The sequence below is a fragment of the Carya illinoinensis genome, chromosome 7, assembly GCF_018687715.1.
Source record: "Carya illinoinensis cultivar Pawnee chromosome 7, C.illinoinensisPawnee_v1, whole genome shotgun sequence".
In the NCBI taxonomy this organism is placed as follows: Eukaryota; Viridiplantae; Streptophyta; class Magnoliopsida; order Fagales; family Juglandaceae; genus Carya; species Carya illinoinensis.
In genome coordinates this window covers 27,272,537-27,344,625 of record NC_056758.1, presented here as the reverse complement: position 1 = coordinate 27,344,625, position 72,089 = coordinate 27,272,537, and the positions used below count along the sequence as shown (strand labels likewise).

The 72,089-nt window shown below is 36.7% G+C and overlaps 3 protein-coding genes and 1 long non-coding RNA gene across 12 annotated transcripts in view; 2 read left to right on the top strand and 2 right to left on the bottom strand.

Moving 5' to 3' along the window:
• Positions 1-1,735, top strand: part of LOC122317183 — a 1,959-nt gene extending 224 nt beyond the window's left edge. The window contains exons 2-3 of the long non-coding RNA XR_006244387.1: positions 1-604; positions 1,215-1,735. The exon at positions 1-604 is cut by the window's left edge and continues 11 nt beyond it. This is a non-coding gene — a long non-coding RNA (uncharacterized LOC122317183). The remainder of the gene's footprint in view (positions 605-1,214) is intronic.
• A 2,645-nt stretch (positions 1,736-4,380) lies between these two features.
• LOC122314977 (putative E3 ubiquitin-protein ligase RF298) lies at positions 4,381-8,859 on the bottom strand. 3 transcript variants are annotated; one of them, XM_043130642.1, is made up of 4 exons: positions 8,162-8,859; positions 7,762-7,808; positions 5,541-7,599; positions 4,381-5,226 (listed from the first exon to the last, which is right to left on the bottom strand). In XM_043130642.1, the coding sequence occupies exons 3-4, from the start codon at positions 7,518-7,520 to the stop codon at positions 4,687-4,689; spliced, it is 2,520 nt and encodes an 839-aa protein (XP_042986576.1). In that variant the 5' UTR covers positions 7,521-7,599; positions 7,762-7,808; positions 8,162-8,859; the 3' UTR covers positions 4,381-4,686. The 3 variants fall into 3 exon arrangements, with proteins under 3 accessions (XP_042986576.1, XP_042986574.1, XP_042986577.1); XM_043130640.1 differs by lacking the exon at positions 8,162-8,859 and having other exon boundaries at positions 7,762-8,131; XM_043130643.1 differs by lacking the exons at positions 7,762-7,808; positions 8,162-8,859 and adding an exon at positions 7,847-8,131.
• A 3,423-nt stretch (positions 8,860-12,282) lies between these two features.
• LOC122317256 (methyl-CpG-binding domain-containing protein 4) lies at positions 12,283-17,421 on the top strand. Its single transcript, XM_043134243.1, has 2 exons — positions 12,283-12,441; positions 16,756-17,421. Exons 1-2 carry the CDS (start codon positions 12,400-12,402, stop codon positions 17,239-17,241), a joined length of 528 nt encoding a protein of 175 aa, XP_042990177.1. The 5' UTR covers positions 12,283-12,399; the 3' UTR covers positions 17,242-17,421.
• A 1,209-nt stretch (positions 17,422-18,630) lies between these two features.
• LOC122317255 (piezo-type mechanosensitive ion channel homolog) lies at positions 18,631-62,755 on the bottom strand. 7 transcript variants are annotated; one of them, XM_043134235.1, is made up of 22 exons: positions 62,343-62,755; positions 61,644-61,724; positions 61,455-61,550; positions 61,002-61,161; positions 60,764-60,921; positions 58,492-58,648; positions 58,175-58,361; positions 37,336-37,451; positions 35,615-35,699; positions 34,364-34,579; positions 34,099-34,276; positions 30,320-30,448; positions 29,921-30,094; positions 29,521-29,754; positions 27,483-29,030; positions 24,590-27,087; positions 23,653-24,048; positions 22,685-22,843; positions 20,362-20,871; positions 19,814-19,958; positions 19,566-19,710; positions 18,631-19,286 (listed from the first exon to the last, which is right to left on the bottom strand). In XM_043134235.1, exons 1-22 carry the CDS (start codon positions 62,389-62,391, stop codon positions 19,151-19,153), a joined length of 7,557 nt encoding a protein of 2,518 aa, XP_042990169.1. In that variant the 5' UTR covers positions 62,392-62,755; the 3' UTR covers positions 18,631-19,150. The 7 variants fall into 7 exon arrangements, with proteins under 7 accessions (XP_042990169.1, XP_042990171.1, XP_042990170.1 ...); XM_043134237.1 differs by having other exon boundaries at positions 61,455-61,516; positions 62,343-62,392; XM_043134236.1 differs by lacking the exon at positions 61,455-61,550.
• Positions 62,756-72,089: the final 9,334 nt, after the last annotated feature.

Below are 72,089 nucleotides of genomic sequence, written 5' to 3'. Positions count from 1 at the left end.
TGAGCGATTGGATGAGACTGAGGTGAATACTGAAAACAACAATGAGAAGTGCAATGCAGCTTTCAAGGAGGTTTTAGGATATAAAGCAGGATATGCAACAGGACTTGGACACTCGGTTATACCTGAGGCTTCAATAGCATTGCGCAAGAATAGGGACTATGTTAGGATTGTTGAAGAGAATGAAAGGAACAAGAATGAAGCACATATGTACAAGAGCCAGTTAGAGGTGCTAAGAGATGAGTTGCATAGTTTCAAGAATCAGTTTAAAGACTACCAGAGTACGATGAACAATCGTGTAGCTGACCTGGAATGCAATCAAAGAGAGTCTCATCAGGAGACTAACATGGATGCCTAGGCATCCGGTTAATGTGTGGCTTTTTTGTTGCCCAGCTGACTGATCTTTTTGGAAAGTCGTAGTTGAAGTAACAAGTTGCTTATATTCGTGAAGTACTAATGTCTTTTGGTCCTTTCTTTTGATGATGCACATATATGGATGTGGTGGCAGTCTCTACATTGTGTCTAGTTTAACAGTCAGCATAGTATATAGGTTGACAATGTGCCAACGGTTGCTGCCATGCATTTCACACAAAAAAGCTTGACTAAGGTATGCAATTTACTCCCAATGCTTCATGATGTTAATATTCATTATTTCAGACACATATTCAGAGAGATTCCCCCCCCCCCCCCCCCAAAGTTAACCCTATAAGCATTGACAGTTTGAGTGAATTTGGATATCCACTCGAACTGTCAATGGTTTAGATCAACTAAATAGTTGGGCTGATTGGTTAAAAATACATGCAATTGGTGGCTGAGAGTACAAATGATTAATGATTACCTAGATTGGATTAAAAACTGATGGAAATTTATTTTGCTTCTCTGTGGTTTATCAGCCTTGCTACTTAGGAATTTATCTGATGCCTCATTGTGTAGGATTTCCCTAATGCTACAAGTAAAATAGTTAAATTGTTTGGGTTTTGTATTCCCTCCACTCTTGATATAGTTCTTTAGATTAACAGAATTTGTCTGCATGCGATGGATAAAAATACTACCAAGTGGTGGTTGTTGAGTGCAGATTGTTGCATGATGTTATAGGGTAACCAGTAATCCCACAATATTGTCATTCTGCACATAATTTCTCAGCTCACCTAGGATGGAAGTAACCCAACTCACATGTTTCGGATTATGATGAGGCTATGCAAAATGCATATGTGCAGGGAGTCTGAAGCCTGGCAGCGGGAGAAAAGTTTGATGCTAACATGAACAGGCAGTCAAACCAAGACACAATGAGGGCCCAGCCTTGCCATCTATGTGGACAAATGGAGGTGTTGCTTTTTTGAGTGAAGATCCCCACAGATCCATTTGACCAGGAAAGAGATTAGAAGCTTGATAAATATATATTATTGATATGTAATAGTTATGTTTTGGGACATAGATATGGGACTCATATAACATTTCTGTTGGTTGGGCATGTCAGATGGAACAGGATGCCAATTTTGGCATCATCATTAAATTTATGAGACTGGTGTTGATCTATGTGTTGATATGATCATAGTTTTACAAAATGGGTTTATGTTTCTTGGATATGTTCACACGGATGACCAGGGTGCATTTGGATGGATATTGTATGTCCAATGGAGAACTAAGTGATATATTAAATACATGATTAGTAATTTCAGGGCAAATTGTTTTCTGTTCTTTGCCATGGGAATGTAATATGTAAAACTGAAATCTTGATTTATCTGATGGATATTTTGGAAAGGTAGTACTGCGCGCGGCTAAGGGGGGATCATCCACTTAGTACTACAATTTACCAATAATATATATTTATAAAATACAGATATATGGAATTGTAGTGTAGTACTGGAAAAACAGATAAGGTATATATTGGTAGGTTGAAATGCATTGTTGCTACGCCGGCCAGGTAAATCTCCCAGTACTCCAAATACATGGAGAGGTTTTCTGGGAAATGAGGATTATTGGCAACAATTGGTCATCAGGACCATTCAATACTGGCAATACAATGCAGGTAGTTGTATTTGGAATATATACGTAAATGCAAGCTGCAAATCAATTGAGCTATAGCGAAGAATGAGATGGCCAATAAAGGATATTTTTGGCTTTGCTGAATTGCCAATAATTCATGATCTGGACCATATAGGTTAACAGCTATAAGGCAGACTTGATGAGCCAAATTTACTGCTAAAAATTATTTTCCATAACACATAGTTGCCAATACTAACGTATTACAAGGAAATCAAGTTGTACGAAATGCCAATTGAAGTCGGTGCTTACTTTCCTAACCTCATCGCAAGTAAGAAGTTGTGAGTCATACAAGTTGCCAAATTTACATTTCGTTGGCGACATAAGTTCCCAACACCCTTCTATTACGGACAACCTATATCTGTGGTAAAACATCAATACCCAAGTTATGAATTGATGAGATAGCATATTAGTGGCAAGGTTGCATTCTAGGAAATGAGTTTAGTGTTCGAGATTGGGAGGATTGTTTGGCGTATTACTGACAAACTAAATGTCTTATGCCAACGGCATAAATTGCCAAGATAGACCATCATTTTCGTCAATTCATAAGATTGCCAAAATAGGTAGTTAAATTGGCAATTCATTATTGGCAAAGCTGTGGCGGTCATTTTCTGTGGCTTAAAGGTCATTACCTGCAATTTTTTCCACAATTGCTGCAAAAACTATTGGCGGCAATAGGCTGTATTTGTTGTAGTGACACTTAGCACATTCAGCATTGGATGGCAAGTTCCAGTAATTTGGATTCGTGTAACGTTAGTTTTGGTTATAGAATGATCTAAGATATTGATCAGCTGCTTTTATATCAAGAGGAACGAACTTTGTTATTTTGATACTCTCTCGTCACAAGTAATTAAGCGTTATCAGTAAAATAATAAGGGGTAGTTTGGATTCAGTAATTAAGTGTCGTTCATTTTTAAAAATTAAAAAATAAAATTGTCTAGTTTGGATAGTAAGTTGAGATGATTTACGAATAATAGTAATATATTTTAGTTGAGATGAGATGTGTTAAAAATAGTTTGAGTTAAAATATTTTATGAAATGTTGAGAAATGACAGAGAAAAGATTGAATAAAAATATTAAAAATTTAAAATATTATTAGAATATAATTTTTATTTTAGAGTTTGAAAATTTTGAATTGTTTTTTGTATTTTGTTTAGAAGTTTAGAAAAATTATAATAACTAGATAATGATTAGATAAAAATTAAAAATTTAAAAAATTTGAAATTGAAAAGTGTTGGTATTTGTGATGTTTATGTTTTAAGATAAGATGAGAAATAATGAGCTGAAATAGAAGTATCTCTATCCAATCCATGCTGGCAGGTTTGGAGAGTGAGATGAGTTGAGAGTTTTGTAAATAGTAGTAAAATAGTTTGTGAATGATAATGAGATAGTTTGAGCTGAATATTTTTTAAGTTTTGAAAAATGAGAGTAAATATTGAATAAAAAATATTATAAAATTAAAATATTGTAAGTATATAATTTTATATTATTATTTTTGTTTAGAGATTTAAAAAAGTTATAATTTTTTTTATTTTTATTTAAAAATTTTTAAAAAATTATAATAATTAATTTAAAAGTCTTATATTTGAATTATTTAAAAATAAAATAAAAATTTTATATCATCTCATATCTCAAACCTACAAGCTTTACACATCCCCAACTTAAGGTCAATGCATGAGGATGTCAGGCTAATAGTTTTGACTTGGCGTGACATTTCAATCACCCATCTACATCTCTTTTATCTAATGTTAGTGAAGTAGGGCCTGGCCTAGACAAAGCTCAAACAAATGAATTGCACCTATAAAATCCAATTAATTTCACAAGAATCCCAGAGTAAATTATTGCAGGACTGCATATACCACAATGCATAGTTTATTTTATTCGAAGAACACAACTCTTCGTTCAACATTTTTGCATCATTTTCCGTCGCACTTGATGATGTAGTACTGTATTTTTAAATGATTTGATAGATCAACCTGTCAAAGAGTGATGTAGTAAATGGGAAGTGTCATATCACTACCCTTACAATAAAAGAGCATTGGCAATTGTCTCTGCTTCATGTTGTTCTATCCGATAGCGCTGGAAATGGATTCGGGTTGACCTTTTCTTCTTCCATCTTCGAGATCAGAAGCGAACATCACATAACTTTGAGGAGTCTGAGAATAATTCAGGTCCTGTGCATGGTTGCACATGGCCCTTTGCACTGCTGCCTACCCTCTACTACTATAAACTTTAAAAATAGAGAATATCAAAGAAAAGAATAAGTACAGTTTGGTGAAAATAGAGAATATCAAACAAAAGAACAAGTACAGTTTGGTGTTGAATATATCACAGCAACGATAACAAAACAAAACGAAGGTGGATTTCATACTGATATATAACTATAAAGCTTTGGTTTACACTTCTCAAAGTAAAAGAAACTCTTGACTATTTTAACATTTTTTCCCCTCACTTGTATCCTTCCATATTTTTTTTTTTTTTTTTGAGGACAGCCCATTAGTAAAGAGATATTAAAAACTCAAAAGGAATAAAAAAAAGGGAAAGGCGGGATAAGGAAATCCATATTGATCAGAATGGATTTCAAAGGGGATCCTTGTTCAATTCCCATGATTCCCCGTTTCCAAGTCCTGCTGAAAGAAGCCACTATTAACGAGCAAAACGCACATTGATCCTCCACTCTATTGGGGTCCTGCAGTAAGCGCAGTCCTTCATCCCTTGTCTTTCAAGAAGCTCATTGCATTTTGCACACATAACCTGATGTGAACATGGAAGGAAAACAACAGAAGTATCCTCGGATAGGCACATGGCACATTCCCGGTCCTGTTTTAAGCGGCGAGTCCCGAAACGGTTCTGTGAATTCCCTGCCCTATTAAGTAGATGAGGATTCCGGTTTTGTTGCATAGCTTGGAAACCTGTGCTGTCTGTTGGGACAATACCATAGCTTCTGTCAGCGCCTCTCCGAAGTGCAGCTATCTTGGAAGACTCTGACTTGAGTTTCAATTCAGATAACTTGTTCTCAAGCTTTTTTATGTCTTCCATATGTTCTTGCATGACACTTTCTGCTTTCTGTCTGGTCGCTTCATCCTGTGCTTTTGCCTTGGCTTCAAGTCGTTCCCTTTCCTGTTTTATGGAGGCAGCCTGTGCAAGTAGTTTCTCCTTCGTTGTCCTCTCATGTTTGTATCTGGCCTGTAAAATTTACAATTACTAATGAGAAAGAAGTCAAGAACTACACAATAATGACCAGTGCAATCAATCTGTCTTTAGAAATGCTTGGTCGCACTAATATTGTAATTTTAGTCTTGTGAGAGACATTGCAGAGCGTTTAACCCAAAACCCAAGCATTTTAGCTGGAAAGTAGCATAGGTTTGGAAGTGTTTGCATATGTTTTGTGAGTTCACTTGTTGCCTTCTAATTCTATAACCTTAATATGCCATGTTCCACTGGTGGAGCATTGTCTGATTATTATGTACATTGAGAAGATAGCTAGTACGTGAGCATACCTCAATTTGGCGGTGACGGTTTTTATCTTTGCCTAATTCCTGCTGCAGTTCAGCTCCCTTGTGCTTCTCTTTCTCAAGCTCTTCTTTTAACAACGCCTTTTGACCCTCCTGTGACTGTGCCTTCTTCAGAGCCACCAGCTCCCTCTCCACCGCTTGTCGATAACTTGCAGCTGATCCTAAAGCGCGAAATCTAGCTGCCTCTAACTCCCTCCTCAGCACTGAATTTTCCTCCTCAATCTTGTTTGTTGCGGAATTAGCAATCTCAAACCGTTCATTGGCACTAATCAAGGCATTCTCCAACTCAGTCAGTTTCTTCAGAGTGTTCTCCTCCGCCATTTGCTTCTCTATTTTATTTCGTTCTGCTTCTCCCTTCTCTAGTCTCAGGGCTTTGAGCTGAGGCTGGTCCTTGCAAAGCCTATGAGCAGCCTGCATGACCTTCTGATTGGCCCACTCAGTCCAACCTTGTAGCTCATCCTGTAGTTCTTGCAGCCGAGGAACCAGCTTCAAAATCATTTCATCCTTCTCATTTTGCGGGAGATACTTTCCGAGAGACTTGTCATATGGAATTCCAGCATAGTAATCAGGAATTTTAGGACCCTCAGAGTTACCGATCTGGGGCTTTGGGTTGGATTTCATTTCGGAAGTCGATGACAATGGAAGCTTGGCTTCAGCAGTAGGCAACACAGATATGGTGTCTTTAATACGTAACCCTGAATTGTTTTCAGTTGCAGGAGAAGCAGATGGACTCTTGTTTACAGGATGACTTCCATCTGCTAAAGGAACTTGAGATTGAACTTCTGAGCTATTCTTTGAGGATGCATTTTTCATTTGTATAACAGGAAGTTCAGATGGTGGCTTCAGCCTTTTTTCCACGACAAAACCGACAGAGCCAAATTTCCCTGATCTAGAACCACCTCTTGACCCAGACATCCTGTCACCTCTCTCCAAATGAAGGAACCTCTGGCGAAGTGCTGCAAGTTCTTTCCTCATCCGGCCTTTTGATTTTTCTTCAGAAGTAAAGATTGGTGATGTAATCTGGACAGATTCTCCAGTGGGACCTGAGGATTTCTCTTCAGTGCATGACAAGGAAACCAGACTCTCTTCTGCTTTGGTTACCCCTTCCAGAGAACAAAGATCTATAGGTTTTGTTGCAGGTAAACTTCCAAATTTCATATTTTCAGGCAGACAATTACTAGCACTAGGCTTCCAAACATTCGGTTGTTTCGGATTTGGAAGAATTGTTTCGGATCTTTGTGATCTGATTTGGGAATTGGCATGATCAGAGTTCTCTCCTGAAACATCTTTATGACCGAAAGCAATTGAAGGATCTACTTGCAGTGCACAGGCTTGTATAACATTCAAGTCGCATAACAACAACCACCACATTACTTCCCCAATGGATAGGAATGGTCTAACGTCCCTAACCACACCAATAATTTCCAACATGGTATACTCAACGAGTTGCTTTAAATTATCAAAAATGTCATCTCTGGAAATATAAGCATCCCTCCGGTCCGTAAAATCATCCTTCAGAGAATCATTTACGATATTCATCACGGGGTCTTTACCTTGTCGATAAAAGCCACCACTTGAAACACGTTTTTCAGCAGCCTCCTCGCTATAGCCAAGTTGAGACATCCGCCTAATTGCACATTGGAAAGCCACTTGCAAATTGGAGAACAAAAGTTCTTCAAGCTGACATGCAATGGGATCATCCCAATAAGCAGGTCCAAATGCTTCTTGCTCTGCTCCTACCTTAGGCTGATGCAACTTCGAGTCCAGAGCGAATTCACTCGGAGAGCTTTGAGATATTTTAGGAGATTCATACCTAAGGAACTCAGCCAAGCACTGAGGGATGCTAACTGAGTTCCCTATAGATGGATCTCCTAATTTTCTCCTGTATTTACTTCCCTTATCCGTAGGTGAAACAGAAAGAGGCCCTTGCTCGCTACCACTACCACCATCAGGAATTTCATCCATTTTATGAACAATAGAAGAAGCAAGTCTTCAGTATCCTCACCAGTTGACTCCGCACCAGTTCACTCTCCAGGTATAAATCCTATATGAAGCAACAAACCAAAAATTAAAGAAAAAATTACACTTAGAACCAAATTTTTCGAGCAGTCCACTGACAATCAATGCAAATCAATCAAACCTTCTAATCAGTGGTCAGCAATTCCAGAGAAGAAGATAAGAACAAATAGAACAAGAAAAACCATACCTGTGATAGTGAGGTGAGAGGAAATATAAAAAACAAGCCTTCAAATCCTGTATCAAAGAACTCAAACTATCAAAACCAGACCTACCCAGAAACCAAATTCAAGAGGAAACAGACACTGAACTCGGCCAGATGAGAACTCGGCTAGATAAGAAAGCTCAGTACAAACAGGTACTGAGCCCACCCGGCTAAATAGAACAGCAAGTAACGCATGCACCCAGATAACAACAAATGCCATTACAACACCAACAACCTATTGTCTAAAAAGCATCCAAAAGCACCCAAACCCAATTCCCAGCACAAATAACCCACTAAAATCAATCCTAACAACCACAAAATTTAAATATATGAGGCAAAAAATAAGAACCCAATAGAGTAAACTTCACGAATTCTATACCCATACAGGATTGAAACGTGTTAGCCAAATGCTGATGCTCAATCTGACACCAATATCGATAGCATTGGCACATTACATACAGGGGTCAAGCTGAGTGGGATTCTGCACCATTTTTTTTTCTCTTTTTTCCAAAATGCAAACTTGTATAACTCTTTGGCGCGTCACTGTCAATTCCAGATGGTTTATATAGAAGCAGCATCAAGCCAACGAAGTTAATGTGTTAACCCGGTAACGCTTATACGACAAACCGTGGTTAGGGCCACTTTACACCCAGAAATGGAATTCACTTAAACCCTCCCCAGGTAGCATTTTGACCTCCAGATATGAAATTTACTCAGCCCTACTGTATTCCTGGGTTGTCATCTGCTATATTTTGGAAGTTAAAATGTCACTTCAGAAATTGCCTAATCACATTTATGAGATACTAACAGTAGTCATAATGCCTCGTCAGAACTGTGCTAATCATATTTATGTGATATTAACCATAGTCCTAATTGAAGTTCTTTTCAAAATTTTCTTTTATCGATTTTGACGGAATAAGTTCCCTTAGATTTCTTCACCCCAAATCACTTTTACTCTAATTCCTGTCGAATTCAATCCGCATCATATGATTTAGATTTATGTTATATACAATTATTTTTATATACTCTTTACACACTTAATTAATGTGATAAGCCAAAACGATTATCTTATATTAAAATAAATGATGCAGTCAATCATATTAATAGAGTACACAAAAATATTTAAAAGTAACTGCAAAAAAAAATTTTATTGGATTATTTTAAGAGACATGCCGTATGTGTAAACAGAGTAACTATTAGGAATTCATAGAAATGTATGCTTTATATGATAGAATAGAAATACATTGCATCATCTGTATTTCTAATTTTTTTTTTTATTTTTTTTTTATTTTTTATTTTTTTTATGTAAATATGTTGGATGATAATTTGTAGCCAAAAAGCGTAGTGAACTTGGAGTATGGAGTAGATACACAATGAAACAGATCTCACAATATTCTTTACCCAATTAAATAAACTCGGACTCACAATAACAACAAATCTTTACTTCGTAATTGAGTTTGGATATTTAGATTTATACTGTAATCTGAGATTAGATTTCAAATCCAAAATTCTAGAAAGTTTAAAAGTTTATTTGGCTTTAATGCAAATCCAAATCTGAAATTTACTGTACAATCCAAACAAGGGATTTGTATTTTAAAGACCCAAATCAAAATCTTCTCTCAAATCTATCCATCCAAACACAAAAAGTATCTATGTCCCTCAATTTAGATCTTAAAAAATTTAATGGCTCCATACACATTCACATATGAAACTTAAGAAAGTATCTAAGGGCTTATTTGGGAAGACAAACCGTCTCATCTCATTTCAAAATTTTTCATATTTCCTTCTCGAACATCCCTCAAACAAAAAACATTTTTTATTAAATAATTACTTAATCATTTTAATTTTTCCAAATTTCAAAACAAAACACAAAAAAATACAACATTTTCAAATTATAAAATAGAAATAATATTAAAAAATTATATCTTAAAAATATTTTAACTCTATAATATTTTTATTCAACTTTTTCTCTATCATTTCTCCAAATCTAATAAAATATTTTAACACAAAATAATTTTACTATTATTCATAAATTTCTAATATCATTCTTCAAAAGAGAGCTATTTGTTCGGTAAAACTCATAGGCTCAACAAAGGTATAAGGATCAATCTACTATGCATTATATGGAAAAGGAAGGGATAATATTGTAGGGGAGTTGAGATTGAATAGTACAGCTAATGTTTGGTACCTTACAATCCGTTGATGGGTATGACTCATGAGATGTATGATGTTGATACTCTATGAGTTGAGTTTTATATTTCCTTTATACATTTGAATCTATGATTCTTTTCCGATCATTGTTGGTGGTATTTTTAGCAACCGATTGAGAACTTTGTTGTACATTTTGGATGCTTTTTGTGCAATAGGTTCTTGGTAGTGTCATAGGATGACCTTTTCAACAAAATTGAGAAATGCAAGAAGTGAAATGCTAAATGTATTTCATAAAAATTAAAATAATAAAAAAAACTTTTTTATCCAAATGTCAGTTATTGATATGATAAAAATTATAAAATTTAAATTTCAAAAGAAAACTGACAAAATAAATCTTGTAAGTAAAATTGTAAATACATGTAACAATATAATATTTTACTATATCAAATCACGTCAGTCTTTTAATTCAATTCTTTTTGTATTTTTGTTTTTTGTTCTGTATTTTTGTTTGCTTATTGGCTTAGCATTTATCAAGAAAACTTATCTATATAAAGAGGGATGGATGCATGAACACCAACATATAATTGTCTAAACTCTCAGAGGAAAAAAGGCATACATTTGATCCGATGATAGTAGGAGCTACATTGAAATTGTACCTGATCGATTGGACTAGGACCCCAATCACTTGTGAACATAACTTGGATACCTCCTCCCAAGGAGTCAAAGGGGCAAGATTTACCCGGATCTTTCATCATCCTGTCCCTATAAATATGGCTTAATTAATTGAGGATTAAACCAATAAAATATATATGATAATAGCAAAGGCAATATTCAAATAAATATAAAATGGATAATTAATTAGTGTGAAACTTAATAATGAGCCCTTCACTGTCTCGTTTGATTATATAATTCAAATGAGATGAGATGAGATGTTTTATTGAAAATTGAATAAAATATTATTATAGTACGATGTTTTTAATATTAGTTTTGTTTTGAAATTTGAAAAAGTTGAATTGTTTATTATATTTTGTGTAAAAGTTTGAAAAAGTTGTAATAATTATATAAACTGAAATGAGATAAATGAAATAGTTTGGTTTGATGTAACCAACCCAACCCCAGATTTCTAAAAGGTTTTTGGAATTGGAAGGGAGACTAATAGAGATATGGCTTCGCAAAGGAAACTGATTGCTAAGCAAAGTCAACAAATTTTCTTTTCTGACAAATCCAAACAGAGATTACAAATAGAAAATTAATGAACAAAGGAAAATAAAGACATTTATTTCGATATAGAAGATCATATCAACTATAGGAAATTTATGTGAAAGAATATGCAAGGCATAGACAACTAAGAAACAACATTATAAGATAATTTGCATACTTAAGCGCCTCTAAAAAAAAGTTGATTATGTGCTAATTCATGAGCATTCGAGGTTTGGATTTGTTGAACAATATCAAACTTTTCATATAGTCGGAAAAATTATTTAACAACTAAAGCTAAAACTGAAAATAAACTTACCAAGTTACCATTGTTGAGGTCGACATGCTTCGCTCATATTCGAGGTTTGAAAATAAGAGAAGTATTGTGAGATCTTCACTGATAAACTTTGAAAACCTAATATAAGAAAATCTTTTGTTATAAATAGAGAAGCGTTATAATAACTCGAGCACGACGAGCGTTTTTGACAATTTTCATTACCAAAAAAAGAGAAAAATTTATTCTTTCAATTAAATAGATAATTTTATTCAGATATAGTTAAAATTCGATGAAAATAAGAATAAAACCGATATGATAAATTTACTTTCTATAATGTAATAAGCAAAGAAGGCATTGTGAAAAAATGTTAATATTATTAGACACTCAAGGTGTAAACTAACACATAAATTTAGCTAGTAACATTTTTAATGTTGAATAAGATAAATAATATAATAATTGAATTAGATTGTGTGGTCCATTGATTTTTTTTTTTTTTCATGAAAAGAGTAATATTATTCTACGTTTTAGAATTTATTTAAAGTCACACTTGTTAATATGACATTTTACGTGCCTTCATACATTAATTATTTAAATATAAATAATTTAAAATATATTTTCTAGTAAATATGATTAAAGATAATACGATTAAAAACATTTCTTCCTAAAAAATTCATCGAAATACCAAACACTGCTTAACAAAAGTTTGAATTTATTTTGTATTTGTTTTCTTTATAATTCAAACAAAAAATTACTAAGAAGGGGACCCACTTAATAAAATAATTTGGTTGTTTTGTTCACTTAAATTATTAAAATAGAATGAAGAAAAAGAAAAGAAAGCACGTAACAGACAAATATCGTTAACCAATCCCATCACTTACCGGCCTCCTCCCTACACGTGACAGTCCGCATGACGCATACGTGTCCCTCAGTGGGTGCTTTTATTCTTCTTCCTCAGGGCGAAGAAAAAACACAGGGAGAGAGAGAGAGAGGCAGGCGCAATGAAGGACAACAGCCAAGAAACGCCCAAATCCTTGTCCAAGGTAGGATTCCCAGATTACGTTTTCCCAACATCCGATGTATTTTCATCTTCGAGGTTAAGGGTCTTTCGCGAAATATCCAAATCTTTTATCTGTGTTGTTGAAAATTAGGAAAGAAAGGAATATTGTTCATTGTTTTATCTTTTGTTTGCTTGCCCTTGGATGTTACGACTGCGTTCAACTAAATCGAACCGAATTAATCGCTTTGGGGGTAACCGAAACAGATGTATAAAATACACTTTTAATTATTAGGATTCTTTATTAGATACTTTTCTAATTGTGTTTGTTTTATTTTCATTAGTTTTCTCAGCAATTAAAAAGAGGGTTAGTGGGATTGAATTACTGGAAATTGGTCCTTTTCTCATTTAATTGTTTGTTTGTGCGGAATGGAGTTTACAGTACCCATGAATTTCGTGATGTGATGGTGGAGGCTTGTGGTTCCTATTCCCCCCAGAAAATTGAAACTTGTTGTTTCTTACACGATTACAATAATAAATAAAGAAATGAAAATTTTAATGGTGTGTTTGTGTGATTGGATTTGGTTTGTCGGGATTTTGATTATATTAGGATGTTTAACAAGTGATTTTATAGTATGTAATTGGAGAATGTAGTGTTCCTCCTGATAAAAGATAAACTTGCTTAGAATGAGTAGTATACTTAATTTCTAGTTAATAACAACTTTGAAGATTTAGCCCAGTAGTCATTCGGGATCTTTCCCCAAGTACTAATATGGTGATAAATTTCTGAATTTACCTTCCACGTGATATTAAATGCTTTGATACTTCTGCCTCTTTGGATGGCTCGTTATATGCAATTCCATATCTATTTAATTATATAAAAGCTATTTAATTATATAAAAGCCAAGTTTTAATTGATGACTTGGCATTCAGTCCGTAATATTCGGCTTATCTGCGCGGTTTCTCACCCATGCACTAGCACCACTTATACACCGAATGGCGCAATGTTCCATAATGGTGGAGACGTGCTTAATCAAGCATCATGAAATGAAACGCCGTATCCTTGCTTTTTGCATGAAATGCCGTACCCTTTCCATGAGTTCTAGAACGGTGGAGATGTGCTTAAGCATGAAAAAATGAGACGTTCCAACGAGGGTGGTGCAGTGGATGTATGTGGCAAGGATGGCTTCAGTGTAGTTGGGCGACACGCAACCGGCGAAGGGGCACATCAACTTGGTAGTTTGTTGTGTCGGTTAGGGGAGGGCAGGATGCGATAGAGGGCGACTTTCGGTGATGTAACACTGCATGGACATACATGGGAGGCGGAGGAGCAACCGGTGCAATTGTGAAGTTCCCTATAATGCCCTGTCTTGGTTTCCTAAAACAAAGCATGTGGCCTCACTTAAAGTTGCCATATTATATACAAAGGGAAGTTATAGATGGCATCAATGACGCGAAAAAAGGGAGAGAAATCCAAGAGGTGAGTTCAGAGGGGGAGGGATGATTACGTGAAAAATAAGAAAAACAGTTATTGGAAGGAGGCTTTTGGAGAAGAAATTAGGGTTCCCGATGAGAAAAAGCCAATCTTTGGGGATGGATCTGAATTGGATCAAGGATTTTGGAGGCATACATGAGAGAGTTCTCACCACCACGTCCTCGGGCAGATAGGTTGAAATTCTTCCGAGTTCTGCAATGCTCTGCTTCACCTTTGTCTCAAACTTCGGCACCAAAAATTCTAGCCTATAACCCACTTTCTTCTCGGTTCCTTCGGCATCAAAACGGCATAGTCTTTATACACGGGCACACCATTTCCATCACTCCACAAAATCACGTCGGCTACTGCATCGGCGGTTTGATTTGCTATGAAAATATTAAAAACGCGAAGAGGCAACCAAATAGCCAAGCACCATTAATATAACTATGTTATTTCAACCATTAATATAACTGTGGTAGGGTTTCTTCATCCATGGATGGTATAGAACTCAGCTCACGAAGGAAAAAAGGCGTATTTAGGGTTAAGATCTAGTTTGATTTCGTGCCCTTTGAATTATGTCTTATTCTAGGGCGTATGGAGATCGATGTGGTGGGATTGATATCTTTGGCCATTGAATCTGAAGAGAGGATTCGGCTGAGAAAGATAAGCTCCGCATGAAGAGAGAGACCTTGCAGGCCGAATTGCTTCATACTACTAGTAGTGCCAACAATGACATTGATGACGTTGACGGTGCAAATGTTGATGAGGGGCAACGTGGCGAAAATTCGGGATCTCTGCGGGGTAACTGAGAGGCCGATGAGGTATGAAACTTTCCTTACTCTCATTCGTGCCTCACTAAAGAAATAAAATGTGACTCATTTTACCAAGACACAAGAAAATTATTCATAATTTTCCATGAATGGAAAATAAAACAGGTGAGTCTAACTATGTTTATGGTATATACAATTTATCTATACATTACACAGGTTTGATATACATTTTTTTAATAATTGTGTTAGTGATTATGTATAATGAATTATTTAGATTTATAAAATTCAGTATAAATAATGATTCACGCATTGTGTGGGTTATAGGCTCATGAGAATAATTTCTAAGTGGTCAATTTATTAAAGAGCTGAAAACAACCTCCAATGTTATTCTGCCACATAGCCCACCCATTAGACTAAGGGCTAGTTTGGATAGTAGTGAGATTAGATGAGATGGTTTTAGATAAAAGTTGAAAGTTGAATAAAATATTGTTAGAATAATATTATTGTTTTGGGATTTGAAAATGTTGAATTGGGATTTGAAAAAATTGAATTGTTTATTATATTTTGTATAAAAATTTAAAAAAATTGTAATGATGAAATGAGATGAACTGAAACACTCTGAATTTAAACAAGCCCTAAGAATGGGACCGCACCACACCGAAACCCAGGTCCCTCAGCCCCGTTGAAACCCAGATCCCTCCCTCACCCTTCTCTCTCTGCCAAACCCAAGAGGCCATGGAGATCCCAAAAAAGCTTCTCGAGTACAAATTCCACAACATCTTCTCTCTCTCTCTCTCTGACCATCGTCTCCATCGTCCTTGTAGCACCCAGTTTCATCACCATCTTGGCTTACTTCTGGTCCCTTTTTCTCTCCGCCGCAAACTTCCTATTCACCGTGATCTTCTTCGACTAGACTTCAGTAAGGGCACGGACGTCCAAGGCGACGACAAGGCCGGAGATGGACTCCTCGATTACGTTGCTGGGCAACCTGAACATCCGGTAGAGAGCTTCAAGTTCAAGTAGTAGCACGAAAGAAAAAAACCCATGTGTAATTTCAAATCTCCTCCTAACCCCACCTTCACATTTTTTTTGTTTTTGTTTTTGTTTTTGTTTTTTTGTTTTTGGTCTTTGGTGAATTGTAAATTCTTTCCAGGGAAGCATAATTTTGTTCATGACATTCGGATTCATCTTTGCATTATTATCTTAAAAAAAACTAGGTGTATAATTATTATGTTTGGAGGAGTGCGGTGAATCCGGATAGACACTTGAGACACAAAGCTAGGTTTTTTAAGACATGCATATTTGGGTGGCATCAGACTGCGTGGCATCAAACTAGTTGGCTTCGGATTGGGTGGCTGTGTCGGGCTGCCTTGTGTCGGACTGGCTGGTTGCGGCGATTGGTGGAGAATAACAAAGGGGCACAACGTTTGGGTAGTGTGTACTAGAGAGAAAAATACGTTTTAGGGTATTTTAGGTAAGAATCTGATGTAGTCATCCTCATGGTTTTTACTTTGAACGATGCCGAGATGTCAGTTTGTTTTTGGGTGCTGCTATAAGGCTTTAAATGGTAAGTACCGCTCCAAAGCGAAACTCATTCCATATTGGTACTTTTTTTTAATGAATTTGGACTACAGCTGCACGAGTGATGGCTCCATGGCTAATCTTTGCTCTTTGGACTTCTACAACTTGCAAATTGAAACATTTGAGTAGTTAAAGGTATTGAAATTAACTGGAGTCTGGGATGCTGTTTTTGTTTTGGCCATAACTTGGATGACAGAATGAGTATTAATGAATGCCATTTGGGTTTGTCTGGCTTTAATGAATAACGTGTCTGCTTGCTATCTTTGCTTTCTTTGTTAACATGGTAGGAGAAGAAAAATGGTAAAAAAAGAAGACAGATGCCGTACTCTTCTATTTTGCTAGGCTATGTTTTGCTGGCACAGTATAAATACTCTTTTTGAGGAAAGTTTTTAAATCACTAATCCAAGCTGGTTGAAGAGAGCAAAAACGGGAGGCCCGTATTAATTATTGGATTGATTCACCAGGTTAAGAAGCATGTGTTGTTTTATCGGAGCATTTTGCTGCACAATAATATGCTTTTATATTTTCATGACAGCGATCGCATTCGATTAGTAAATATGCTGCGCAGTGTGGAAAATGCTTTAAATGGAGGCTGTTTGATACACAAGTAGAGTTTGAAGACATCAGAAGTAAATTCATCGAGGAACCATTTTATTGTGACAGAAAGCCGGATGTGTCTTGTGAGGATCCTGCGGATATCGAGTATGATGCCAGTCGGACCTGGGTCATTGACAAGCCTAACATCCCAAAGACTCCAGAAGGTTTTAAGAGAATCTTGATCGTAAGAAAAGATTTCTCTAAATTGGATTCTTACTATTCTACACCCACAGGTAAAAAATGTCGAACACGTAATGAGATTGCACAGTTTATTAAAGAAAATCCAGAATACGAAGATGTGTCTCTTGCAGATTTTGATTTTAGTACGCCAAAGATAATGGAAGAAACAATTCCAGAGCATGTTGTGAGAAAGGCTTCTGCTAATGGTAGCAGTAATAAAAGACTTAAAAGCATCGAAGGATGATCTTTGAGTTGAGATCATTTTGCGGGACAGCCATTTCCGAAAGCCTGTGTGTTTTAGATTAATCTAGTAAGGATGTTGTTTGTATATTCTTGGCATTAACCGGATATAGACATTGTGTTTGCATGATCTCTGAGATTCCTTGTCATTTAAAAAGAAAATTTGGGATAATTCATTTGATCAGATCCTAAGGGGTGAAGGTCATCCAATTTTCCTTTTAAAGGGAATCTGCACCCTGGAGTCCCGTCTTTTGTCTTGAGAATTAGTCGGAGAACTTGCAGTGATCCTAGCAAAGAGGCACCCAAATTTGCATCCTCAGGATGTGGAAGGGGGGATGGGAGCAAGGAACCGCGGGCATCCTGCAATCGAGTAATTGCGTTGTGCCATGTTATATGTGATCAATTGTACTTGCTACGCAGATTCTCTCAGGGTCCAGAACGGTTCACTAACACCAGCAAAAGTTTTGTTGAACAAAAATTTTATGTGTAATCACTTTTACGTATTTTTTATGCATTCTACTAATATATTAGGCTATTTTATTTTTTTAGTATAAAATATCTATTTTGGTCAATCACATTAATGAAATGAATAAAGAATACGTAAAAGTAATTATATATAACAAAACTCTCAATAGGGTTTGTGGGTCGCAACCCCAACAAAGACTAGGCTTTGCGTTCCCTTAAAAATTGCCTGGAAAAGAGAACCATTTCTTTCTTGACTTGTAGATTTATTTGAATTGAATACGAAGGCCATTGGCATGTTATGTAAATTATGCATTTTGCTCCAGAAGCCCTGATTTTGTCCATAGGCATTAGAATACGGTGGATGGATTGAGATTGCATGTCTATACAAAGGCAAAAATTTAGAAAGCCCTATAAAAAGTCGACTACCTGTTTCTTAGAGGGTAAGTTGTAGAGACTCCTTTCTTTCTTTCTTTTTTTTTTTTTTTTTTTTTTTTTTTTTTTTTTTTAAATTTATTTTTTATTTTTAATGATGATTGACTGAAACCACCTTAGTACCTCACAATATGCCTCTTACCCTTTAAACTCCAGACACGTGTAATGTGCCCATATCACAAGTAAATCCACTTTTCATCAATGGAACATAGTTTCATCAATGAAGATGAGACTATATGGTATTAACATTTGCAGGTAATGCTACTCATTATCTCAATTCTTATTATCCTATCATCATCTAATAATGTGACATTAGATGATTGAAAGTTATTTATAATATTTCACTTGTAAACTTATCATTTAATGTCACATCATGACATGATAAGAAGATGATGATTCACATGATAATGAATAAATTTTTTCTTGTTTGCAAGGTTCGGACTAGGGAGGAAGATGCTCCCAAGAATCCTTGCCACTTAGAATTGAAGGAGAGACATTTTATCGTGGAAATTGGTTAATAGAGATGTTATATACAAATGTTCCTCCCTATGAATGCATGCACATGAACTTGTAAGATGTCCTGCCCTCCTATGATCCATAACAGTTCGAGCGCTAATACATGGATAACTAGTAAATTCTATAAATAGAAGAGAAAAAGAAAAACTTGGTCTGAATCATTCAGTCATGACAATTGTTACTCTGACCAGAAGCTTCGCAGACACCTGAAGTGGAAATTTAGACAAGAAGTTGCAAGAATGCCTGCATGATAGACATGCAGAATTCTGTAATCGAATCCTCTTCAATGGAGACCAGAGGTCCTCTGGAAAGTACTATGGCCAGATAGGTTGCCGGGACCACAACGAGACTACTCATGATTGGTTGTATCACTACCACTATAGCTGAATGTTAGTTTCTTTTTCTGTTTTACCTGGGGTGTTAGTCAAACCTAATGTTAGCATCAAAACCCTGTGAAGTTTTTGTTGGCTAATATGAAAGCAGCATTTGACTTTTGGGTTCTAGTCAGTTTTGGTGTACTCAAGCAGCATGTGTGGTGACCTATAAATCTTCACCAGCGTCCAGTAAAGAACCTCTTCTACTCCAAGTTCACCCTCTGCTCTCGCAGCATATATATCCTCGCAGATGGCCATCAACCTACACAAAAACACCGCATAAGAAGAAACTAATAATAGGCTTACTATTAAGCTGTCAAAACACACTTTTCTCGGATCTGCATTATTCATCTTCTATGGAGAAAGAGTTAACAAGGGGAAAACTATGCAATTGAACTTGCAGAGAAAATGGGGACACTATCATGTTTTCATCCGCCGACAATGAAATTTAAACATGATTTTGTCATGAGAGTTTCTTATAAGGAGGCATTGTTTTTTGGGGAATGACATAAAATATTGGTCTAAAATAAAGCTGCCATACCTATCACACGAAGGAAGGTTTTCAAAGGGGATTCTCATTCTTAAGTCAGAGCATTGAAGTCTGATAAACCGGCCGACTGCAAGAACAAATGTTATGTACAGCCCCCATATGCTGAACTTGCTGAGAGTGTCACCAATAATACCTTCTGAAACATTATTTCACCATTAATAGTACATAGTTAAATAAAAGAGAATAAAAAATAAAATAAAATCAATATCCATAGATGACATAAATCCTTCAGAGCTTACGAGGAGGTGTTTCCTCAGAAAAGATGACAGCCATGGGCCCTGTCAAACCTCCACACCCAGTTACATCCGAGGAATTGACATCACGGAACGACCACCATTCATTGGTTCCACGATTTATGAAAAGATCCGCACTAACAGATATTTCCTGTAAATTATTTGCATTTTTCTTGATTAATCTCTTTCCAAGGTCTAAAATTAAAGTACAAATGACAATTATGTAATGGATGCTATAGCCTCTGTGAATTGTATTCCATCTTCTAATTAAAAAAAACAGAAAAATAAAAGAGAAAATCAATCAAATGCAAGAGAAACTAAGATATGATGGAGAAGATTTTACTACTATAGTCAGAGATTAACAATTATTACATACAGAAATACCTCTTATCAGCAACATGGATATGGCTTCCCATTGCAAAATTGTTATATCATCATATTCCAACAATAACTGATTTACAAGCCAACATTTAACACACACACACTCACACACACACACAAACACAAGACAAAACTGGAAATTAAGGAAAAAACTTAGATGTGGTGTAGCATACCTCTTGTTCCAAAGGTCTGATGTCACCAGAACCAGTAACATGAAAATATCTAGGATATATATTACATATCCTAAAGCTATTCATAGAGCCATTAAGAACTTTTTGAACATCTGATCTTTTTGGAAGATCTGGAGTGTCAATAGTTCTTTCATATTTGACAACTTCCTTGCCTTTCGGTCTGTCCCTTGTAAGCACCCAAGTAAAAATAATATCCATTTCTGTCTCCCAGTCAAGGGACTGAATGAATCTCGTCTGAACTGTTGTGGGAACAAGCCACAATATACTGGCATCGGCTTGGCAGCATATCAACTGGATATCAATCTTATTATATGTGTCCAAAACACCTCGAGGATCAAGATCAATATCAGCATTGAGGTTATCCCATTGGAGTTTTTCACAAAGAGTGGTCTGATACAAAGTCAATCTTCCACTTGCTGTTTTAATATCAACCTGAACACTGGCATCTTTAACAGGGTTGGCAATGTTTGTAGGGTTGCCACTGCTATACATCTGTAAGGACAAAATAAAAGGTCCATGCACAATTAAAATGCACCGGCGGTGAACAAAGGATCATGCATACCTGCTATTGAAAATATGCTCAATACAATGCAACAGATCTAAAGAGAAAATTTTCCTTGTAATTTAACAGAAACCATAAGATGATTGGTTCTGCTCTAATTACTCTAAAAGACAGCTAACGAGAGCCAACAGATGTGTTTCAACAGGCCAATTGAGAAGCTAGTTTTCAACAATGGGAGATCTGGTAGATATGAAGATATTTTAAGGATTGATGCACTTTCAGGATCTTCTTTGGTGTTTAACAGTTTAAGCAACACTCTCTGGACCTTTTTGCGCCCCTCCATTGCAGTTCAGAATTTTTACAATGCTATATACCCACAAGTACTACTTTTACTTGGAAAAGCGTTGAAGAACAAAACCCCACTGTAGGTGGCATTATTTGTATGGACAGCTGCATTAGGGAGGATCCTTATTATGGACAACCTGCAAAGGAGAATCAGCAATGGATTCGTCTTACACGTGCAAAAGAGGGGGAAAACAGTTGACCACTTATTGATTCAGTGCCAAGTAACTAGAAGAGTGTGGGCCTTGGTTTTTTAACTTTTTGGCATTGCTTGGAGGGTGGCAGAGTCACTAGCTATTTGTAGTCAGAATGTGGGCCACTGCAGTGCGGAAGGTTGGAGAATGGTTCCTTCATGTCTGATGTGCTATTTTTGGAAGGAATGAAATGCACAAAACTTCAAAGAATGTGAGTCAACAGTGGAGGAGCTTATTTTTGTAGTGTTTAAAAAGCTATGTCTAGTTCACAACTCAGAGTAGCTCTGGCTTCCCTTATTTTTGCGGGGTTCATTCCCTTTATACACCTTGTGTACTTGGGTGCTTCTTTGTGCTCTATAAGATCGAATTACACACACACGTACTCACAAACACACAAAACTCATGAAGTTTCCTCCTCTTTGCAAGGTCTACACGTTTTTATATGAAGCTTCTCCATCCAGAAAAACAAAACGTGCAAATGGAATAAGATATATCTGTACACACACACACACACACACACACACATTCAGACCACCGGAAGTGGAACAGCCAATTCTAAGTTGACTCCCTTAGCACTTCATAAAAAATGCCACAAGAACATGGCACTCCTTTAGCATCCCCATTCCCATCCTGGTTACTTTAAGAATGTTAATAGTTCAGAGAACATGAAAGGCATGAATCCATTCAACCAAGATCCTCCTGATTTTACTTTTGATTGTTTTTGAAGTTTGGATACATACTGTAATTGTAGAAAGAACGAGCAATATAATAACTATTCTTTAAAATAGTACCCAGAATATCGTGGCCATATCCTTATACTGTATGTGGAGCACATAATTATTGCATGTGCATGCACGTGTATATATATCTCACATCTAACATATATTGTAGTATGGATTTGGAAGCAATATGTGGCAGACATCTGAAACTTAAATTCAGTTCAATCAAGATCTAAAGGCAAACATAATTAGCTTTTTACATTTTCTCACAATAGTAATGGGAATCAACAATCATTTAAATTCAATCCATGAATAGAAAAGTCACAATCAGGCATGTCTCTGTAAGACGCATATGATGAGTATTTTCAAGCATATTAAACCCTTGAGGTATTAAACTTTTTACTATCAATGAAGATCATCTTTCCAGAAGAGTTTCTGTAATTAACTATGATTTAAAGGAATCATCTTGAAGCTCACATGCACTTCCTTTTCTAATCTCAATATCATTAGTAATTGAGAGACCATCAACCACTCTTAAAATTGCTTACCAGCATGGGGGCCCAGATCACACAGATTAATATGAAGAACAGACATATCCCATTGCAACATTTGGTCACTTTTGTTTGCTTTTCTCCTTGTTTGTGGTTAGCTCTATTCAAGACTGCATCACATTTTACAAGGTACAAGCTTGCATGTATGTCCTCCAACTACGAAGAAAGCCATGTATCAGTTTCAGATATGAACATCCAAATTATCCAGTCCAACGCCTATACTGAAAACAAAATACTGAACAAGCTGTAAAGTACTGATGAGAGAACAAGATTGTTTTGATAACAAAGGACAGGTGGCCTTAACGTCATTTTTTAAGGTCCTATTCTGCACCATAGTCAGGAAAATACAACCTTCTCAAATTATATTTTTTTCCGCTTCTCAAATTGCATAAGATGGCGTACAATATGCAAATTTATACGAAAGGAAGAACATTGTTCAAGAATTCAGCAAGATGTATAATCATGTTCAAAATGAACTACCTTCAATGTTGATATTCTTTTCAATTGAAATGATGCCATGTCACCTTAATATCACTTCCATAGATTTCATTTCATTTCTGTTTTGTGGCTAAGTGAGGAATTTAGAGAAATTGAGGGTAAATATAAGGTATTATACACAGGGAAGAATACCAATAGAAGTTAGGGATATATGTAACAAGTCTAAAAGAGTAGGCTGTTGGGGTTGAGAAAATACAAGATTGACTTTTGTCAGTAAACTTTGTTTTTAGCGGAAGAGACAAATGACATTAATGTGTATGCTTCACAAATAGGTTTAGAAGAATCCATTAAACAACAATTTTGGCACTGTTGGTAATTACAGAATGATGATAATAAACAATGATATAAGGCCAGTTGGTACTGTTTTCAGAAGGTAATGAACGGTAGTGTAGTGTCGAAGGTTAGACTCAGTAAAGCATGAATAGGTTTAACGGTAGCGCTCAAAGATATGTATTTCAAGAACTCACCTTCAGCCAGTCATACATGGTCAAAGATGTTGTTGTGCACGACCAGTCAAGAACACATCGCAATTCATATAGAAAGGGCAGAGCACGGTAAAGTCTATAGCCTAAGTAATTAATTCTTGAAACTTCACTGGTCAAGAACTGACGATACAAAGTGCTTTTATGAGGAATCCCATATCGAATTTGAATAGCCTGCAGTGCCAAGGAAATGGCTTTAGCAAGGTATATAGCACGGAGTGCTAACCCTCCAGCATGTTGTTGAGAAGGCTCCATGTGCCAAGCATACTCTGTAACTGAATATGTGAAGAGGATGAGGTTGAAAAGGTAGAAAACTACTTTTCCCATGGCAAATGAACACAGGTAAATTACTCGATCAAGCACAATCAAGAAAAAGATAATCTGCAGGGAATTATCATTCAAGCCTGTTAGGAAATAAACATGAATATCCCAGCCAGATTAAACCATATGAAACATAAAGAACTAATCATTCATATGGCAACATTCTACTAAGTAAACCAAGGGGTGAAGGGTCTATAAATTCATTAATCTTTTAGATAAGGGAAAAAACTCATTATTCAAATTTAACTAAAATTCTGTAGCCAATAGATTATTCGGTACTTTCATAAAAATTCCAAACAAGGATATTCAAATTATCTTTCTGTGGGACAATGGCATGAGTCGATCAAGCAAAACACAGGCGAAGTTTGGGACAACTATTTTCCAGTTGAGAAATTTTCAAATCTATTTTTTTTTTTTGAAATGTGGTTTTGAAGCTTCATGATCCATTTCTCAGGCCCAAGAAATGAGTCAAAGGTGGTATTAACATCAGTTGGCACATAGAACTTCAAATTTGTAACCCTACTGTCAGTTTTCAGAATCTTGATTTTCAAAATTTAAAGCATGGCAGAAAACATGAAAGAAACAATATCAGTAAACTTACCATTAGGATAAAGACAAACTCTTTTGGAAACTGATCTTCAAGCTGATAGACATCAAGGAATTCACTATTATTTTTTATGATTGAGTGGTAGAAAATAGCAACCAGGAAAAATACAATCAAATCTGCACCAAATATGTAGGCGTACAGATCAACTTCTCTTTTGCCTCCCCCAATTACAGAGAGTATAGGGTATGGGAATCCAATTTCTTTGACAAACCCAGCATGCTGTGCTTTAAGAATCTCCTTTGCTACATCAGTTGCTGGAGTTAGTGACTCATACCATTCTGCAGAAGCACACTCTGTCAAAGGTGATGCATATACCACTTCAAAAACAACTAGTGCCACATTTTGGTCTTCTTGACTTCTTTCAATGCTTTGAACATGAACCCTACTAGCAAAAGGGCACAGGCTAGGGTTTTGTGATTTGCATCTTTCCTCATGGACAATTCTTAGCAAGTGGTTTATTCCAGACTCAATCCTCTCTGGTTGAATCCCATCCTCTGGCCATGATTTGACATCCATAGACACCTGAACAAAGTAAGGAGGAGACTCTGCACCCTGTGTCAACGATTTCCCATACCTAAAGATGCTTCTGAATGTCAATTTTACCATATTTTTAATTATCTGTAGAACTCCCATTGTGCTCTCACTCAAGCTATACTTCACAAGAACCTCTTTTCTATAGAGAGCACTCTTCTTACAAAAATTGAAGTCTGTAGAATACATCCATTCACCATCTTTTGCAGTTATAGAGCTCTGTATGAGGGTAAATAAGTAGATAAGGAAAAGAGGTAAAGAGCTGACCACAAAGGATGACATTATTTTATGTGCAGGGAATCCCAGCTCTCGAAGTAGGTCTGAGTCAATTCTTAAACCACAGTGCTGGATGATAATTTGGTACAGATACTGAAGCAAAATATTAACTTCTGTGACGATTAGCATGATAACCCAGAAGATTGAGCTTGGGCCGGTATTTACACATAAAGCATACAAGAATAGAGCTGCAAGATACACCATTGACAGCAGACTGAAGTTCCAAAGAAAGACAAGAATAAAGCAACAATAACACACAACATCGTTATTGGATCGCATTTGGGACCATATGTGACAGAAGATCCTTCCCAACTGCAGACTTGCAGCATCAGAACTCTGATCAGACTGCAGAGAAGATGACCGATTCAAAGACAAGTACTCTGATTTTTGGCTCTCCATCTCATCATATACCCCATCCTCAGCAAACAAGTTCTGTTTCATATCTGAATCTTCTTGTCCTATGTTCAAGAAGCTCACAAGGTTGTTGACTGCCTGATTTCCAATTGATTGCACTTGGGAGACACTATCACCTATAATCTGTACTGCAGATATCAATGGGTTTTCCTTTGCCTGGACTTGGACTTTCTCTTTTTTGTGGAAATCAACAAAGGCACCGTCAGAGCTATCCAATTCAACTTCAGTGATTTCACAATGAGGAGATCCCACCGAACACTTTGTAGTCTCAGCAGCTGATGGACTTCCTGCATTGGTAGCAGCAGGAGACTCAAACAATTCAAAAGGGAATGGTGAATCCTCTCTGATGATCTGTTCTTGTTTCCTAAGAATTAGTTCTTCTTTATCAGGGGTCCCAGTATCATTATTAGAGATAATAGAAGTACTCCTCCTCCTTAGGCCTTCACTGCGTGGAGAAACACTATTGCAGTTGGCAGTTGAGTTCATGCTGTGAAGCTGGATTTGCAAGTTGAGCATCTCAGATTTCATCTTCTCCACTTGCAAGTTACGCTGGCGTTTCTTCTCCTCAGATTCACGAATATGCTGTAATTGTGCAGTTTTCCATGCAGCTTTCTTCTCTTGCTCATGCACAATGGCACCAATTTGTTCTGCTTCAAGATATCGGAACACGTAGTCAAACTCCTGAGAGGAAAACATATATGACTGAAGTGACACCAGCACAAATATGATAATTTCAACTAGCGCAGATCTTGAAGTAATTCGGAATCCATAGTCATACTTATAGAATCCAAACATTTCGTATATATAATCCACTGTCTCACACTTCCCAGCACTAAACTCCCCCACAAAAGGAGATTGGTAGGCAAGAGAAAGAACAATGAGAGCAAAGTTGTATATACGCAAGAACTTGAATATCTTGTTCTTCTTCTTCAGTATTTGGAGTCTCATTCGAAAGAAAACTAGAGCGAAGCCAAGATAACCAAGGTGCAGAATGTCATACTCGAGGGTTCCAGTAATCAAAATCAATGCAAGCACAAGATCTAGAAGATGGCAGTAGCAGTAAAGCCTCAGGTAGTCAAGACAAGTCCACATGCTTTTAGTTTCAAAAGATAGATCTCTCCACACAAACATGTTTCTACGTTGAGACATCATCTGGCGATATATTGATGACCCTGAGAAACTGGACAAGTGATCAGCACGAAGTTTGAAACAAGCAAGCGTGAAGACCATAAAATAGCTGGTAAGTGTTCGAGGATCATCAACAATAAGTCCTGAAAATGTGGCAGACAACGTGGACGGGTTAAGATAAATGTCTTAAAATGAATAGAGACTGAGACAAAAACAGCAAATAAAGTAACATAAAATCATAAGAGATAATCAAAAAGATATCAGGACTTGGTCTGAGCATTCAACCAAACTGAAGGAACCAACAAATGGTTGCAGTTTGATGGTGGGAAAAAATCGAAAAGCCCTTTAAAATCCATATTAAAAATCTATAATGGATTTCTTCTGAGCATAAAAGATAAGAGAGAACGAGGGGGATAACTTTTATTACAGAAAACAGGAAGATTAAAATTTATCTGAACATCTAGGCCATCTCAGGAGAGAACTTATTCACTGTACAATAGAATAAGAAGCAATTAGAGAATGGCCGAGAAAGTCATACCCAACCAACAGTTCTTGCAATACTGGAAATATTGAGTAGAGATTCCCCAGCAGTCATGGCAATCTACATTAGAATCAATTCGAATATCTTCACTATAAGGCAAAGTACTCTTCCAGATAGCAAAGTACTCGAGAATAAGAGTAGAAGCAAAGAAGAAGACTAACACCGGCCACAATTTACGTATAATATTTCGATCCAGAAGAATGCAAACTGCAAGCAATACAATATATAGCATAGAGATGACGTTCAACAAAGCAAAGCTGGCAAGAAGCAAGGCAATCATGTTTATCTCAAGACCAAAGAGATTAAACAAATTCTCCATCCAAAACTTCAAATATATCTTTAAGAGCGATTTCTGTGTTTCAAACCTCTCCTTTTTCAGGGCAAGAATCCTCTTCTTGTTCCACTTATGACTCTCCTTGGTACTTCCCCAGATATACCCAAATGTATATTTTCTAGCACTGCCACCATCACTGCTGCCAGTTTTGGAGGATACAGGATTAGATGATTGAGACAGACCAGAGTTGAAAAACTGCCATGAATTGCTTGTCACTCCCTCTTGTTCTACAGGCACACCAGAATCTGATGATGGCTTATTTTCCTCATTAGAAATAGAAACATCAGCTGAAACATCCTCTTCCGAAACAAACAATGGACAAGGCTCTTCCCACTGTCCTTTGTTTAGAATAGCCCTTGGCATTTTATCCAACCAACGGAAGACATTGTATTGAAGAGTACATGCAGCAATTACCAGCACTTTTCCCCTCAAGCCTGATTCAAGTCCCCAGAAGCCTGGCTTAAATACAGAGAAACCCAAAAAAATGGAAAGATCAGAATGTTTCTGCCCAGGAAACATCTCAGCCAGTTCACCCCACATCTGAAAGAGATACTCAGCTGTCACTAGAAATCCAGTGTAAACTAAGAATGATTTGGATGGGACCCGGGAACCTTTAGGTAAAGTTGAACAGATGATGAGGCCAAGCAGATACAAAAAGCCAAGTGCACTAATTGGGGATAACGATGCATAGAACAAAGCAATAAACAAGATCTTCTGGCTGTGCCAAATAAGAAACCGTTTGAGAAACCCAAGTGCTCCAGTTTCCAGGGTATCTGAATCAACTGCCCTGTTATACCTGCTTTGCCTTCTCTCATAGCTATAAAGTTGCATTACAATCAAGACTGCCAAAGATTCCCAGACATTTTCCAGCAGTGAAGCTTCTGAGTTGTAGCCTAAATAGAAGTAGAGGTCTATCAACCTGGATAGCCACATCGCAAAGCTGGAGAAACTGCTCAAGCAATAGATAAAGAGAAACACCATGATTGAGTATGCTTTTAAAGGAAACCATAGCTGTCTTTCCGTCCTCTCAACAAGCTGTCTTCCAATTATCCAAAAAAGGACAAGGGATAAGTACCCAAATGACGTATGATTGGGTCTCACCAGGTACACAGTGATGAGAATAGTTAAGAACGCAATGAAAGTTCCACAGGATCTATACACTGAAAGAAACTTCTGCCCAATTGCACTGAGGAACGATGCTATCCTTCTCTCTTGAAAAAGATAAAACATATTAGCATATAACACAAAAAAAAAAATAAAAAATAAAAAATAACAGTACTAGCAATTGAATTAGTAATGGCATAGACCCTGCTGTCTAAATATAATGGATATAGACACTGATGTCTTTTAAAAACAACACAAAATAAACTACATACCAAATTTTCCTATCATCTCATCCAAGCATAGAACCCACGATCTCAAAGAAGGTTAAAATCAGGCTGAGAGGTGTTCATTAAATAATCTTAAAACAGTAATGGATCATGCTTTAATTCACAAACCCAGAACAAATAATTGGAAGAAGGCTTATTGGATCTGATTCTGCATCATCCAAGTTTTATCTAGACAATTCACCATACTCAATTGACACATCCAAATAGAAATAACAGAATAATTAAGTGAGCACAGCACCACCACAAACATCTAAGAAGAAATATGTTGGAAGTCAATAGGAAAATAATTAAGCTAAGGACAAAATTATACCATAAGAAGGATTATCATGACTGTATTTGGTGGTTGCGGAGGCATACACTGACAACAAAACTGATTTGTTCAGACCAGCTTTCAAGATACTGAATCCGATAGGGAGACATGGGGTGTGCTGCACAAATGCTGAGAATGAAAATAGCATCTCAAACCCATGGTTATGAATTGCACAGAAGCAAGCAAGCAAAGCTACTTCCAGGAAATCCCAGGAACTATCATGGTCAAGGAGACCTGCATCAATTCAAATAAGAATGAAATGCTTAAAAATTATTCTTTTGGGTTCAAAGATTAAGATTTGATATCATAAGCATATCAGTGATTCTAAAATGGAAAATAATTTACCACAACTATGTCCACTTCATACATAACAATCCAAAATGGAGACAAAAAAGTGTACCTAATTGCGATAGAACTTCCATACTTAAAGAGCCTTTTTGCTCCAAACTATCAGAAATCAAATCAATCTGAAGAATGTACAATAGTGCAAAGTGAGCTTCGCATAAAAGAATAAGAGATTGGCGTATCCTTCTGCTGATGTTGTGGCTCAGAAGATATATGAGAAAGAATATCACTGAAGCACAGATCAGAGAAAAAAAAAAAGCACAGGTCAGAACATAACACAGTTTCAGCAAATTGCCACGAACTCATGTAACATCAAAATGATTTATTCATTATAAGAATGACAAACAAAAAGCATTATGATATAAGTTGATTTAATGACTAAAATAATGAAATTGATTATTTCTAATAACAGAACTAATACAACACATATTAATAGTGAGCCGATAACACATACTATATACAGCATGGATGAAACCGGGTTTCATTGCAATGAGGAATATCAGAGCCAACATTATAGCCCGAGAGCTTTTGCGCAGTCCCCATGCAATTGCAGCAACAATCAATACTTTGGTCTCTTCCTCCACTGCGATTAAAGAATATGAAGAAACAACATAGATGGAAGTGTAGTATAATCTGATTACAGAATTCTATGGAACAAATCGTTAGGCAGAACATGATTAAAAATACAGAATTGAACATTGCAGAAAAAAGGATATCAAAATTTCAAATCTGGGACACCGAAGTTTCTCTATACAAATAAGTCAGGAGACCATGTGAAACCAAGAGACACAGCAGCAATGAAACTATATTTATCATCAGAATGGCCTACACATCATATTAATTTTCTTCTCTATAGTTTCCATATATATCCTAATGCTCTATAAATTTAATATGAAAAAAGTTTAACTGACTTAAACCCATAAAGGTTTTTTATATATGGCCAATGTATTGTACCTTGGTGTTAATAATACTTTAGTTTCTAACTATGATATCTTTTTACAAGGGGCCCAATAATTGAGGAAGAGTAAATTCTGTTTACTCATAGAGGAAAATTTTATATATAGAGTTGCACCCACTCCATTGTGTATAAGTCATGATGCTTCAGGAGAGAGTGAGTCCAGAAAACTAAAACTCACAAAGTTGATATGAGAAACCAATGAAGGGAATGTGCAAAGCAATGCAGCAAAGCATGTAGAGCAACATCACACAAAATTGAGAAATCAAGGATTTTATCTGCAACAACTGATATGGTTTGAGGCAAAAGCTACAAAAGAACAAGACAAAATCAAATAGGCATGGCTACAAATTTGATATGGCCTAAAAAACAAATGATGGAACAGAACTTGTGAATCCAATATCTATGTATTAAATTAAAACAGCTTTTTATCAAAAAGGTTTAGAAAAATGTGAAACCAGCAAATAAGAAGAAAACAAAATTATCTACTGCTCTATCTCTTAAGTATTCTATTCAAGAAACAATACAAAGTAAAATGGCTTATTTATTCAGTTACGTACACAACAATAAGAATGATAATAATGATTCAGTTGTCCAGAGTGTCACAATATTGTATTTATTTATTGAATAACAAATTTCAAAGAGAAAAATCAAATAATAACAAAGCAATCACAAAACCTCCCCATCTCTTACAGACAAATGCACACTACAAGAAGACAGTGATCTCTATAAAGAGATCACAACATCAATAATATATGGAGAATTTATGAAGTTATGTACACAAAGAAACACAACATCAAGAAACATATTGTCATGGAGAATTTATTTATGGTTAGAAAAGTAAATTGAGATTATTTTATAACAAATAAATTAGGTCAACTTTGATCTTGACAGCGATGAAGTATTATCTTCTCTTTTCTTTTTCTTTTTTTGATAAATAAGAAGGAAGGTATTATCTTCTTTTCTCCATTTTTGTTCAAACACTATCCTTAACATGGTATTAGAACAAAACTTTAGGGTTTATTTTTTTTCTTCTCGTAACACTCTTGATATTTTTTTCAGTGCTTGTTTTTGTTCTCCCTGGTTGTGCAACAGTGCTCGTGTGGCAGGCCTAGAATAAAACCAATGTCTGTGGTTGGAGGCGATGATATAGTGACAGTTGGGAAATTGTCACCATTGCATAGGGTGAATGTGATGGACAGCAAGATGTCATGACATGCCACATGAGAAATCCTGAAAACCCTACAGACTTCTAACGGTCGTCACCTATAACCATTTGGACCCACAGGCTCAAAACATATGATGTTGAGGATTCTGAGTTCTATATAACAAGGCCTCTAAGCATGAAAGTATGAAGTCATTTAGTTCTTGTTTAGTGTGCTAAGAAGAGAGTTATTTTTTGTTTGTGAGATCCAAGAAAGTGCTCTGCTAGAGTTGTTCACAGCCACACAAAGTTTTAAACTTTCAACACCGGAGAATAAGCCACCCAACCTTTTGGGAAGGGAAGCCAAGATAGAAAAATTTTGGAGCTGCTACGGCATAAGGCAAATGTCATTTTTTTGGCACAAAAGAGAGTTCGTTACAAGGGCTTGTGAGTAAATTATAACTTAAGTCTTCTAATGGATTGGATTTCTATAGTTTGGATGACCCGGAGTTTCTTTTATTTATTTATTTATTTTTAATCTTTGAGGAGTTCATCAGAAGTTTCCACTAGGTAACCAAAATCTTGTACGTTCATTTATTTACTGCTTTGATTATATCAGTGAATGCCTGTGTAATTCTTAAGTTTAGGAGATGCTTGGGGAATAAGATGAGATGAGAATTTTGTAAATAGTAGTAAGATGGTTTGTGAATAGTAGTAAGATAATTTGAGTTAAGCATTTATTGGGTTTTGGGAGATGAGAAAAAAAAAGTTGAATAAAAAATATTATAAAATATTGTTAAATATATTATATATATTTTGGATTTGAAAAAGTTGATTTTTTTTTTTTTATTTGAAAGTTTGGGAAAGTTGTAATGATTAGTTTGAACGTGTTGATGTTTGGGAAGGAAATGAGATGGGATGAGATGAAAAACTTTTCCAAACATCCAATTAAGTTGAACTTAATTCCATTGAATTAGTAAAAATGCCTAATCATCCCCTCAAGGGGTTAATTAGAGCTGTTACTCATTATATAATTTTCAATTTGGATTGGGTTCACTCACTCTGGCCTGCAGCGTCAAGTTAGGTTAAGTAGTCCAACCCACAAACTCGGTTATCTAGATCCAGCCCTTTGAGTTTGGGCCAAGTTCAACCCTGATCTGACCAAAAAAATATTTCCTTTAACTGTTCAAACAATATGATTAACATACTGCACAAAACAATAAATAAACACAATGTTTAGAAGCAGATACTGCACAAAAAACCTCCCAAACAATCATGGGTGGATCCTGGGGCAGCCTCCCACCCATCCTACACCCAATATATTTTTTCAAAATTCTAAACTTTGCTCAATGTCAAATTTAAGAAGACAACATGGTGTGGAAATGCATTCTCATAACAGACTTTGGATACCTTCATACAATTGATATCCTCAAATTATCAATCACTTACTAATTTATATTTGTCAATATTGGATTAGGCGGTCTTTACTTTAGTCAATAGCTTTGATCAGATACTCAGATAACTTTGCTGGTGTTTAATTTAATTGATTTTGTTTTTAGAGGACCGAATTTAATTCATGTTTAAATAGTGAAAAAAAAATCTGATGCTATGAGAGATCTGATGCTAAATTCTCATTCGTTATACCAGCTATTTATCTGAGTTAAATGTGTGGGTCTTCCATAGTTGTGTCAAAAACAAAAAGAAGTGAGAATTTTGTATATTTTAATTCTTTTCTTCCCCTTGAGGACGATAGATGAACTAATGCACACTAAAGTCCCAACCAATATCTTATATTGAGATGATTTAGTATAGCAGCATCATTCCTCCACCAAGTGAAGGACTCGGTTGTGGAGATACTTAAGTTTGGTGTTTTTGTTTCTTTTTGTGTACCTGGGACAAACAATACACTTGATTAGAGATTCCTAAAGTTTTTCATCAATCTTGATACATTTTTGTCAAATTTGATTAGTACATTTGTATCTATGATTGTGTTTAGATTATTTTTTTACTACTATGCATATGCAGCATACAAAGAAAAAAGTATATATTATCATAATATTAGTCCCCCCCCCCCCGGGGACAAAACAAAAAGTTCCTGGCTCGAACACTACTAACAATGTTATATTTTAATTACCTTCAGCAGAAGAGTTCGCATTTGAAGATTGCCCATGCTCATCAGTCAAGCATAGGAAAACAGAGTTATTCACAAGATTACCCAAGGCAACCAAAATTCCAAGGCAAAACTGTGCAAGCAGGAAGAACCCAGGTATGGGATAATGCCACAACCCAACCATCTCCCAAATGTCCATGTCCTGTATATGCATTCAAGAAATAACTTTCAATCATTGGACCTCGTAGGATAACAAACAGCAAAACTTCATCATATAAGAGAGGATTACCTTTCCAAGTTTCCGATTCAAGAAAGCAAATGCCACATTGAAAATATATGTGCTAACAGCCCACAAGAGAATGAAGACAAGAAGCAGCCCATTCAACCGGTGCAAATGGAATAAGGAAGGGAAGGCATATGCAATGTAGCCAACATAAGCAAGTAATCCGAAGGCACATAAACTTGCAAAATGGAAACTCCAAAAGCAAAGAGCAAACAATGAGACCTGTCAAAATTACCAGAGTTTTTAGTTTAAACCTTTTGATATAACTAAAATCCAATGCTCGTGGAACTTGAATATTTCAAGAATAGCTTCCTCATATCAAAAAGGAAAAAATTAAGTTCACTATATAACATAAATATGAGCATAACCAACAAAAGAAACTTATATACTTTTCCAGCTACTAGTATAGATGATGGCAGATCGGGTGCTGCTTTGGTTTCAAAACTTTGTGTTTTATTAGTAATTATACACAGATCTGATGGGTTTTGAACTTGAGAAATTATATTTGCAGTCCTAGGTGGGGGGACTGTGTTTGCAGACCCATTGATGTATGGGGGCAAAAGGGGAAAAAGAATAATTTTGAGAAGTATATTATTGTAATTTTAAAAAGTTTTTAAAGATAACTGTATGGACTTGCGTGAGCAGTTGCCAAATGTGGACTGTACGCAAACTAACTCTTTGAACCAACTAGTTCATGCTCCACACATCTGGAGGAGGTGTCATGAGTTAGAGCTTATCAACAGCCACGGGTTCCCATTAAATTGGAAGCAAAAAAAAAAAAAAAAAAAGCCCGAAATATTCAGATTCAGATAATAAATGCATTTAAAAAATATAAAATACACCCATCAAAATAATTGCAGAACGGTAAACCAACTCAATTCAGGCAGGCATCTCTTTAAATCATTTACACATAAGATATCTTCACCTGTATTACATAAAACCAATGCTTCATTTGAATTGCACCATTCTCTAATTGTTATCTTGTTCCCATGTTTGTTTTCCCTTAACAATTGGAGAGATCCTAAACAAGACCTTATGTGGAATTGATGTTTATACCAAGAGTAACCACAAAAGTTGCTGGTAAAAGGATATTCTATTCTATAATCGACATCCTGCTTATCAGAACAAATTAAATAAAACTAAAAGTTGACCTGGATAAGTGAGACATCTACATTGTGTTTCAAAATACCATTTAGTTGAGAGAAGCAAGAGTAAGCTTACAAAGCAGTTTACTACACATAGATTACGAATATATACCGGAAAACCGTACGTGAAAAAGTTGATACTAAATGTCCGAAACACTGCTCCCCTCAACAAAACATTGGTATGCTTTACACCAGATCTGCACATTATTTAAAAGATCCTGTGAGCTTGTACGCTCACACTATCAAATTAAGAAAATAGAGTACCACAAGAGCCTCTTACTCAGCAATCTGAGACTAAATCCCAAAAGACACTTTTCAAACATGGAAAACAACAGAAATGCAACTCATCGGCACAAGTAAAAAGTCTTGTTGCAACAAAAAGAAGATCCAGATATATATCAGTAAGATTAGATCAATAGAGGTAAAATCTTTGAACTTTGGTAGAATGCATTAATTGGCCTTAGGATTCCAAGACAACATTGACGAATATTAGAAGATCTGCACTTTATTTAAAAAATCCTGTGAGCTTTTTTTTTTGGTTAGGTAAGATCCTGTGAGCTTGTAAGCTCACACTGTATCAAATTAAGATCACAAGAGCCTCTTATTCAGCAATCTGACACTAAATCCCAAATGACACTTTTCAAACATGGAAAACTACAGAAATGCAACTCATCGACACAAGTAAAAAGTCTTGTTACAACAAAAAAGAAAGATCCAGATATATATCAGTAAGATTAGATCAATAGAGCAAGTCAGCAAGATCTTTGAACTTTGGTAGAATGCATTAATTGGCCTTAGGAATCCAAGACAACATTGATGAATATTAGAGGAGTAGAGTTCATGAAAATAGATGCAAACTTTCAGTGAGTGAAGTTAGAAAGTCTCCTTAACAAACCATGAAAGCTTTACAATTGAAGCGAAAATTGAGACAAATTGAACATAAAAACTGAAATGGTTAGCTAAGATCCTTGAATTATCTATGTTGCAGCACAAATTTTTGAATACTGAAAATCTAGTATGAGAGGGTGGTGAATGTGATCCCTATTACTTAAAAGAACAAGTTATTGTGGTTCATAATGATTCCAAAGAAAGTCTAGTTGTAATATTGACTAATATTTTTGGAGTATAAACCCAAATGTAATTTGAGCTTCCTTGGTTCATTGCACCTTGCACCAGACTATTAGAGCCAATTCCAACTAGAAGTTTGGGACTTAAGTCATGCCACCTACAACACCAATGGTTTGACAAGGACGTCTGAGATTTAAGAAGGGGAGATTATAACATCCTTAATTAAGTATGAGAGGGTGGTGAATGAGATCCTAGATTGCCTAAAAGGAAAAAGTTCTTGCAATTTATAATCGTTTAAAAGGGACTTCAAGTCTAACATTGACCAGTACTTTTGGAGTATAAGTCTATTAGGTGGGTGAGCTTTCCTTGGGTCATTACAGCATTTGATCAACATTTGGAAAAGAGGTTATCTTATCAACACATGGACTCTTGAAATCTCTCAGCAATGCAACTATTAGGCATTAACTTCAAGTTTTAGGGACCTAGCCAAGGAAAATTTCTTCAACTATGAATCAAAGATGGGATGGCCAAGAAGAGTGAAGGCGCACTTTACTCAACCTTCTTCAACAATTGTATTAGTTTGTTCTTTCATTCCCACCGTATTGAGTCTAATGGCTGAAAGCGTGTCAAATGAATTGGAGGTCAAGCTCTTTGGATTACACTCAGTACATAGTTTTGTTATGATTATTGAGTGAGGAATGGACGAATCTATAAAAGGAGATGGCTAGATGTTAACCAGATCTATAAATTTTCCAAGTTTATTACCTTGATTCACGAATCAAAAATGAATGCTTTGAAGGAAGAAGTTGCTCAGTCAAGCTACTTTCTCTAGTAGACATGATATAATCCATTTCCTCCAGATCACATTTAACACAAGATAGCTGCATCAGAGGAAAGAAATGGTCAAAAATGAAACAAATTGAATGTTGAAGGCAATGACCAGGAGAAATGTGTGAAAACATAAATATATCTATGTATATAGTAGACAAATGGTAACTTATAGGAGGCCCGTTATTGCAAATTGTATGGTAGTAATTTGGGTGGCTGCACCATTAGTAGGGGTGCCAGTTCGTGTTCATTTTATGTCAAGTCATGAACATTTGAATATATAGGTCAAGCCGAACATGACCCAATAAGCTAAATGGGTCAAACCTTCAAATCCTAACACAGCCCATTTAAATAACGGGTCGATTAGTGTCACCCATTTTGACACGTTTAATAATTAATTAGAAATTGATCAACACAATAAGACTCATTTCAACCCGTTTAATGTAAATGGATTGAACTAACCTGCATAACCCATTTGATCTGATTAACATAATTTCACATAAAAAAAAAGGGGAAAAAAAAAAAAGACTGCCTACTAATAAAAAATATCATTATTTTTCATTTTTTAACCTATGATAAAACCAATATTACAAACCCAATAGTAACAAATATGAGCATAGGTCTAGAATTACAATCCCAACAATAAAAATATAAGCATATTGAGAAATACCTATAATTTTTATTTTTTTATTTTTTTTAATTTATCTTAGGGAACCTCTCCAAGGCAGGGCCCTTTGGACCCACCACTGCAGAGCAAAACCTGATCGTGTGCACTACACCCTCGAAAGTTTCCCTACATAAAACTAGTTAAATCACTGGTTTTTCACCAGGGTGTAGCCCCAATAGATTGTTTGCACCCATGAGGTGTTGAACTTTGGACCTTGAAGGGAGTGATACCCCAAGACCAAGGCTTTCACCACTTGGGCCAACCACTTGGGGTTAAGAAATACCAAATTACAACCCAACAATAATAAAATTATAATTTTAAAATAAAATTTAAACGGGTTATTGCGGGTTGCTTTCGGGTGAAGCAGGTTGATTCATTATTTACTCGTTTATAAATCGTGTCTTAACTGGTCAACCCTTTTTTACCCGAACTCATTTAGATCAAACCCAAACATGCTAATTTCGTTCATGTACATGTTGAGTTCACAAGTCGAGTCACATATTGCAACCCCTAACCATTAAGAAGTTGTAGCTGAATTATATTCTCACAAAGCAAATATTTGGATGGTGAATACCTGGATTTCATGTCATTAAGAATGGCATCACCGTTGCATCCAAATTACTACCATAAAAAGGAATTATAAGCAAATTTGCCATCTATTTTCAAAATAGAAAAGTTACCAAGGCTGAGGGAATCTCATCTATATACGTGATGGCTCTCCTCTTTTTCAATAGACATCAACAAAACAGCCTAAGCACATTACTTTTTTTATTGGCTCTAGATGTCTAGGACAAAGTCTCGACTAACCCTAAGAAAGCACATTACTTAAAGCTTTATACCTAAGTATGTGGGCTCCATGGACAATAATTTATCTCAACTGCCCTGCTCCAGTCAAAATTTAACTCACTTTATCCTTTTACCGGCATTTTGAAATTTACTTCAAATAGTAGATCTGACAACATAGAAGCATATCAATTTCAACTCTTTGTAAAGCATACTTAAAATGGCAATGTGTACGAGCCTACCTGTCCCCCCCACCCTCCCCCTCCCCCTGGGGGCAGAAAATAATTAAACGTATAAAAGAAATCATGGTTGGCACAAAAGGTTCCCACAAGATACTTGGAGACCAGTTCTGCAAAGCAATCCTACAAGTGGCATGTGTTAAACCCCAATACATGGGACCTTCTAGCAAAACAACTAAGCTAAATAACTCGACTAAGATTCTCCTATCCCAGATTAACAACATCCAAAATCACAACTAAACCATGCAACTAAAACTTCATAAACCATACTTGATGAAATTATCAACTAAGCCATAGAAAAGCTTCTATGTACTGTGCATTAAAATTACATTCATATCAGTAACGTGGTACAAATTTGTAATATTAGTTGCTTGAGATAGTGGCATAGTGCTACTTTAGATGAGAGATCATAAGCTAGAGAGACCAGAAATTCAGAAAAAATACTTGTCAGCTTTGCAAAAACAAATGAACAATATTGACTTTTATGATTCAATCGAAATGGGAAAAAAAATAGTGCAACAACTTGAGAAAGTTGGTCCATGTCATAATGATTGTTTCCTAAAGTGGTGGTCAATCTTGATATCTTCTTCTGGTATAAATCTATAACTTCTTAAATAAATTCATGTATCCTGTTATGAAACATGGAGAAAACCAAACCAGAGGGAAAACCCTTTGATCGACAAAAACACTCTCTCTTTCATTACTATTCCACTATTTATATAAATATACTAAACATACAATTGACAATTATACCCTCATAAGTTATACATATTACAATAATGCCCTCTAACACTCCCCCTCAAGTTGGGGCATATATATCGTATAAACCTAGCTTGGAACAAATAAGCTTTAACCGACACACAATGACTTAATAAACACATCTGCAAGTTGATCAGCAAGCTTCACAAAATGTGTAGAAATGTCACCACTTAGTATCTTATCTTGGATGAAGTGACAATCAATCTCTATGTGTTTAGTCCTCTCATAGAACACAAGATTAGACACAATATGCACTGTAGCTTGATTATCACAAAACAACTGAAGTGAAACAGTAGCTGGAAATCCAATCTCTCAAAGAAAGTGCTTCATCCATGTCAACTCACTAGTAGTGTGAGTCATTGCCCTGTATTTAGCTTATGCACTAGAAGGAGCTAATGCTGCTTGTTTCTTACACTTCCATGTAACCAAGTCACCTCCCACAAAGATACAGTATCTAGTAGTAGATCCTTCTATCTGAAGAAGACCTTGCCCAGTCAGCATCTGAAAAGGCTTCAACTCTAAGGTGTCCATTTGGCCTATACAACAATTCAATGCCAAGAGCTCACTTAAGATAACGAAGAATATGGACTACAACATCCCAATGTGAGACCCTGGGTGTTTCTAGAAATTGACTCACAATAATCACTAGATAAGAGATGTCAGGTCTTGTGATAGTAAGATAATTCAATTTTCCAACAAGCCGCTGATATCTACCTAGATCTTCAAACAACAACCCTTCTTCCTTCAAGAGTTTACGATTTAGATCCATAGGAGTGCCAATAGGGCAGCACCCAACAAGCCAAATTCTTCCAAAAGGTCAAGTGCACATTTCTTTGAGATAGGCTTATACCCCTTTTTAGATCTGTCAACTTCAATCCTTATGAAATACCTAAGCTTGCCCAAATCCTTTGTCTGAAACTAATCATGCAAAAATTGTTTTAGCTTGCAAATCCTAGCTAAGTCACTCCTAGTAATTGCAATGTCATCCACATATGCAACCAACAAAATATGACGTACATCACTATGTAGGTGAAATACCGAATTGTATATTTGACTTCTATGAAGAACAAATGCCAATACAACATCAGAAAACCTTCCAAACCATGCTCGAGGGGATTGCTTCAAACCATATAGTGCTTTTTTTTAAACTTGCATATAGCACCTCGATACTCCCCCATATCAATAAACTCAGGTGGTTACTCCATATAAACTTCCTCATGCAAGTTGTCATGTAGAAATGCATTTTTAACATATAGCTGAAAAAATGGTCAATCAAAATTAGTGGCAAGTGAGATCAACACTAGAACAAAAGTGATTTTGGCAACCGGGAAGAAGGTCTCCTCGTAATCAATGCCATAAGCTTGAGTGTAACCCTTAGCAACCAAGTGGGCTTTCAGATGTTCCACAGAACCATCAGGATGGAATTTGATTGTATACACCCATTTATAACCAACAAATTGTTTAACAGGTGGTAGTGGAACAATATTCCATCTCTCATTATGGTGAAGAGCATCCATTTCATTCTTCATATCTATCCACCTCGGTCTTATAAAGCATCCTAGACTATCTTAGGAGCAAAAAATATTGAAAGTTAAGAAGTAAAACATGAGAATGAAGGAGATAGAGCATGACAAGAGACAAACTGGCTAATTGAGTGTTGAGGAACATAAGAATGAGTACCTTTTTTCATAGCAATAGGCTGAGAATCTAAAGTACAAGGTAACTCAATAACTGAAGACAAAGATGAGGTTGATGGAGGCATGGGAGCAAGTGGAAGCAAGCGACATGAATAAACCTGCGGAGGAACAGTGAAAGGCGTTGGGGAAGGGTAGGTGAGGGTAAGGAAGGAAGGGTAAGAGTAGGTAATGGTAGAAGATTAGACTCACCAATTGAAGATGTGTCTGAGAAATAGGGTATAGACTTAAAAAACGTGACATCAGGACTAGTGAAGCAGTATCTAAGAATGGGACTGTAGCAACGATATCATTTTTTAATCAACAAAAATATATTTGATAGCAAATGGATCAAACATATCAAAACTTGGGCCAAGGTTATGAACATATCAAACTGACCCTAAGATTTTTGGTGGAAGAGAATGAAAGAGACATAGGGAACAAGATGGAGAAAGGAGAGGCACCATCAAGGACTGATAGGGGCATGAGGTTGATAAGGTAATAAGCAGTAAGGATGCCATCACTCCAAAAACGCTTAGGAACATGCAAATGAAGTAAAAGTGCTGAGGTTACATCTAGCAAATGACAATTTTTGCATTTAGCCACACCGTTCTGTTAGGGGTATAAGAACATGAGGTTTGATGAGCAATTCTTTTATTGCGTAAATATGTAGCAAAGGAACTAGATTGATATTCTTTGGCATTGTCAAAACGTAAAACTTGAATTTTCTATCCAAATTGGGTTTTAATTTATTTCTAAAAGATTTGGAATATGGAAAGAAGTTCAGATTGTGCCTTCATAAAAAACAATCATGTCATACGAGAATCATTGTCCACAAATGTAACAAAATATTGAAATTTGTTTGATTCAATATTGATTGGTCCTCATACATCAGATTAAATCAATTCAAAAGGACTCAAGACTCGATTATCAACTCGAGGTACAAAAGACACACGGTGATGTTTGCTATGTTGACATGCTTCACAAGGAAAGGAAGATACATTCCAAGATTCCTAATCTGACGTTTCAAAAGGGAAATGGAAGGATGACCAAGACAACAATTCCATTCAAAAGTGGATGATGACAAGGATGTGAGAGCTCGAGTGGGTGAATTCTTGAAATCAAGATAATACAAGCCACCAACTTCATGCCTCATACCAATCTTCTTCCTCATCTTGAGATCCTAAAAAATACATAAATATGGGTAAAAGTCACTGAACATTGGAGATTTAGAGTAATCTTACTAATGGACAACAAACTAAAGGGAAAGTTAGGAGCATATAGAACAGATGACAATGATATAGAGTCAGTGAGCTTAGTGAATCCAACACTTGTAACCTTAGCAAGAGAACCATTAGCGAGAGTAACACTCTTTGGAGATTTCATAGTATCTAAATCAAATAAGGAATAAGATAAACTGGTCATATTTTCATTAGCTCTCGAATCAATGATCCATAGATCTTGAGTGGATGAGATAAGATATGCAGATGTTGTACCTGATTGGGCAAGAGTAGTAGTGGAAGATGAAGGAGCTTGTGTGTGAGACAAAAACTGAGCATACTCATCCCTTGTAGAATTATAGGGAGATTTAATTTGATGATCTGTCAGCAATGTTAAGGGCTAAGACTTAACCCATCTTTGCCCAAACACTTAACCACACCATACCCAAGTGGTCATCTTGGCCACCATTGTTCGAGAACCAAGCAAGAGAGGAACAAGGATCCGGTCATCACAAGACCACCATTGGCGTTGAGGACTTATTGTCTAGGGACTTGACCGGGGTCCCTAACAATTTGGTGCTCTCGTTGAGAGGATTCTTGTTTGGTGTTTTTGAGAAGTTCTCACTTCTCCAAGAGGTAAACAACGCGTAAACTCAATCCCTTGTGAATTTGATTGGGAGTTCCACGAAGGACCTCGACATTGTTTACTTTTATTGCTTGTGAATTGAAAATTGAAGTTTAGGAGTTGAGGTAGAGGACGGAGTTCTTGAAGGGATCGACCACCCTTGAAGGTGGGAGATCCAAGGTTGGATCGTGTGCAAGAGGGGTTGACCACCCTTGAAGGTGGGGGACCCAAGGTTGGACTTTTGAACCTTGATCAAGCTCCACCAACCTAGTTGCTGTCCAAGCCGTGTGCAAGACTCCGTGCAAGCACAGTTGCAAGCTCAGTTTGCAAGACTCGGTTGCAAGACCCAGTTGCAAGCAGTTGCAAGTTGAAGAGTCATGGATCAAGGTGGTTCCAACCGGGAATGCATTGAGGCCATGGAAGAGAATGCCATGAAGCTTACCAACATCCTTGGTGAGGTGAACACTACACTAACCGAACTAAAGATGGCGTTGAATGTTACCACCCGCGAGATCGAGGAGAATAGGAGGGCGATGGATGCCATGAGGCGTGAAAACAATACAAGCCTTGAAAGGCTTGAGAGGAGATCGGCCGGAACCAATGGCCAAGGAGCACCACCAAGTCCGAATGGGCAAAGGCAAGAGGTCTTTGTTGATGGAGCCGAGACAAATGTCACGGGTTCCATGCTTGAGCGACCAAGGCCCAAGTATAGAAGAGGTGCGCGGATTGAGAATGATCAAGTAGCCATGAAAAGATGGATCCGTGATCAGGTCCATCATTCTAGAAGTCCTAGTGTTTTGAGAGAACCTCAAGACATGAGGTTTGAAGTTCCAAGGTTTGAAGAACATCATGAGGCCGAGTATGACTTTGGCCATGGAGGACCGAATGGTTATGATGACCATGCCCATAGAAGAAACTTCAATCATGGAAGAGAAAGAGGCCCTAGAAACCGAAGGTATGAGGAAGACCACTATGATGATAGAGTTGGAAACCGAGCATATGACCGGGGACCAAGGAGGCCAAAGGTGGATTTTTCCAAGTTCAATGGGGGGATCCATATGAGTGGTTGGACAAGGTGGACCATTATTTCCATGTGTATGAAGTTCAAAGAGAAGAGAGATTTTTTACGGCATGTTTCCATTTTGAAGGAAGAGCAAGTAAGTGGTGGCGTTGGCTTCGTGATCAATATGACAGAGAGAGGAAACGCCTAGGGTGGATGGCCTTTGAAAAGGAATTCTTGATGCAATTTGGGCCTTCCCCAATTGTCAACCACCATGGGCAATTGGTCAAGTTGAAACAAGAGGGAAAAGTACACTACTATATTGATGAGTTTCGGCAACTCCAAACCTTGGTAAGGGGTTGGTCCGAAGAGGCACTTATTGGCACCTTTGTGGATGGGTTGAAACCTTGGCTTGCCAAGGAGATAAAGTTGAAACAACCCACAAGGCTACAAGAAGTTATGAGGATGGCGGAAATACTAGAGGAGAGCACTCACATTGAGAAGCGTCATTCTAAGGACATGGGGAGTAAATTCTCTAAACCTTTGCAAACCAAAATTCCTTGGAAAGGCAAGGAGGTGGAAGGGAGTGCATCAAAACCAAAACCATATGAAGTGAAAAAGTTATCAAGAGAAGAAGTCCAAGAGCGGATAAAGAAGAGTCTTTGCTTCAAATGTGGTGACAAATGGAGCAAGGACCACAAGTGCAAGGCCGGGCAACCATATGTGTTGCTTGAAGATGAAACAAGTGAAGTAGAAGAAGATGGCCATGTTGAGACAACTAGTGAAGAGTCGGAACAAGAAGAGGCCGAATCTAGTGAGCTACTAGAGGAGGCCGAATTATCTTTGAATGCCATTTCAAGTGTACCTAGACCCACATCCATGAGAGTGATGGCATGGGTGGGAAAGTTTGAAGTGACTCTTTTGGTGGATAGTGGATCCACACACAATTTTATCAATGCCAATATTGTGACTAAGATTGGATTGAAGCCATGTGCCATTGAACCATTTGAAGTAAATGTAGTCAATGGGAACAAGCTTAGATGTGAAGCACTTGTTAAAGAAGTGAAGATGAATGTGCAAGGTGTGTGAATTGTGGCCGACCTCCATGTGTTGGCATTAGTGGAACTTGATGTGGTGATTGGCAATGCTTGGCTCAAGGGCCTTGGGAGAGTTATTTATGATTACCAGAACATGACGATGGAGTTTAAACTTGGCTCAAAGAAAAGAGTTTGGAAAGCTTTGACATCAAAAGAAGTAAAAGCTTGTGAAGCCATCACTTTTGAAAAGTTGTGCAAAGGTGGAACCTATTGTTTTGCCATTATGGTGGCCAATGGAGACTACTTGTATAATGTGGAAAAGAGTGAAAAAGAAGGCAACAAAGATGACTTAGAAGGGCTGCCCGTGGAAGTAAGAGAAGTGTTGGAAGACCATCAAGGAGTTCTAGAGGTGCCTTCTACTTTGCCACCATCTAGACTCTTTGATCACCGGATTGTACTTGTTGATGAAAAGAAGCCGGTGAATGTCCCACTTTATCGCTATGCCCATTTTCAAAAAGGGGAGATAGAGAGGCAAGTGGATGAGATGCTGAAGAATGGTTTGATAAGGCCAAGTACTAGTCCATTTTCCTCTCCCGTGCTACTAGTGAGAAAGAAAGATGGGACATGAAGGTTTTGTATTGATTATAGAGCTTTAAATGAGGCCACGGTGAAGGATAGATTCCCTATTCCAACCGTGGATGAGATACTTGATAAGCTCCTTGGTGCAAGAGTTTTTTCCAAGTTAGATTTGAGGGCCGGCTACCATCAAATAAGAATGAAGAGTGAAGACATCCACAAGACAGCTTTTAGAACACATTCCGGGTACTTTGAGTATCTTGTTATGCCGTTTGGATTGTGTAATGCTCCATCCACTTTCCAAGCCGCCATGAACACAATTTTCAAACCCCTTTTGAGGAAGTTTGTGTTGGTGTTTGTTGATGACGTCTTGGTCTACTTCAAGACTATTGAAGAGCAGAAGAGCCACTTGAAAATTGTGATGAAGATTTTGGAAGAGCACCACTTCTTCATTAAGACTTCCAAATGCGCCTTTATGGATAAGGAACTTGAGTACCTTGGTCACTTCATCTCAGGAGAGGGGGTAAAAGTGGATCAAAGGAAGATTGAGACCATGGTTGATTGACCACTACCAAATGACATCTTGGCATTGAGGGGCTTCTTGGGGTTGACCGGCTACTATAGGCAGTTTGTGAAGAACTATGGGCTTATTGCTAAGCCACTTACGTCCTTGTTGAACAAGAACAATTTTGTATGGACCCAAGAGGCAAGAGAGGCCTTTAATGAGTTGAAGAGGGCTATGACTACAACCCCCGTGCTTGTGCTTCCTAACTTTGAGAAGTCTTTTGAAGTATATATCAATGCTAGTGATAAGGGGATAGGGGCTGTTTTGGTTCAAGAAAAAAGACCAATAGCCTTTATTTCCAAAGTACTTGGACCGATGAAAAAGGCTTGGAGTACCTATGCTAGAGATATGCTAGCGGTTGTTCATGCCGTGAAGGTGTGCAGACCTTATTTGTTGGGAAAAAAGTTTACCATTGTCACGGATCAACAAGCATTGAGGCATTTGCTTCAACAAAAAATAGTGACACCCGAGCAACAAAAGTTCTTAGTAAAGTTGCTTGGATTTGAATATGACATCATTTATCAACCGGGCAAAGAGAACAAAATGGAGGACGCTTTGAGTAGAAAAGAGGGAAGTTCAATTTTGTGGTTAGTGCATGAGGAAGATGACTCTTCTATGTTGGCCTTGAGTGGAGCCGAATGGAGGTTTGGGACAAAATCCGTGAGGCTACAAAGATGGATACTAGAGCCATTGAGATAGTGGAACTTCTAGAGGCCAAAGGTGATGGTGTTGTTGGGTTCAAGGTGAAAGATTGTTTGATTTACTACAAGGATCATGTATATGTGCCGAATGTACCTAATTTGAGAAAGGAGATCCTTGACCATTTTCACAATAGCAAGGAAGGTGGCCATTCCGGGTGGCTAAGGACCTACATAAGGATTAAGCATTTCTTCTATTGGGAAGGAATCAAGAAGGCCGTGAAGACCTTGGTTGCCGAATGTGATACATGCCAAAAGGTCAAGTATGATACAAGGCCCCCATCCGGGTTCTTGCAACCTTTACCTATTCCAAACTTGATTTGGGAAGACTTGTCTATAGACTTTGTGGAGGGCTTACCAATTAGTAGAGGATATGAGGTCATCTTGGTGGTGGTGGATCGTCTAAGTAAGTATGCACATTTCATTCCCTTCAGTCACCCATACACAGCCAAGAGTGCGGCCAAGGCCTTTGTTGATAATGTGATGAAACTTCATGGCTTTCCAAAAAGTATGGTATCCGACTATGATAGAGTGTTTATGAGTACTTTTTGGAAGTTATTTGAATTACAAGGAAGCAAGTTGAAGGCTAGCTCATCCTATCATCCTTAAACCGATGGGCAAACGGAAGTTGTGAATATAACACTTGAACAATATTTGAGGTACTTTTGCCATGAGGAGCAAAGAAGATGGGGAGACTTCTTGACATGGGCCGAGTATTGGTACAACACCTCTTTTCATGCTTCCATCCAAAAGAGTCCATTTGAAATTGTTTATGGAAGATCACTACCCACTTTGGTGAATTATGAGAAAGGCACGGCTAGAAATGATGAGGTTGAGAATGAATTGCTTACAAGAGATGAGATCTTGGCAACGGTAAAAAGAGAGCTCAAGAAAGAATGAAAAAGCACTATGATCAAGGGAGACGTGTTGAGAACTTTGAGGTGGGAGACTGTGTTTATTTGAAGCTTCAACCATATGGGCAAGCAACCTTAAAGAGGAAGCTTAACTTGAAGCTCTCTAAGAGGTACTATGGGCCTTTTAAGGTGTTGGAAAAATTGGGTGAGGTAGCTTATAGGTTGGAACTTTCTCCAACCTCCAAACTACACCCGGTTTTTCATGTGACGGTATTGAAAAAAAGGGTTGGTGATCCAAAACTCATTGTGGAGGAATTACCAAAATTTGATGAAGAGGGCCGAATGCTTCTACAACCAAGAGAAGTCCTTGATAATAGAGTGGTGACAAGGGGAAGAAAAAGAAGAAAAGTGTGGCAAGTTCTAATCAAATGGGGAGGGGCACCAAAAGATGAGGTCACGTGGGAAGATTATGATGACATAAGGGAGAGATTTCCACAATTCATCCTTGAGGGCAAGAATGTGCTTGAAGAGAGGGAGAATGTTAAAACCCCCTAGAAAAGCGGCCTCGGGACAAGTCTCAACACTGCCCTTGGGAGGCGAGGATAGCACCATGGCCAGCCTACACGAATGCCTTGGCCCGTGCTGTGACACGCACGGGGCGCCCAGCATGCATGCATGCCTTGGCCCCCGCGTTGACACACACGGGGTGCCCAACATGCAGGCCAGCGAGGTTGGAAGCCACACGCGGCCCAGCATGCGGTCTGGCCAACGCACGCCCATGCGCATGCGCGAGCCCTTGCGCGTGCGCCCCACGCCGCAATCTAGCCAGGTTAGTGGCATGCCTTCGCAGGCGTGCCATCCAGCGCATGGCTCCAGCCCATGCCTTGCAGGCTAGGCCAGTGGCATGTCCACCAGGCATGCCATCCAGAACATGGCCCCAGCCCATGCCTTGCAACTTCAACGCCCAGGCCACCAGCCTGGGCCATGCAGCACGCACACATGGCTCACCACCAGCAAGCCTTGCATGGCACCATGCCATGCCCACCAGCAAGCCCTTGCATGGCACCATGCCATGCCCATCAGCAAGTCATGTTGTGCCACTTAGCCATGGACCAAACCGAAGACCACCATGCACCATCCTAGCCCACCATGGGCTCATGCATGCCTGGGCCAACTTGGCCCGCCACTATGCTATTTCTTTTTATTTATTTTATTTTTATTTATTTATTTCCAATGGGCCTTTTGGGAGTTTCCAAGTTGTAACTCTTATAAATAAGACCCTTAGTTTTTCTTTCATATCTTTTGACAATTTGCTTGGGACGGCTTTGTTCTTGAGATCATCCATTTCGGTGCTTAGCACTTGGACTCTTTGGGGTGCAATTCGTGAATCCCTAAGGAGAGAATCACACTTTGCAATTCGTGAATAAGTGTGATTCAATCTATCAATCTTATGAGTATTATTTATTCTCTCTTGTCTTCCATTTACTTTCCATTGATATTGTTATTTTGTGTGCATTGTTCTTGAATTGTTCTTGAGTTGTTCTTGAGAATTCATTGTGTCCTTCGGATGTTCATTGCCACATTTCACCATTTGCCTCATTTGATCCATCCAAGCACTTAGTGCCGCCCACTATAGTGTTTGCCATAGTCTACCCCCAATGCTCCATAAGGAAACTCATTCCTTATAGGAGCCTTGACTTCCTCCCAATCCAATACCATAATTTAAGGAATTGATAATCCTCTTCAATTCCTTAAATCCCTCATCCCTTGATTTAAGGAATTGACAATCATCTTCAATTCCTTAAATCTCTCCTCCCTTAATTCTCTCAAGTCAACATTTACTTACCTAACTAGCCCACCAAATCCTCAAGGATTCCTACCACTAAGGAATCCTTCCACAATCATAGCCTCCATCCACTTAGGCACCACCCTAAGTCCCCTTGGGTAATTTCGGCCACCTTTGTTGCTCCAAAGCCACAAACCCTAGCCTCACTCACTCACATCAACCTTAGCCCAATCTACTTGGCACTACACTCAAGGAACAAGCCAAACTGTTCATAGAGAATTGTGAACCCTAAACACTTAGCCTACCCATTCCCATCACTCCATACACCCATCTTTGCCCAAACACCTAACCACACCATACCCAAGTGGTCATCTTGGCCACCATTGTTTGAGAACCAAGTAAGAGAGGAACAAGGATCCGGTCATCACAAGACCACCATTGGCGTGGAGGACTTATTGTCTAGGGACTTGACCGGGGTCCCTAACAGTCATGTCTCCCACGTGCACCTTCCACCACGACCTTCATGCCCAACAAGAGAAACATTCTAACTCGCATAAGAGGTAGCTAAAGCATATCTTTCACTACTCTAGTCAAAAGACAACTAAGATCTAGGTCTAGAAAATGTGGCACGTTGAAGTCGAGAAAACACATCAAGAAATGAGGGAAGCTGTGGACTAGCCAAAATCTGGGAACGAATAGGCTCATTTTCTGGCTTCAAGCCAACAAGGAACCAAACAATATTGAAGTCTTCGCGTTGTTATTGCTACGTAAAACATCAGAAGTAATAGGTTGATACATTTTTAGCTCTTCACATAGACTCACCTAAGAATAATACTCTTCAAGACCCAAATTATCTTGTTACAACACAAAACATTGCTTACACAACTCATAAATGTGGGTCATGTTCCCAACACTTGAATACATCTGCTTAAGATGCCCCCACACTTCTTGAGCAATGTCAAGATACATCAAACTAGAACTAATATTAGGCTTAATGCTAGACAACATCAAGGACAAGATCTGAGCATTATCTTGTTCCCATTGAGCAAATGTAGAACTAGTTGAGTTGGGCTTTGGGTCAATAAGGTGACCACAAAGACCCTTGCCTTTAAAAAAACACTTCAACAGATTTTGACCAAACCATATAGTTCTTTCCATTCAATTTTACCAAAGTCATAGGCACATTAAAGCTTGATATAGGAGACAATGAGTCAAATTAAGTAGACATGGTGGAGGAAAAATACTACACAATCCAATCTGAAGATAGAAAACCAATACAGGATGTGAAATATGGATAAAAAACGAAGAATCCAATCTGAAAAATATAAACCAAGCTGAAGTCATGTAAAATATGGGGAAAGTACACAAGAAATGGACCTAAATAACCAAATTTCAGCTTGTACCAATTGAATAACAGAAAATATTGTCGAGGTTGGTCTGAATACTTCTTTCCATTGATTTCCTTCATTTATATAGAGGAGAGTTTACAGAGAGCGCCGAATGTTCTGCGTGATTCCAACGCCTAATTGCTGCTGGTTTTACTGTACACACACATATTTACACGTTAAGTCTATTTACATCCAGTCTTTTTATCTACTATACTATCTAAATATAGAAAGTTACTAAAAGTATCTGTGTAACCTAAAAGTATCTTCATAACATCCCCCCTCAAATTGATGCTGGTGGATCAAAAAGCATCAATTTGTCAACCAAGAACTGGTGCCGGTGCCGAGAAAGAGCTTTAGTGAATATGTCGATAGTTTGATATTCAGTGGAAATGTGTGAGAGAGTAATCATATGTTTGGCAAAAGATTCACGTATGGAATGACAATCGACTTCGATATATTTTGTACACTCATAGAATACAGGATTAGCAGCAATCTGAATAGTATTATCAACATGAAGAGGAGTGGAATGCAGCTGAGGAAAACCAAGTTCCCCCAATAACCCACGAAGCCATGTGAACTCAAAGCATGCGGAAGACATAGCACGATACTCAGACTTAGTAGAGGACTTGGAAACTCTGTCTTGCTTCTTACTCTTCTAAGAAATGAGTGCATTGCCTAAGAACATGTACCAACTAGTAACAAAGTGACGAGTATCTGCACATCCAACCCAATCAGCATCAGTATACCCCATCAACTGTAAGGAAGATTTTTTAGAAAAGAACAACCCGCGGGTAGAGATGCCCTTCAAATATCGGATAATGCGGCGGACAGCGGCTAAATGAAGATGTTGAGGAGCCTGCATAAATTGATTGACTTGCTGCACGGAAAACGAAATGTTTGGACAAGTAATCATCAACTAGTTCAAACTCCCAATAAGCTGCTGATACAACGATAGATCTGATAGAAGCTTCTCTTCTTCCTGACGAAACTTAAGATTTACCTCCAAGGGAGTAAAAACAGAGTTACCCGATTGGAGACCACCCAATGAAATAACATCCTGCGTGTATTTTTGTTGGTGTAACAACGTACCAGTTGGAGTAAGCTGCACCTCAACACCAAGAAAGTACTGCAGGGGACCAAGATCTTTCATGTGAAAAGAGGCCTTGAGATGCTATTGTAATTGTTTAATTAAATCAGTATCGGAGCCAATAATGACAATGTCATCAACATATACGAGAAGCAATATGATTCCAGCAGAAGTCTTGCAAAGAAAAAGAAAGGAATCAAACTGACTCTAAGTAAAATGAAAAGCAAGCAAGTTAGAGCGAAATTTGTCAAACCATGCACACGGAGCTTGTTTCAGTCCATACAAGGATCGGCGTAGCCGACAAGCCTCTGAGGAATGTGTAGCAAACATGCCTGGAGGTGGTGACATATAGATATCTTCCTTCAAATCTTCATGTAGAAAAGCATTCCTCACATCCATCTGCCGAAGAGACCATCCTTGCGATGCAGCAAGTGCCAAGATAGTTCGCACAGTAGTCATTTTGGCAACAGGTGCGAATGTCTCTTCATAATCAATACCATATTCCTGTCGATACTCAAGAACCACGAGACGTGCTTTATATCTATCCAGTGAGCCATCAGCTCGAAACTTGACTAAGTATACCCATTTACAACCAATAAGTTTGACATCAAAGGGACAAATTACAAGGTCCCAAGTGTGATTGCCTTGAAGAGCTTGGATTTCCTCTTGCATGGCCTGCTGCTAACATGCTTGGGTGGATGCCTGGATATAAGAGTGAAAAACATAAATAGTGTCGAGTGTGGTAATAAGCGAGATGTGAAGAAAACCATACCTATCTGGTGGATGTGTAACCCGGGTGGAGTGCCGAGGTATAGGAACCACAGAATCAGATGATGGATCAGTGTCTGGAAGGGGCATTGAAGGAGGGTGAAGATGTCGATGATACACCATACCTAGTTGAAATCACTTAATAGAGGAATAAACATCATCAAAAGCGGGAAGAAGAGTAATTTGAGGATCAGAAATAACCTGAGACTGAAAGAAATATTGATTTTTGAAAAAAATCACATTCCGTGATATTCGAGATTTATTTACATGAGCATCATAACAAACAAATCCTTTCTGAGAAGGACTATATCCCATAAAAGCACACATGACAGACTATGCAGCAAGTTTGTGATGCTCAACAGGTGGTAGATGAACAAAACAAACACACCCAAACGTATGAAAGGATTGATACTCAGGAGATATGCCAAATAATCGAAAATAGGAAGAATCATAATCTAGAGTGGTAGTAGGCAAACGATTGATCAAATAGACAGCAGTAGATAAAATTTCTACCCAAAACTTAGAGGGTACAGAAGAATCAATCAACAATGTACGAACAACATCTAAGAGATGACAATTCTTACGCTCAGCGACTCCATTTTGTTGAGGAGTATAAGGACAAGAATGCTGGGAAATAATCCCCTTTTGCTAAAGAAAAGTTTGGAAAAAATGAGACATGTACTCCTCCCTGAGTCGAAGCATAAAGTTTTGATACAAGTACTGAATTGTGTCGCGATAGGCGCAACAAATTTTTGAAAGACAGAGAATACGTCAACTTTAGAACGGAGAAAATATATCCAGATGAATCGACTATAATCTTCGATAAACGTCACAAAATAACGATACTGATCATGAGAAATAACTAGACTCACACCCCAAATGTTAGTATGCACAATCTCAAAACAATTAGAAGCACGACTACCATGCGTAGGAAAAGGTAAAGTTTAACTTTTACCAAGATGACATGTAGCACAATCAAAAGATACAGGAGAAGAAGAAAATGAGTCTTTATTGTCTAAAAAACCATGTTTCATAAGATGAGTCAAGACAACAAAATTAGGATGACCTAATTTCTTATGCCAGACTTCATTAGTATTGGCAATAGCCGTACAAGCAAGATAAACAACATTAGGAATAGAAAATTATAAGGGAAATAAAAGTCCAATTCTAGGCCCCTTCGCAATCATCATCCCCGACACCTGACCCTACACAAGACAACCACTACGAGAAAAGTGAACATCAAAATTATTATCTACCAATTTTCCAATATAAATTAAATTGGTAGATAATCCATGAGAGACAAAAACATTGCAAAATGAAGAGCCCAAATTACCAACAGCAGTAATAGGAAGAGTACTGCCATCAACGATCTGATTATTTTGCTTGCCTCTATACTTACGAACACCATGGAGACTTGTCATATTACTAGTCATATGATTAGAAGCGCCCGAATTAACAATCTAAGAAGTTGAGTTGGTACTCGTACCGTGCAGGCTTAAGGCCGTAAAAGCAGACACAATCATCTGTTGGACCATTGCTGGTGTGAGAACAAATGAATCAAAGCTTACAGTAGGTGGTGCAGAAGAAGCAAAGGACTGAACATCAGCCTAAAAAACTTGGGATTGGTGATTCTGAGGCCGTACTCGACAATCTTTTATGATATGACCCTCTTTCTTACAATAGTTACAAACTTTCTTCAGACAGTTGCAAGTAATATGACCAAATTCCTTGCAATTGAAACATTTCAACTTATTCCTTCCTCTCCCTTGTGTTGCATAGACTACATTCATAGTCTCATAAAAGACCTTCTCAGAAGTCATACCCATCTAAGTGGATAACCGCTGTTCTTTATGCAACAAATCTCCTAAACAAATATCCAAAGAAGGAACTGGATTACGGTTCAATAAACCAGCTTGAATGGGCTCAAATTCAGGTCGAAACTAAATTAAAAACTGATCACGTTAACTCTCAGCATGAACTGCTTGAAGAGCCGCGAGTGTCGTAGTAGGAACCTTAGCATGAACAATGGCAGAATACTCGCACCAAAGGTTAATAAAACAATAATAAAATTGTGCGATCGGTAAATTGCCTTGACTATAATTACTAATTTCTAATTCTAATTGGACTTCCGAGCACTATGATCTTGGTGGTAAATACGGTGAAGATAATCCCACATAGCCTGAGCCGTAGTAAAACAGTGAAGATTGGTCACAAGATGAGACTCAATCGTCCCTAATAGCCAAGAGATTACCTTGGCATCCTTGACCTCCCATTGAGCAAATTCTTTTTCATCAGTAGGAACTTTAGCAGAATTATCAATATGATTTGATAATTCTTTTTCTTTCAAAAACATCTTAAACTAAAATTCCCACGTACGAAAATTCTTTTCAGTAAAGCGAATAATAGTATTTTCAATAGACATGATGAAAAGCACTTAAAAAAATGCTAAAGTAGTCATCAAATAAGCAGCAAGCCTAACTCAACTTAAGTCCAAAATAAGCCAAAATTGAAAAAATAAAAGGTCCAAAGTCACGGTAACAAGAGGGGGGGGCCCAAGGTCCTAAATAAGTCCACTTTTGAAATAAAGGACCAGACTGAAAATAAAAGGCCCAAAGTCACAAAATAACAAGCACTTCTGTTACCCATAGTCACGAAACAAAGTGCCAGTGTATAGGAGAGAATTACCTTACGGACCAAAGGAGAGCAAACCAGAAACTTACGGACCAAAGCCGATACTCTCCCAGAAAGAGCTGACTGCAACACAGCCACCCAGAAACCTTCGGACCGCCATAAAAAACTCCACAGAAATTGCCGATGCTCACCAAAGGAGACACCCGCGTGTCTTCAGCCACCAAAAATTGCCCAGATACTGCCGACAAGCACCAAATTGCACTGCCTAGACCAGGATCACGGCAAACCTCCACACAGAGCCTACCGACAGCCTCACAAATTGCCCAGATACTGCCGACAAGCACCAAACTGCACTGCCCAAACCAGAATCACGACAAAGCACCACACAGAACCTGCCGACAGCCTCAAAACCACCAAGGTGACGAGCCTACGAGTTGGAACTCAACAGACGTGTGAGAAAACACTCACCACAAACTTAGAAACTTACAAACGCACGAGAACAGAAAAGAAAAACAATTCCTATTGTCGCAACTCAGAAACTCTCAAGGATAAAGACCACAGAAAAACGACAATCAGAGTAAAAGCTCTGATACCATGTCAAGGTTGGTCTGGATATCTCTTTCCATTGATTTCCTTCATTTATATAGAAGAGATTTTACAGAGAGTGCCGAATTTTCAGCGTGATTCCAGTGCCTAATTGCTGCTGGTTTTACTGTACACATACATATTTACACGTTAAGTCTATTTACATCCAGCCTTTTTTATCTACTATACTATCTAAATATAGAAAGTTACTAAAAGTATCTCCATAACAAATATCAGCTGTAAACTGGTATGTATTAGCCAGAACCAATATGTATTGGGTCCGAACTAGCCTGTATCTGGTCCGAACAGGCTTGTCTTGGGTCCAAACCGGCCTGTATCAAGTCCTAACCGGACTCTACTAGTGCCGACTTGAAACTGTCCTTAAACTCGGATTAGTTTATCCTAATCGAGAATAAGTGGGCTGTGGATTACCTCATTCTCATTACCAAACAGATGTTATTCCATATTGGGGCAAACACGTACTCCAGGTTAAGGGCACCCACACTCCAAGGTCGAAGTGCTAGCACTGCAACCAAACACTCCCTCAGCTTTGACATTGCCGGCTACAGGCAACCCTTTTGGCGGCCGACAACAATGGGAAACTTACCAGGAGGCATAGAGGATGATGGCGACCTCAAATACAGCAACCAATACCAGATACAACATCGGAAAACACTGAAAACAACGTGAATCCGAGTGGTTTGCCAGAAAATTTTGTTCCAGCCACTCCCAGTTGGCGTAGGTTGGAGCCCCTTCATGAAATCAAAGAGCTGGTCCTCTTCCATCATATAAAAAATGTCCAGGGGGAACTACGAAAGAGCTACCACATTCTACCTGAAAATCATCCTCAAAATTCAACACCGCCACATCACTAGCTATCACAAGCCACCACTATGAAATTGAAGAGCTCGTCCTCCATTCCTTCTCAAAATCGTCCTCAAAATTTGACACTGCCACATCACTAGCCACAACAAAAACGTAAACTACAATCGGCCTCTAGCAACTGACAATCGACAACACGAAAGCCATCAAATAACCACCACCAACCAACATGATGGAAACGATGACTCAGTTTTTTTTTTTTTTTCATGTATGCAACAGACTGGGAAAATCAAAATCGCAAATGGAATTAACAAATTTGCAATCAACCACAAGCACACTCTGATACCATGTTATGAAACATGGAGAAAACCCAAACCAGAGGGAAAAACCTTTTGATCGACAAAAACTCTCTCTTTCATTACTGTTCCACTATACACACACACACACACACACACACACACATACTAAGCATACAATTGACAATTATACCTCATAAGGTATACATATTACAATAATGTCCTCCAGCATATCCAAAAGAACTATAGGAATAAAAATGTCCTGTACAAGGTTACCAATCATGAATAACAAAGTGAAGATCTCAAAATGTTAAGCTGCACATACAACAAACAATTTAAAAGTCTCAAGGCAACCTAAAGTTCTGATACCATCAACTACTCAATGCCAAATAGTGCTTGAATACTCTACATGCAACAGGAAAACAAAACGAAACCCATGTATTAACAATATTGAAGATCTGATCTTTGTTATGAAATATGTATCTGTTAAAAAACATAATGGACGTGTGGACATTACAGAGAAATGGAAATCAAGAAATGCCGCTATGAGGAGTCTACATCCGATTTTAAACAGAGTTGACTATCAGAAAGACATAAAACAGATAATGGACATGTGGACATTACAGAGAAATGGAAATCAAGAAATGCTGCTATGAGGACTCTGCATCTGATTTTAAACGGAGTTGACTATCAAAAAGATGTAAAACAGATACATACCATGATGTAGAAAAAAACAAGAGAAAGGCAAGAACAGAATTCAGGCCACTCAGAATTTGCAGAAACTTTAAACAGACCAATGAAATTGGCTATCCATTGAATTGTATTAGGGAACTCTATAGGGAGCTGATACACGTAAAGCAGGACAATGTTGAAGCCTGCATATAGCTGAAGAGGCCTCCACCACCTTCAAGACCATACTCACAAATATAAGTCACAAAAAGAACCAAAACACAGAAACAGAGAAGGGGGGTGGAGAGAGAGAGAGAGAGAGAGAGAGAGAGAGAGAGAGAGAGAGAGAGAGAGAGAGAGAGCACCTGAAAAGTCCTAGAAAGTTACTCGTTAAAGACCAATCCACAAGACCGACACAGCTTCCAAGAAAAAATGGTAGAGAAACCCATGAGGGATGGCTAATTCCCACAACCAGCTGAATGGCAGGCAACAGCAAACAGGAAGCAACCCTAAGACGAGAACCTTCCATATTGCAAAACAAGAAAGAATGCAAAATTAATTCTTCAGAATTAAAATATACTTTACCTGTACAAGAGGAAAATCGAGGTTTATATGATGGCATTGTTTATATGTAAGAGGAAACCAAGGCTTATATGTAATGGCATTCCATTTTTGGAAGCAATACTCATAGATTCATAAATAAATATGATATATAATTGCTCAATAAAAAAAAAAATCAAAACAAAACATGGCCCTAACGATCTCTCCTTTTTTTTTTTTTTTGGTAACAGTTGGTTTAGCTTCAACAAAAGGAGTAAAGCAAGATATTTATTACATATGTGTGTGTGTGTGTGTGTGAAACTGGCAAAAAGCATAATGGTTAATGTTTTTTTACACTTTGCAACACCAGTAATGCTCATAAAAGGAAAGAGCAAGCTAAGTGCCAAACGAAGGTCTTATAACAAAGAGAGATGTTAGGTTTACAAAGAAATCTCACAGAAGTAAAACTCACAAACTGATATAGCTAATATGATATGTTAAATCTACTTGACACAAAAATGACCTTTGAATCTGATGCACCATAACAAGCTACATCAGTTTGTGATCTTTATTTTGTAAAATCTCTTTGTTAACCACACATTTCTTTATAACAAATATTAGATTCAAAGCCAATTCAATGGCAACTAGAATTACATGTTAGTATTAAAGAACCCTACTCTCTGAGCATATGGTCAAAGACTCAAAGATCTCCTATATAATGTAATGCCAAGTAACACTACAGCCAGGGAATATATTATACTCCCATAGGAAAGAAGGGCAAACTGATTCAGAGAAACATATGCCCTTTTGACGTGCTGGAGAAGATTGGAGCCATAGCCTATAGGTTGGCTTTAAGTGGGTGTTACAAAATATTAATATACAAGACATATCATGCAGCTTGATTGTTAAATGCCAATCCGCTTTTGAGACAACTACAAATTGAGCTGAAACAATGGCTAAGATAATTCTCCAGTTTAAAGAGAGGACAATAATAAAAAGTTATACATAAGCACTGAAGATTTCTGGTTTGACTGTCCAAATCCCCATGATTTATGCCTAGTTAGTACTTTTGAACTCCTTTAAATACATGCCATTTTTACAAAGTGGTGAAAAAAATGAAAAAAAAAAAAATGATTGACCACACAAATCCTATGAGCAAATTATTGTCCTAGCAATTTTGGGACTCGGATCATAAGCCTGACGGACAGCTTGTCCCAACCTTCAACCGATCTGAGCAAATAAGTAAACATAATTTGATTAGGATTCCAGACACCACCTCCATCTTAGAAACATAGACTCTGTAACTCTTAATCTCGAGTCCGAACAAATTAAATTCGATGGGGAACCCTCGCCCTATTCTTCAGTTTACTTGTTCCGTATCCATCATCTATATCTACTTTCTGAACCGTCCTCAGCTCCATGTATTCCGAAGGAAACACCTTTGCTGTTTCATAGACTCACAGTTTCATAAGGAACTTTTTTGGGACCACTCTACAGGTTGGCTTTGCTATAGATATATTTTTTGTTAATTTAAAGACAAAAATTTCAAATCAGATTAGAAGTTATCATGCATTCTTTTATGATATCCCCCACTTTCATGGCAATTATCCCTTGTAAAAACTCCAGCTTCAAGTCTGTGGTAAATCCTTCAGGCATCCACTGGTGAGTGTACACACGACCAAACTGCCACAGCTGTTATCTTCCCAAATTTCTCTACTTTAAGATGCCTCTCACTACTAACAGTGGATCATCTTAATTCTTTATGTTTCTTGTCTTGCCACTTATTTCCATGTTGCCTCCACCTTCCCAGTTCAGCTTCATACATTTTATGTCCATTTTCTTGACTGCCTAATATATTATGACATCAAACCAGGCAAGGAATAAATCACCCTAATGATTTAACCAAAAATTCAAAATTGTGAGCTCACGTATGACTACTCTGTATATCAAGTTCAGTTTGCATCACCAAATTTCCATTTAGGACATCAAACACTCAAATTTGCAATTGAAAGGTAAAGGATCATACAGAGAGGATTAAAAAAGGGAAGAAAAAATAATTTGAATAAAATTTAGGGATGTGATGAACTACATACAAACCTAAATGTTCAACAACTGACAAGAAATGACCCCAACAAGAAGCTCGCCATGGAACCAGACCAAATCTATTCCCATATATATCAACTAAAGCAACAGAAACTGCAAGTAGTTGTACAACCAGGAAATAAATTACAGAGGAAGATTTCCAGGTATGAACCCTGCATAAGCATACAACAAAGGAAAAGCATCAGTTTTGATGAAGAAATTAAGCAATAAAAATAAAAAAGATCACTCTTACGTCATGAGTCCAATCAGTTTTGCCCACCAAGTTTCCGCTAAGCTCCATTTATTTCCCTCAACAGCCCATATAACAAGAAATGTCACTTGAGAAAGAATGGCAAGGAAGGAAAAGATGATAAGGGGCCATAATAATAAAAACCGCCTTCGGAAGCAAAACCCTACCAAAAAATGTAATTGGAGGATTAGAGTTATTAGCATAATAAGATAAATTATAGCATTCAAGGTAACAGCAAGCAGCATTATAGAGCCAAACCTAAGCATTGATAAAGATTTCTTAATCAATGGACTCTTTTTTTATATTAATCAATCCATAATGCACAAAATCAGATGGCTGCAATATATTCAAGAGGCAAACTTATCATATGGAATTTACTAAAAGCATATCTAGGAGTAAAACTTCCCACCCAAGAGATTTATAATGAACTATCACTCTCTTAAATGCATTACATACTTGCTTTTATTCCCAAGCCAAAATTGCAGCCTCTATTATATCTTTCCTGGTCATTCCAGTTCCTGTCAACAAGATTTCCCCCAATTCCACCCTCAACTTCTCACGACCCAAGAAAAAGGATTCCAAATGATAAACATCGTGCAAGTGGCATTAAAGCAACATGAAAGTGAACAGCAGAGAGCAGCTTACCTATTTTTGATGCATTATATTGAATGAGAAGGAAGGCTATCAAATCAACAAGAGCGATCAAATTCCAGTTGATTACAGCAGCTGCAACAAAGAGAGGGGAGGACATGTCAAAATTAGTAACCTACTTCAAGTGAAGCATGCATGAACACCTGTGTCTCCATATACTAGAAGCACTGGATTTAACAATAGCAACTTGCTAATGAAGCTCAGAAAGAAATTTACATATTGCTACATAATATGTGTCTAAGTGTGCAAGCTCTGTCTACAGGATCTTTGGCTAAGAGAAGGCAATATTGCTTTCCTCACTAATGAGACGTGAATTCAAACTAGTGCCATATATAAATTTCAAAAATTGCTAGACAGAATCATGGTACAAGCATGTCACAAATTTAACGCATGTCAACTGCCATGGAAAAATCAAAAGGGGCTCATTCAAATAGCTATAGAACACGTAACACATTACCCAGAGTTCAATTCAATTCCTATAATTTGTGGTTGAAATTCAATTATATCATCTAATTCAATTCAAGAGCAATAGTACCATCCGTTTCACTCCCAATAAATGATCATCCTATCACAATTAAGCAACAAAATATGAAATAATACAATTACAATATTGCTATTAATATTAATAAAATGAGCATACGTATAAACAAACTTAAATGTTATAAGCTATCCAAGAACAATTTCCAAACATACCTGTTAGGAGCAGCAGAGGTAATACAAACCCACCGAGAAAGTTCGCCATAAGGGCCTCTTTCTGCCGATACGATCACTGCAATTACATCACTTTTTCATCGAATTTGACTAATCCGTTCACGGGTTCTCAAAGTAAATCACAATCGGCAAAACCCATGTCCGGGAAATTCCAAATTTTCCCAAAAACTGCCAATCTTTTTGAAATTGCAAATGTTGGTTCACTTATTTCTTCTCAGTTCCAGGAAAGATATATCAAATAATGAATAAACAGAAGGTAGCACGGGGATATCTATAATTGAGATGAAAATCATGCATCTGTATCAAACGGACGTCAAATAATGAATCTATTTAAGGAAAATCATTATCTGTAACTACTAGTCAAACTGAAAGTCACAGATGGGAAAAAACAATATCAATCTCAAGTGGGTTAAAAAGATAGCCAAAAATAGTCGGTAAGGCCTTAAGGATTAAAAACAAAAGAGTGAAAAGTAGGGGCGTTAATCGGCCGGTCCAGACCTGGAAAACCGCCCGGATCGGACCAATTCGGCATTAGTCCCGTTCGGTCTAGATTTGAATTTTATTGAACCCAAGTTATTTGGTCCGGTCCACAGTCCAGAAATTTTTCATCTTGGACCAGATTAGATTGGACCAAATGAAATTTGAAAAAAAAAATATATATAATTTATATATATTGATTATATAATAATTATATATAATTAATTATATAATTTTTATCTAACTTAATCCTATCACTAACTCGCCATTAAGTAATTATTAACTAATACTATTATTCATAATTTTATACTAATACTAATATTTATACTAAATTACTAATACTAAAAGTCTAGACTCTAATATGGTATAAAAATTAATTATAAATACTAATAATCTAATATAGACTATAGTTATACAACTTATACTAATATAATTATATTAAATCACTGTAACTAATATTACTAATATATAGTTATACAATATTACTAATAATCTAATACTAATACTATTATATAGTTATACTAATTATAATAACTAATCATTATAAATCTATAACTATATATATATATATTTAGTATTAATGTATTATTATATTCTTTAATGTACTACTAATACTATTAAGTATTAAGAGTTATAGTATAAATTATAATATATGTATAATTTTATACTATTATATCATTATAATATATATATATATACACACACACTATAAGTCTATACGTAGAAGTAACAGTAACACTATAATAGTATAATCTACTGTATTAGTATATATTAACATATTATAAGAGTTAAAGAATTATAGCATAATATATGTATAATCGTATAGTTTTAATATCACTATAACTATATATACCTAATAAGCTTATAAGCTAATACAATGATTTATTAATCATATACCTGACACAATGATTTATGAATCATATTAAATATACAAAATGTAAAAATTTAAAAGTTTAATATATTGAAAAATTGAAAATTATCATAGATTCATAGAATCATAAATTATAATACAATGAGTCATTGACATACTCTAAGTTCGTAACAAATTAGCAATTAATATTTAACATCATAAATATAATTATCATTAATTAATTTTTTAGTGAGTTAATTAAATAATCCACATTAAATATTTTATTTAATTGTAATTTTACTACTTTAAAATTATTCTTTAAATTAATTTATGTGCCAAAAAGATAAAAGAATCACAACAAAACACACATGTGAGCTGCCTTTCCAGAAAAGACGTCGTTTTAGTCACTACAGGCAAAACAATAACTGGGTTGCGTGTCGTTTCATGCAACCTAGTTATTTTTTTTTTCAATTTAACGTCCATAAAATGGCGCCGTTTGGGTTCAATTTTGAAATGTCATTTCGTTTAATAACCCAGCCTTTTCTCCCCCCCCCCCCCGCACCGCCGGGTGGCAGATTCACTTTCCCTTTTCTCCTTCCTAATTCTCCCCTCCCGAGTGAGAAATAGGTCCCTTCCGTCCCAGCAGGCTTGTAGCTTCCTTTTATTCCTTGGTGACTTCTCTCTCTCTCTCTTGACTTGTAGTGATGTGAAGGTTGGTTATGGTTTTTTATCTTGATTAATTTGTTTTGATTTTCAGTATTTGTAATTTGTACTTATATTTAGAAGAAAATGAAACTTTTTTTTCCATTTTGTTTGGAAGAGAAATCATTTGGGTTGGCTAGGGAAATCGAGTCTAGCTTGAATTTGTGGTGGTCACCGGTTTCATTATTTTCTAGGAGATCAATAATGTTTTACAAAAGATTTTTTCTATATTTCTGTATCATTACTCATGCAATCTTAAAAAAATAGATCACCCCATTATGTTATACTTTAATTTCATACTTTTTGTTCAATCATCCATGCTAGAATGGCAAATTGCTACCAAAATGTATTTAACTTAGCACTGCTTTTATGAATGCTCTGTAATATATTACCTCCTTTCAAAACAAATTATAAAAGATAAATAAAAGGAAATTATAATTGAGAAACTTTTTTATAATGTGAAGCCTCACAAAATAGAGCCCTTTGGACACCCACCCATAGGGAGTAAACCTCAGATACATGACCTAGATAGTATGCAATGGGAACTTGATATTGAATTTGATGTGATGTAACACGCTAAGTGCTTGTGTATTAATCATTGGAGCAAAAATTAAGAGTTAGAATATCCATATAAGAAGCTTGCCCTTCAGCTAATAGCTATGCACTTCATACAATCTAAACTTGTATCCTATCCAAGTTTCATGCCATGTTTATTGTATAATATGTCCCTTAAACTTGAATGATGTGAATCTTATGAATGATGATTTACACATCCTGTCTCCAATAACAGAAACATATAAATGGCATTCGCCCATCTATCCACCACCACTTGTTTCTAAAGGTTCAAATCCATTGCTCTATTTCTCCTTGCATTCCTATCATCCATCAATGTTGGCATCTCTTCTCTGATCACACACATATTTTCTATTTTTTGAAATAATTAATGATTTAAAAAAAAAAAGAAATTGAGTAATATTGTGATGTACAAACCTATTTTTGTTTTTTTTTAATTTGTTTTTTTGTTTTATTTCTACCTATCTTCATTATAAGACAACAAATATGTTTTTTCTTGTTTTTCCTGCGAATTTAAGTTAAGTCTCTCCATTTTTCTAGATGTAGTCTTCTACAAATACTATGCAAGAGTCAACACAAGACATGCCTCCACCTCCACCCCCATCCAATGCAAGTAATAGATCGGTTGGTGGGTCACAAAGTGATAGAGTTAGGTTAATAGTTTGGGATCACTTTACAAAAATACCAAAAAGTGATCCCACTAAATCTAGGGCTGCTTGTAATAAGTTTGGTGTTTTGTATGCATGTGATATGAAAATCAATGGTACAAAGTCCATGAAGTATCACATTGAGAAACAATGTAAGAAATGTCCATTTAAGAAAACGGATAATTTCCAGATGACTCTAGGTTGGAAGGTGGATGGAGGAAGTAGTAGTGGAGGACTTGTGCCCATTTCATTTAGTGTTGAGGCTTGCCGACAAGCTTTAACAGAAATGATTATTCTTGATAAGTTGCCCTTTAGGCATGCTGAAGGGGAGGGTTTCAGGAAATTTATGCTTATGGTTTGCCTTAAGTGTTCCATCCTGTATGACGGTTGCCAATGACTGTTTTAGTTTGTTTTTAAAGGAAAAATAAAAGTTGAGAAATACTCTTCGAGGGTAGCGAATTTGCCTTACCATGAATACATAGACATCCATACAAAGCCTAAACTATATATGTCTGACAGCACACTTTATTGATGATGATTGGAAATTATAGAAGAGGATTCTTTCATTTTCTTTAGTTGAAAATCACAAGGGTGATACACTTTGTAAGGGCATAGAGATGTGTTTGCATGATTGGAGGCGACCAAAAATACTTGCAATCACTCTTAATAATACAAGTTCTAATAATGGGGTTGTTTCTTTTTTTTAAAAAAAAAAAAAAATCAAGTATAGGAGAGACACGATTTTGGAATATGAATTCTTTTATGTTCGATGTTGTGCCCACATTTTGAACTTAATAGTTCGTGATGGTTGAAAGAATATGATGAATCTATTGTGAATGTGAGGGGTGTTGTAAAGTATGTTAAATCCTCCCCTTAAAAGTGGAGTATATTTAAGAAATATGTGAAGTTGGAAGATATTCAATCCAAAAGCTAAGTTTGCTTAGATGTACCGACTAAGTGGAACTCTACCTATCTTATATTGGAAAGGGCTTAAATTTAGAAAGATTTTTAATCAGTTTGAGGAAAAAGATCCGTGTTTCCTTCGTAGTATTTGAGATGACGATTTCGATGATGAAGATGTGGTGAATAGAATAAAGTCAAAGAAGTTAGGGCCTCTCAATGCATCTGATTGGGAGAAGGTGAAGTTATTTGTGAGGTTTCTTTAGTTTTCTCACGATGCAGCATTACGCTTCTCGGGGAGTGAATATGTAACTTGCAATATTTTTTTTTCTAGAGTTGGTCAGAATTAAAGATGCTATTAATATGGAGTGAGAAGAACGAAACCCCATGGTGGGACTAATGGCCACAAATATGTTGAAAAAGTTTAAAAAGTATTAGGACAATTAGGAAAATTAGAATATGTTGCTATATATTGGGGTTCGTCTTGATCCTTGCTATAAGATGCGATATCTTGATTTTGGGTTGGGACAAATGTATGCGCATGATCCTACAAAAAAAAAATTGATTTTAGTTGAAGGGTGAGAAATGCATTTATCTGCATGTATGAGGTATACAGGAAAAATGAAGAAGAAAGTTTTCCTCAGTGTACAAGTTCCCTACATGAAGATGTAGGTCCTTCAATCGACAAGAATGAGAGTAGAAAGGCACAATTGATGGCTCAATTTAAGCAACAGTTATAGTCAAAAGACAGTTTGGAAAGTAAGTCAGAGGTTAATAGATATCTAGCTGAAAGATGTGAGGATCAAGATGATAGTTTTGACATTCTAAATTGGTGGAAGGTAAATTTAGTTAGACATTGTGTACTTTTAAATATTGCACGTGATGTACTTGCAATACCGGTATCTACTGCGACCTCTGAATCTACATTTAGCACTGTGGGTCATGTGCTTGACCTTTTTAGAAGTAGTTTAAATCCGATGAGTGTTGGGGGTCTCATATGTGCACAAAACTGGTTTCGTTCTTCTTCTACTCCAATAAGCTTTAGGACTTTAATGGATGAAGTGGAGAAATTTGAGAAGCAGTTGGATATGAGTATGTAATGCATTTATTTTGTGGTTTATTTTGTTTTATCTTCTATGTTATGTAACTTTATTTAACTTGTTTTATTTTAAAGTTTTAGGAGAATTTGCTAATTCTGTGGAGGCATCAAATTCAATGCCTACCGGCTCTATACTCAATGCTAATTAAAGATTAAAAAGGTGAGAAGATTGTTGGTTATAGTTTTTCTTAAAGACTTTGTTCATATGGGTCATTGCCATAGATTTTGATGCTCTCATCTTTCATGATTTCGTGCATCTATATCTAGTTCCTAGCTAGCTGTACTCTCTTGTATACTTCTTAAAGGCTTACTTTTTTTTAATGTTTAAATTTTAAAACTACTTATGTTTTTAATTATTTTTGTAATAAAATGGCTGTGTTGCATTTATATGCCATGTATCAAATGCATCGTTAAATTAATTATATGTTTTATTATATTGTTGTATATTGTTGACATTGCAAATGCAATATATATATATGCATGCTAATACTTGGATTATTATACACTGAATTTGAGGTTTTTTGGTACTTTGGTGTGTATTTTTTTAATTGTTCTAGTAATGAAATCACATGGGTCTAGTACTATTGGACACCTAAATGATTAGTTTAAACTCTATTTTTTTAAGCAACTTGAAAGCTCTTCATGTAAATATATATGCTTTTTACTAACATAATATTTAATGTATATGATTATTATTATTATTTACTTTTTAATATAAAAAGTAAAGGATAAGAGACCATAACATATTCTGGTTGCTCGTATGCTCAAACTCTCACTATAAGTGGCATGTGCAGATTGCAGTATATGGAACAAGAAGCAACGTTGGAACAATAAGCAACTTTGTGGCTTTGACTTAATAGTTTTGTTATTTTGTAGCAGTAGTAGGAGAGGAACTTCATTTGGTTGCTAATCTATTCGGTTTATATATATTTGTGTTTTGTATTAATGTAAATATGAGAGGTTAGGAGCCTAAGAAAGTGACAGCTATGTATTTATGTCATTTTTACTTGTATTTTTTTTCTTTTTCTATTCAAAGTTTTAAGTTTGGATAAATTGGATGCTTACTTATTAGTTATAACATATTACTTATTAGGGATTTTATTGATTAGGGATTGTTTTTAATTCCTTTATTTCTATTTTTTTTAATTTTATTACTATAAATGATTAATAATCTTGTTTAAGTTAGAAAATTTATATTCTTTTGTAAGTAAATCATTTTATTTAAATTTTTTGTATATAGATAATTTTTTTTAATGATTATTTTTATTTTCCCTTCTTTTTTTATTTTATATTTTTGGACTTAAAATCGAATAAAATGTTAGTGGGCCGAAAAAGTTAAACATAGGATATAGGGATTGGGCCTTTGGCCCAACTGGGACAGGGGTGGACCGACCAAACCGGCCCACCCCAAATGGGACCAAGAGATCGACCAGATCAGCCCGTCCCGAATGGGACTAGACCGAATGGGTCCTCATTCATTTCGATCCGATCTAGGGTAAGAAAACCCTAGACCAAATAGATATAGTCCGGTTCGCAAAACCTCCACAGGACCAACCTGACCGGACCAAACTGAAATCACCCTTAGTGAAAAGGTTTGCATTTGGGGACCAATGAGAACATCGCATGATGGATTGTTTCTGTTCCTTCGAGTTTTCCCACCATTGGAGGGTATATACTATATACTTGTTGAATCGAGTGGATACAATAGTTTTTAGAGAGGTCTAATGTGATTGGTCCTTGGAGTGACTCTCTCTCGATTTTTTAAATTACTAATTTTGCCCAAACAATATATTATATCAATGTTTATCATAATAAATATATTAAGAGAAATTTTATAAGCAACCGGCTAGCGTCTCCATCGCGGCAACGCGGCTAATGTGGTACTACTTAATTTCTTAAAGAACTTTGGAATAAGAAGAACTTCTGATTTGGAAGAGCTTCTGATTTGGAAGAGCTTCTCTGGAACCTAAAGAAATTTGGAATCGAAAGGAAGCACTTTGTCTCTCCATACCATTTTTGTTTGGTGCTTTCAAATCAGTATCCCATTGATACGTATAGATTGCTAAAGGGTATTTGTCTCATCCATGTAGTTGACACAGATCATTGGAAATGCAAGCTAGCTAAGGATTTTCTTGGGTTTTAGAGTCGATCAGAAAATTGCTGACAATTTGATGGAATCGGAACTCTTGGAGTTGGAGTTTGAGTTTTTGCTATTATTTTTCATGGAGGTAATGGTTCGGTTTAGTCCATGTAAAGTACCCAGATTTTGATCTAAGCTTCAGTTTGCCATTGTTGTCCTTTTTTTCAACGTAAGGCATTCTAGTTGATTTTGCAATTTTCTTTTTCTATTTCTCAATATGCATAGGGCTGAGTTTTTTCTTCTCAAAATTATTGTTGGCTATGTTTGGTCTCAGAGAAAGTTTGGGAAAGAGGATCAAAGTTGCGGTTTTGGAAGTGACACTATTTCGGTAACCCCTAGGCGGTTAAGAGTAATCTGAACTTTGTTTTTGGGTTTGTGGGTGTGGCTTCATGGAGAAGATGAAGAGAAGACCAGTACATGGGTGTTACAGGGTTCGTGAGTGTTCAAGGGTTGTTGGAGACCACTAAACGACATCGTTCAAACTTTTGCCACGTTGGATGCGATGTTGCGGGTGCTGCAAACCGGTTGTCTATAGAATTTCACTAAACGATATATTCAATTTAAATTTCTGTAGAATGTTATCCAGAAGTTTCATGGGTTATGTAGTACTTGTTTTGCCCTTAAACGCTTATTGTTGGGTTTTGTCTTTTTATAATTACTTTTTCAGTTTTGAGGGCATTTGATAAAATGGGCTAACTTGTCTTATTTATGTGAGAATTGTTGTTTGATCTGAATTAGTTTAAACTTTAAGTATTTTATTACTAATTTTAGTATAAAATAATAATATTAATAAAACAGTTTAAATTGTTTAAGTTTATATTTTTCACTAATTGTTTTGATAAATTTCTACTGGGTTATGATCTAGAAGAATAGATAATTATTTGAATATTAATAGTATTGATTTTAGATGTAACAAAATAGTTATTAGAGTTATTATTCGCCATAGTGTGAGTTTAATTATTAAATGGAGCGTCAAAATATGATTCGTAGAATTCTTAGTGATGTCAGAGTATTTTGTTTATAGGCAACGAGATACAAGGAGATTATTCAGTATCAGTGATTCGAGATAAGTAATTTGATCATAAATTAGGATTAGCACATAGTTAGACTATTAGTATTAAACCCACTTCTTTGATAGCTGTTCTTTTTATGTACCATGCATTTATGATTTATGTAAGCATATTAGTTATTATAGCATATGATCATGTAATTTTTCGCATCAAGTTCAGGTTCAACATGTTACAGATATTTATATTAGTATGAATGTCATGCATCTCATGTCATATAAGATATGTAAGTTATCTTAAATTCAAGTGCAAAATAAGATAAGATCAGTTAATTAGATGGCCTTCAGTTTAATATTCAGTGTGGATGTGTAAGCCACGGACTCAAGCGTGGTCCACTGTAGTATGCCAAAATACTACTCAGCGACTCTCCTTGCTGTGGTGGGATGTGGGGTCGGTACACAACGTTGCATACATGGTTAAGTGTGTGGGCCAATCTAATTAGACAGTTAATCAGTTAATTCAAATAAATTAAGATAGGTATGCATAGCATAAGCATCGGCATGATATGACAAGAATTTTATTCTTTTAGCATGAAAATTTATGAAATATATTTTATTTATTATGTTTACAGTGTGATGAGTTCTTAGTTAGTTTTCGACTCATTTTAGTTTTTATTTAATTTTTTACCACCTAGGTGAGGAAAATGAGGACTACGAGCAGGCATGCCAAGTTTAGGACTGGACTAATAAACTTTAGACTATATTTATGGTTTTATTTTCATTTAGTTGGTTTGGAAACTTGTATGTAATTATATTTTAGATGATGGTTTTACTTAAGTTTTCTTTTGAAATAAACAATATGTTTTTTTTTTTTTAAAATTATGCAAGTCTCTTACCTGGCTTTAGTTATGTATGTACGTGACATTCCTAACCCTAGAGAATGGGATTTTATATTAGCCTTTATTGGAAGAGCATCTAAACATGCTTTCTAGAGGAAAGTTTTGTTGGCATTAGGAATTTTCATGTGCCATACCTTTGTCCAACCTTCATGTTGTGTCTGTGGATCTAAAGATTGGTCTTTTGCACGATCTTATATCTCTCCACTAAGATGGTAGGCATTTTGATTGTAAATATAGCATTATTGTTGTATCTCCAAATAAGCTTGTCAAGTTTATTACAAGTGCTTATTAGAATTGCTTTTATAAGTTTAACTTCTTCTTTGGAGAAAATGGCATCTACTAAGGACTCCTTCCGCTGATTTGTATCTTTATCTATCATATTTAAGACCTTGGTATCAACTTGTAAAAATCTAATTGAACTTTGAGGTTTAAAAGT

Bases quoted from the DNA above. Each gene is read 5' to 3' on its own strand.
- LOC122314977 (XM_043130642.1), bottom strand. From the start codon at position 7,520: ATGGATGAAATTCCTGATGGTGGTAGTGGTAGCGAGCAAGGGCCTCTT. The intron at 5,227-5,540 runs GTATGCTCACGT...TAAATTTTACAG, and splicing joins ACCGTCACCGCCAAATTGAG to GCCAGATACAAACATGAGAG.
- LOC122317256 (XM_043134243.1), top strand. From the start codon at position 12,400: ATGAAGGACAACAGCCAAGAAACGCCCAAATCCTTGTCCAAG. The intron at 12,442-16,755 runs GTAGGATTCCCA...TTTTCATGACAG, and splicing joins CGCCCAAATCCTTGTCCAAG to CGATCGCATTCGATTAGTAA.
- LOC122317255 (XM_043134235.1), bottom strand. From the start codon at position 62,391: ATGGCGAACTTTCTCGGTGGGTTTGTATTACCTCTGCTGCTCCTAACA. The intron at 58,649-60,763 runs GTTTGTATGTAG...GCAATATGGAAG, and splicing joins GTCAGTTGTTGAACATTTAG to GTTCTCGTCTTAGGGTTGCT. The intron at 29,755-29,920 runs GTACACTTTTTT...GAATTGATGCAG, and splicing joins GGAAGTTCTATCGCAATTAG to GTCTCCTTGACCATGATAGT.